The following is a 72,089-nucleotide window of genomic DNA, read 5'->3' on the forward strand; positions in this document are numbered from 1 at the left end:
TGACAGAAAAAAACAGAAATGTAGAAATTTTTGCAAATTTATTAAAAAAGAAAAACTGAAATATCACATGGTCATAAGTATTCAGACCCTTTGCAGTGACACTCATATTTAACTCACATGCTGTCCATGTCTTCTGATCCTCCTTGAGATGGTTCTGCTCCTTCATTGGAGTCCAGCTGTGTTTAATTAAACTGATTGGACCTGATTAGGAAAGGCACACACCTGTCTATATAAGACCTTACAGCTCACAGTGCATGTCAGAGCAAATGAGAATCATGAGGTCGAAGGAACTGCCCAAGGAGCTCAGAGACAGAATTGTGGCAAGGCACAGATCTGGCCAAGGTTACAAAAGAATTTCTGCAGCACTCAAGGTTCCTAAGAGCACAGTGGCCTCCATAATCCTCAAATGGAAAAAGTTTGGGACGACCAGAACTCTTTCTAGACCTGGCCGTCCAGCCAAACTGAGCAATCGTGGGAGAAGAGCCTTGGTGAGAGAGGTAAAGAAGAACCCAAAGATCACTGTGGCTGAGCTCCAGAGATGCAGTAGGGAGATGGGAGAAAGTTCCACAAAGTCAACTATCACTGCAGCCCTCCACCAGTCGGGGCTTTATGGCAGAGTGGCCCGACGGAAGCCTCTCCTCAGTGCAAGACACATGAAAGCCTGCATAGAGTTTGCCAAAAAACACATGAAGGACTCCCAGACTATGAGAAATAAGATTCTCTGGTCTGATGAGACCAAGATTGAACTTTTTGGCGGTAATTCTAAGCGGTATGTGTGGAGAAAACCAGGCACTGCTCATCCCCTGTCCAATACAATCCCTACAGTGAAACATGGTGGTGGGAGCATCATGTTGTGGGGGTGTTTTTCAGCTGCAGGGACAGGACAACTGGTTGCAATTGAAGGAAAGATGAATGCGGCCAAGTACAGAGATATCCTGGAAGAAAACCTCTTCCAGAGTGCTCAGGACCTCAGACTGGGCCGAAGGTTCACCTTTCAACAGGACAATGACCCTAAGCACACAGCTAAAATAACAAAGGAGTGGCTTTGTGACCGTTCTTGACTGGCCCAGCCAGAGCCCTGACCTAGACCCAATTGAGCATCACTGGAGAGACCTGAAAATGGCTGTCCACCAACGTTCACCATCCAACCTGTCAGAACAGGAGAGGATCTACAAGGAAGAATGGCAGAGGATCCCCAAATCCAGGTGTGAAAAACTTGTTGCATCATTCCCAAGAAGACTCATGGCTGTACTAGCTCAAAAGGGTGCTTCTACTCAATACTGAGCACAGGGTCTGAATACTTATGACCATGTGATATTTCAGTTTTTCTTTTTTAATAAATTTGCAAAAATTTCTACATTTCTGTTTTTTTCTGTCAAGATGGGGTGCTGAGTGTACATTAATGAGAAATAAAATGAACTTTTTTGATTATGGCAAATGGCTGCAATGACACAAAGAGTGAAAAATTTAAAGGGGTCTGAATACTTTCCGTACCCACTGTATGTCTAACAACTACACTACATCTTCTCCTTCCCCCTAAGCCTGAATAACCACCTTATTCAGTACTACTTAAACAGGCAGTAAAAACACATCACAATACCAGAACATCATTTGTCCCCAATACTTGCCTTCAAAACAAAACTTCAAGTCTCACTTAACACTTACAAACCACACAAAAAAAACAAAAGTAGATTACACCATCATAATTTCTCAACTGTAATAACTCCAATCTATCTCACATTGTCCTTTAAATGTAAGGGAGGATGTCTCGCTCAAGTTGAACGTCGCACCACTGGTTTGTCGGGTGGCTCTGGTGGAGGTGTGATCTCAGGAAAGATCTCTGAGCTAGAACAGTCTTGTGACGTGATCTCCTTGTTGTCCTTGTCACTGGGTTGTACAGATGCCAATGGTGGTATCCTGGGAGACCTCACCACCTCCTCCTGTCGACTGCAGTTTTCCTCTGGCTCCTTTACAGGAGCGGTAACCAACCCTCGAGCTTTTATTTGGTCCGCATGCCGTTTCCAGGTTTGGCCATTTCCCAGAATGACAGAATACGACAGTGGACCTGAAACACTCTTAACAACAGCTGGGACCCACTTTGGACCATAGGAATAATTCCTAATGAATACCAGATCTCCCGGACCAAAACTCCTCACTGTTATAGCCTCAGCATTGCATTTAATTCTATATTAGATTCAATTGGTTTCATTCAAAATGTTAATAAACCCACCCACTGTTTCAATCACACCCTTGATCTTGTTCTGACCTATGGTGTCGAAATTGAACATCTAATAGTTTTTCCCCCAAATCCTGTTTTGTCAGATCATTCTTTAATAACTTTTGAATTTAAAATGATGGATCATGCGGCGTTTGGAAGAAAATTCCACTACAGCAGATGTTTATCCAACAACGCTGTTAATAAATTTAAGAAAATGATTCCATCTTTATTTACATCTATGCCAAGTATAAACATAGTGGAGGGCAGCTGCTTCAATCCCACTCCCTACCAAATTGATCATATTGCTGACAGCGCTGTAACCTCACTGCGTGAAACGCTTGATTCTGTGGCCCCTCTGAAAAAGAAGTTAGTGAATCAGAGAAGACTAGCCCCATGGTATAATTTACATATTCGTACCTTAAAGCAGGCATCGCGAAGGCTGGAAAGGAAGTGGCATTCCTCAAACTTAGAGGAAATTTTTCTAGCCTGGAAAAACAGTCTACTAACATAGAAAAAAGCTCTCCGTAAAGCCAGAACTGCATACTATTCATCAGGTTTCTTTTCAGGACTGTAGCCACGCTGACAAAAAGTCACAGCTCTGTTGAGACCAGTGTTCCCTTAGCTCTCAGCAGTGATGAATTTATGAGTTTCTTTACAAATAAAATCACAACTATTAGAGATAAAATTCAGCAGATGCCTCCTATACCTGCAATAAATGAATCTTCTACTACTCGAAATCCTCAACGTGTCTCTTAGACCCCATCCCGACTAGACTGCTTAAAGACACCCTGCCATTAATGAACTCATCTTTATTAGACTTGGTAAATTTATCTCTAGTATCAGGCTACGTACCACAGGCCTTTAAGACTGCAGTAATCAAACCCTTACTCAAAAAGCCTAGTCTTGATCCAGGAGTCTTGGCTAATTATAGACCAATATCCAACCTGCCATTTATTTCTAAAATCCTAGAAAAAGCTGTTGCTAAGCAGCTATCAGACCACTTACACAGGAATGAACTATTTGAAGATTTTCAATCAGGATTTAGAGCACATCATAGTACAGAAACAGCACTGTTAAAAGTTACCAACGATCTTCTCTTAGCCTCAGACTGGAGCATGTGACTGGTATCAGAGGAACAGCGTTAAAACGCTTCCAATCCTATTTATCGGACAGATTCCAGTTTGTTCATGTCCATGATGAACCTTCCACACGAACAAAAGTTAGTTATGGAGTTCCACAAGGCTCCGTGCTAGGACCGATTCTGTTCACCCTGTACATGCTTCCTTTAGGATATGTCATTAGGAAGCACTCTATTAATTACCACTGCTATGCAGATGACACTCAGTTATATCTATCTATTAAACCTGTTAACACAAACCAGTTAACCAGACTTCAAGCCTGTCTAACTGACATAAAGGCCTGGATGACCAGTAACTTTTTACTTTTAAACTCAGAGAAAACAGAAGTCATTATATTTGGGCCAAAAAATCTCAGAAATAACTTTTCTAAAATTATAGTTACTCTAGATGGCATAGCCCTGGCCTCCAGCACCACTGTAAAAAACCTTGGAGTTATTTTTGACCAGGACATGTCCTTTAACTCACACATAAAACAAATCTCTAGAACTGCATTCTTTCACCTGCACAACATTTCCAAAATTAGGAACATCCTCTCTCAAAATGATGCAGAAAAACTAGTCCATGCATTTCTTACCTCAAGGCTAGATTACTGTAACTCATTACTATCTGGATGTCCTAATATCCCCATAAAACGCCTCCAATTAATCCAGAATGCCGCAGCCAGAGTCCTAACAGGAACTAGCAAGAGAGATCATATTTCTCCTATATTGGCTTCTCTTCATTGGCTCCCTGTAAAATATAGACTAGAATTTAAAATCCTTCTTCTCACATACAAATCCCTTCATAATCAAGCTCCTTCATACCTTAAAGACCTCATAGTACCATATTATCCCAATAGACGACTTCGCTCTCAGAGTGCAGGTCTACTTGTGGTTCCCAGAGTTTCCAAAAGCAGACTGGGAGGCAGAGCCTTTAGTTATCAAGCTCCTCTCCTGTGGAAACAGCTCCCAGCCTGGGTTCAGGAGGCAGACACTCTCTGTACTTTTAAGGCTAGACTTAAAACCTTCCTCTTTGACAAAGCATATAGTTAGGGCTGGCTTCAGGCAACCCTGAACCATCCCTTAGTTATGCTGCTATAGGCCTAGACTGCCCGAGGACCATCGGTGCACTGAGTTCCACCAACCCTAACCCCCCCACCCCCCCTTTCCCTTCCCCTCCCTTCTCTTCCTCTCCTCCCACCTCATGTATATTCCACCATTGAATGTCACTAACCTTGTGCTCTCTCTCTCCCCTAGTTTGTGCTCTCTCCCTCTCTCTCTGTTCTCTCTGTACCTTCTGCAGGTGTCCCTGGTCCTGGAGCTGTATATCGCTGATGTGCAGTTACTGGTCCCACCAACCTGCAGTGTCTATTTGTTGTTTATTGTTGCTGTTCTTTTCTCTCTGCTCTATCCACTCACCCCAACCGGTCGAGGCAGATGGCCGCCCAAACTGAGCCCGGTTCTGCTGGAGGTTTTTTCTTCCATTAAAGGGAGTTTTTTCCTCTCCACTGTCGCCAAGTGCTTGGTCATAAGGGAATTGTTGGGTTTTTAGTTTTAGTTTTTGTAAAGTGCCTTGAGATGATTTGTATTGTGATTTGGCGCTATACAAATAAAATTGAATTGAATTGAATTAAATTGAATTGAATTTAATTATAGAGGTATCATGACCCTCTTTCTGTTTCAGCTGTTTCTGCTGAACTTTAGCATTAATGTCTGGTAACACCAAGTCCAAAGTGGATCTCAGTCTCATTGACAACATCATTTCTGCTGGACTGATTCCGGTCGTGGCATGGGGGGTTATGCAATAACTGAACAGGAAACGTGACAGCCTCGTCTGAATACTGTCACCTTTCATTTTCTTCATCCCTTCTTTAAATGTTTGAACTGCCCTCTCTGCCAGTCCATTTGAAGAGGGGTGGAACGGCGCAGTTTTTATATGTTTAACGCCATTCCTTGCCATGAATGCCTCGAACTCCGAACTGGTGAAGCATGTTCCGTTATCAGAGACCAGGATTTTTGGAATTCCAAATACACTGAAACTCTGCCGTAATCTCTCTATGATTGCATGTGTAGTAGCAGACTTTGTAGGATAAATGTCCAGCCACTTCGAATGAGCATCCACTATGACCAAAAACATTTCACCTAAGAAAGGACCTGCATAGTCCACATGGATCCTAGACCAAGGAATTTCAGGCCATTCCCAGGGGTGCAGTGGAGCCACAGGTGGAGCTTTGCTGTATTTGTTACACTCCTCACATATCACATATCTCCACATCTTGATCCATACCAGGCCACCACACATAAGTCCTAGCCAGACCTTTCATCCTGGACATGCCTGAGTGGGCCTGATGCAGCAACCTTAATACGTGGTTCCTCCCTCTTTCAGGCACCATGACTCGTGATCCCCACACTACACATCCATCTTTCACACTCAGTTCCCACTTTCGCTGCCAATAAGGTGCAAACTGGGGTTCTGTTTTAGGGGGCCATCCTCTGAGAACGTATTCGTGAACTTGTGACAAAATGACATCTCTTGCTGTCCAGCGTCTTATCTGTTTGGTATCCACAGGCAAATCATCCAAGACCTCCATCATCAATACTAGTTCTTTGTCATTGTCCAAAACTGTCTCTGGCACCGGTAACCTGCTTAAAGCATCAGCATTTGCATGCTGCTTTCCCAACTTATAGATTATTTTGTATTCAAATGCACTCATATGCAGAGCCCATCTCTTTACTCGGGGGGATCCCATCTGGGGAATGGGCTTCTGAGGTTGGAATAGCGATATGAGAGGCTTATGATCCGTCAGTATGGTGAATGAACGCCCGTACAAATATTTATGAAATCGCTTGATTCCAAACATAACAGCCAAACCTTCTTTGTCTAGCTGAGAGTACCTCCGCTCTGCAGGTGACATTGTCCGTGAAATGAACCACAGTGGTCTCTCACTACCATCTTCCATTTTGTGCGCCAACACAGCACCCACTCCATATTGGGATGCATCACACTCTTTGTCAGCAGAGTAGTGGACCAATATCTCTGCTGACTGCAACAGAGCCTTCGATTTCTGAAATGCTTCCTCCTGACATTTCCCCCATTTCCTGGAACGATTATGTCTAAACAACTCATGAAGGGGTGTCAACAAGGTTGCCAGGTTTGGGAGGAATTTGTTGTAGTAGTTCAGCAGTCCTAAGTATGACTTAAGCTCAGTTAAATTCGTAGGAGAAGGGGCTTCCACAATAGCTTTCACTTTTCTTTCTACGGGTCGCAAGCCCTCTGCGTCCACTATGTGTCCCAAATACTCCACTTTGCTTTGCATGAAGGTGCACTTGGCTCTTTTTAGCCTTAATCCCGCTTCCTCTACTCTGGTTAACACTTCATTCAGATTTTGCAAATGAGATTGTTCGTCTGCACCACTCACTAGTATGTCGTCCAAATAGACTGCTACCATAGGGAGGCCTTGCAATAAGCCTTCCATCGTCCTCTGAAATATGGCCGGTGCAGAAGCCACTCCAAAAGGCAAACGGCTGTAAGTGAACAGGCCTCTGTGAGTGTTTATCGTCAAATACTTCTGGGATTCCTCGTCCACAAGAAGCTGCTGATATGCATGACTCATATCTAGCTTAGTAAACAACTTTCCTCCCGACAGTGTCGTGACGAGATCTTCCAGCCGTGGTATTGGATACTGCTCCAGCGAAGACACCTGGTTTACCGTCAGTTTGTAGTCTCCACACAACCTGACTGATCCTACCAGTTTAAGTATAGGTACTACAGGGGCTGCCCATTCAGAGTACTTTACTGGTGTAATAATACCCTCATTTAGCAGCCTATCAATCTCTTCATCTACCTTCGCCTTCATAGCATAGGGGACAGATCTCGGCCGAAAAAAACGGGGAGTTGCATTCTCCTTCATGTGAATATGAGCTTTGGTTCCTTTCAGTGTCCCTAACTCATCTTTAAAGACTGTCTCATGTCTACCCAGTACACTCTGCAGTGTCTCTTTTGTTGGGTGTAACTGTTGCCCCTTTTGCTGAACTAACTTTAACTTATGTCTATGCTTTATCTCCGCCCAGTCCAAGTGCATGGCTTCTATCCAAGCTCTTCCTAGCAGATTGGGGCCCTTTCCCTTTACTATCACTAGAGGCAACGCTTGTTTTGACCTGTGTACGAAACCTTTACTCGAGCTGCTCCCACTACCTTAACTGGGTGGCCAGTATATGTCTCTAGTTTGACCCCAACAGGTTCTAAAGGGGGCTGCTCTATTTCATCCCACACAGTCCTGTACGCATGTATACTCATAATGGAAAGACTACAGCCGGTATCTATCTCAAAGACTACCTCCTTCCCATTTATTTTTAATCTCACTGAGTAGGGATCTATACTCCTGAGATGCTCTTCTTTCATTTTCCCTAATCTGTATGTCAAACATCCTAATGTCACTGTGTCTTCGTCGGAACTAGTACTGGATTTTTCACATGTATTTCTTTCAACCTTATGAGACCGGTGGCGAATAGCCTGCTTTTTGTTGTGCCCTTGCCCTGCCCTTTTCTTGTCCCCTCTATGAGTTGCTTTACTCTTATTGCGGCAGGCTCTGGCTATGTGGCCTATTTTTCCACATGCATGACATTTTTCGTGCTTGAATTTACATTCAGCTGCCACATGCTTGTTCCCATTACAGCGATAGCAGGATGGAGCAGACTCTTCCTTCGCCCTAGGTGCCTCTGTGTTTTTGTTTACTCTGAAGCATTTCACAATGGTATTGGGGTTTTGCAAATCTTGGGCATTTTTGTTTGCTGCTTCCACTGAGATTGCAATGGAGAGCGCCTTTTCAAAAGTCAGATTCTCTTCCGCCAACAAGCGCCTTTGGATTCGTTCATCATTGATTCCAAACACAATACGGTCCCTCAGCATCTGCTGGAGTGTGCCACCATAATTGCAGTCTTGCGCAAGGTGCCGCAATTCAGCTACAAACTCTGTTACTGACTCATTAGGCTTGCGCATGAGGGAGTCAAACTTAAATCTCTGCACTATTTCGCTTGGCTTGGGATCAAAGTGATCTTTCAATAACAGCACCAGTTGCTGATAAGTCTTGTCTTTAGGTTTCTCTGGGCTGAGGAGGTTTCTCATTAAACTATATGTGGGTGCTCCGACTACGCTGATTAGAATGGCTCTTTGCCTGTCTGGATCATCAATCTCGTTAGCTGCAAAAAACTGTTCAAGAATTTCGCAGTACTCATCTCAAGACTGGAGGTTAGCATCATATGGAGTCACCGTGCCAATAGTTGCCATACTGGAGCTTCCCTCTCTTCGTCAGGTCACAGCTAGCGGTTTCCTACCGCGCCAAAGGGCCGCTAGGTGCGAGTGGAGGCGGGTGCAGCGTATGGTTTCATTCATCAGTCCAACGCTGACTTCTCCGTCGTTTTCTTCCTCGTCGCCAAAATACGTAGTATCTTAACCCCAAAAAGACTCTGACAGCCCAGTCCAGTTGTATAACTTTACTTGTCAATTCCAGTTAATACCATTCGTCTTAACAGTATCTAACACTGACAGAGTACAACCTCCATCTTGGATCGGAGTCTTTTCTTCTTCTTGTCAAGGATAACTCTAAGTCAAGACTATCAACCCCCTCTAGTGGTTGACCACTGTAACAACAGGCATTGCAGTTAAACATCACACAACCTATGTTTAACAACTATACTACACTGAGAGTACATGTACATGCAGACAAGTTTGTAAGATTTTATATTAAACATTTCGCATCTTAACCCTCTGGGGTCGACGCACGCGCCGGCGCGTTTTGACACATCTTTTTCTGATAAGGCCGAAACAAACTTAAATTACTCCGTCAATTCTGATCGTACAGATAAAAGAAGTATATCATTCAAATCTGTAAAGGGTCTAGTTTTAGTGGTATAAAATAAAAACAAAACGTTGTGCTTTTTTTAAATAAAGAAAGCCGACAGGGTGCGCTCTTGGACTTTTCTGTCTCTGCCATTTCTCTTCACAGACGCGTAAATAAAACAACCAGAATCTCAGCGAATACTTGGCTCATAAAAATAAGAATTATATGGCTAGAAAGCTTGAAATGTTTTCTTTTGAGTGAAATAATTCAAGTCAAAAACAAATCATCACTTTTTATTTAATCCGTATGAACGTAAGGAGAAGTCCGTTTTTTCCTGTCTCACCTCATTACAGGTAATGCGGTCCCGCCTTGTACATTGTCCACTGTTCACATGTAAATAATCTCAGGTGAACCAGGTAAATATGTGCACACCCCCGAGAAATGACACAAAATATCAAACTTCATCATAGAATTTACTCACTTTTTCGGCGCGTTTGGATGATGGCGCGTTACGCACGTGAAGCGGCGCTCCTTACATTCCACACAGAGACAAATAGTTTAGCTTGTCCTCAGAGTAAAAACACTGATTTTAACTCAAATGAGGATCGTTTGGCTCCTCATTGTGTTGTATTGTGCTGCACTAATTTGTCCCATCAACATTGACTGAAAGGCTCATTATGCGTGTCTTTGTCTGGTCGTTCAGTGCGTCTTTTGTGTTCTCAGGTAAATCACATGACTATTCATCCTCAGACACACCCTCTTGCATATGGCCTTTCTGGACAAAAAGTGTCTTAGAAAATTTAAATCAGTGTATTGTTTACTGTGAATGTGTGAACAAGATGACATTCACAGCACTCTGAAGTAAACACTTTAGCCTACCACATGCTGGTCTCCAAAGTCTTGTGAACCAATGTTCTGTTTGTGTTTTATGGTCTTATTTCAGTGAGTAAAAAATTGTAGTTTCTCACTAACCATGCATAAACACTTTTTTCTCAAAAACACAATAATTTATAAACTTGCTGCTCACATATTATTGTAGCCAATTTTGTGCTGATTACAGTGTTATCAGGCTTTAGACATTCACATATTTAAAAGACTGTGAAAAAAGCACAAATGTCAGGACATGTCAAAATTTGTCCAGGCCCCAAAAACCCCCTCAGACCCCAGAGGATTAAAGGACAGGAAAACGCAGAAACAATGAAAAGATCCTAACAACCAATGGCTGCTGTAGCTTTTCCCTCTGTACCATACACTGCCATTGTCCAAAAATACTCATCAGTGAGTCACACTGATGCACTGGATGACGTTTATTAGATAAGGGACACGTCACACATATGTGACAGAGGTCAAAGATACACAACAAAGGCTTTTTTCCACTGTGGTGCATATCACTAACAAAATATTTTTAAATATCTTCAACCGTATAATAAGTAATATATACATACATATATTCATGCGAAGGTGGCAAAAGTACTCAAATTCTATACTTAAGTAGAAGTACAGATATTTGTGTGAAAAAGACAGTACACGGTCTGAAATGTACTTAAATAAAAAAGTAAAAAGTTTAAATGACACAAAATACACCTTTTGATAACTCCACCAAAATAAAAACATTGAACAGTTCTTTTAAATACTGTCTTGCTTTTACTAATCTGATGCATCGTCGTCGGACTCAGCAATACTCCCTGGATTCCTTTCTTCTCCCATGTCACACTGGAAGTTTTCTCTCTATCATAACATGTACACTCACGATTTCCCTCTTTAGTTAGGTACGTCTTTTTATGTCGTGTCGTGATCCGCGGAGGTTGAAAAAGTAACGAGCCTGTTTTTATAATGTAAGGAGTAGAAAGTATAGATATTTGTGTTTAAATGTAGGGAGTAAAAGTAAAAAGTCGTCAGAAAAATAAATACTCAAGTTAAGTACAGATACCTGAAAAATCTACTTAAGTACAGTACAGTAAGTACAGAAATATTTGTAAGTCGTTAATTCCCACCTCTGTACACATATACTGTCATGAACTGCGGTGGTGTCAGAGTGGAGGTGTGGAGAGAAGGAGAGGCAGTAGGACTCAAGTGCAGACAACAAAGGTTTTTAATTCCTTCTGGCATTTCCAGCGGCAAACAATACATAAACCTCGGGAACCGGACGAGACGGTATCTAGGCAAGGACCGGGTAGAACGGTCGTTATAAAAAACTCACTTAACATCAACTCCAACTAAACACAACTATAACAATGCTTCGCCGGGGAACAAAGGAAAGAGGGAGGTATACATAGGGGAAAACACAACAGGTAATCAAACACAGGTGAAACTAATAAACAAACCACCGGAGAAACTAATGAACACAAATTATAAACGTGAAGCTGCCGGGGACCAGTGCGGAGGGAAAAGGAAGTCTCTAAACAATAAAGGTCCCCGGCAGGAAGTCCCAAACGGGGAGTCACAGCAGCGACACTGGACGCTGCTGTGACTCTGGATACTCCGGTTGTGGTAGAGCTGGAGGGTGCCGTAGCGAGGGAGACGACTCAGGAAGCTCCGGGGGCTCGGCCGGGCGCTGCTGGATCGACGGCAGCTGAGGCGGGTCTGGAAGCCCTGGTGACTGGAGAAATTCTGACAGTCCCAGAAATTGAGGTAGTTGGGGCTCTGGAAAACTCGGTATCTGGAAGGGCTCCGGTGGGTCGAGGGACACGGACAGTCCCAGGAACTCCGGTAGCTTTGGCAGGGCTGGGCATGGAGCGGGCTGTGGGTACAGTGGGGGTTGCAGACACTGTGGAGGCTCTGGTTGTGTGGTGGCTGGGGACTCGGGTGGCTGCCACAGCGGCAGCCTGTCGGGTGACTCTGGTTCGGGTTCTGGTCCTGCCGGGATGGACTTGGGGGCTGGAGGCGGTAACAGGGCCTCGGCGCGGGCCCCTTCATCGCGACGCAGAGGAGCCGGGACCGGCAGGACAGGAGCAGGCGGGACAGGAACAGGCTGGACGGGAACAGGCGCACACTCAGGTTCCAAGGGCAGCACTGGGGTTTCCGCGGGGACACCACCATCGGCGCCCGGCGGCTCGGGAAGCAAGACGGGGACCTCAGTGGGGACGTCCTCGTCGGCGCACTGAGAGTCTGGAAGTTGGGAGTAGCCTTCAGTGGGGACACTGTCGTCGGCACGCTGAGGCCCGGGAAACTGGGGTGGAACCTCAGCGGCGACGGAAGCGTCGGCGCACTGAGGCTCAGGGACCAGGGCCGGGACCTCAGCAGGGATGTCCTCGTCGGCACACTGAGGCTCGGGATCCTGGACGGAAACCTCAGCGGGGACATCTTCGTCGGCGCACTGAGGGTCCGGAGGTTGAGAAAGGCCCTCAGTGGGGACGTCGTCGTCGGCACGCTGAGGGCGCGAGACCTGGGAGACCTGGGAGACTTGGGAGACTTGGCTGGGGCCTCAGTGGGGACGTCACCGTCAACACACCGAGACCCGGGAACCTGGACGGGTGCCTCAGCGTGGGGCGTCATCGTCGGCGCACTGAGGGTCCGGAGGTTGAGAAAGGTCTCCCAGGTCTCGCGCCCTCAGCGTGCCGACGACGACGTCCCCACTGAGGGCGCGAGACCTGGGAGACCTGGGAGACTTGGGAGAGTTGGCTGGGGCCTCAGTGGGGACGTCATCGTCAACACACCGAGACCCGGGAACCTGGACGGGTGCCTCAGCGGGGGCGTCATCGTCGGCGCACTGAGGCTTTAGCATTCAGGGCGGTACCTCAGCGGGGACGACCACGTCGGCACACTGAGGAGCTCGGACATTCTGTCATGAACGGCAGTGGTGTCAGAGGGGAGGTGTGGAGGGAAGGAGAGGCAGTAGGACTCAAGTGCAGACAACAAAGGTTTTTAATTCCTTCTGGGATTTCCAGCAGTGAACAATACATAAACCTCAGGAACCGGACGAGACGGTATCTAGGCAAGGACCGGGGAAGAACGGTCGTCATAAAAAACTCACTTAACATCAACTCCAACTAAACACAACTATAACAATGCTTCGCCGGGGAACAAAGGAAAGAGGGAGGTATAAATAGGAGAAAACACAACAGGTAATCAAACACAGGTGAAACTAATAAACAAACCACCGGTGAAACTAATGAACACAAATAGTAAACGTGAAGCTGCCGGGGACCAGTGCACAGGGGAAAGGAAGTCTAAACAATAAAGGTCCCCGGCAGGAAGTCCCAAACGGGGACTCATGACATATACAAATTAAATTACTTATACTACTCACATTTTCAAGTTTTCCAAAAGCCATAATTTCACTTTCTTCCTTAAGCTTTGCTGATTACATATGTCTTTAAGATATATGGCAACTTAATCCAGTTCCTTGCACAACATGCTGTAGGTTACTGCAATCCAAAGGAACAAGTGGTCATGTTGGTGCAGAGACCTGGAAATCACAATCACACTAAACATGAGCAGTTAGTTTAATTTGAGGCATTCATGCTGTCTTGCTGCAATGCTCCCTAGTGCACCAAAGTATAGCATACAAGTAGCGGAGAACTAAAAGAAAAACAAAATATAAACAAGCCAATTACAATACATAATATACAATGTACAATATATTATTGATTAAATACACAATGTAAAATGTACAATATACAGTGCTACCCTGTACATTACTTGATGACAACAACATAAATTACTGTCATGTTTTCAAAGTCTCTGATTGTTATCTTCATGACTTGGATGAACATCTCCTTCAGGTGCACAGAACAACAATATTGTTTAAAGCTTAAAGCTTTGGAGCTTTGTCTCTAAGTTTTTCTCAGCTTCGTGATATTTACATGGTGGTGTATTCTGCCGGATTCCATCCATCAGACACACTGCATTTCCAATCTATCCATGTCCTTCTGCTATACCTGCTCCCTGTTCTCTGCACACTTAACTCGGCTAGGAGAGCCTGGATTTGAGAGGGAAGCTGAAACAGAGGCAACCCCTGAAGAAGCACTGGTAGCTTCTTGTCATTGCGTTGATTGGAGTCAAATTTCACAAGAATAAACCGTTCTCCAGTCCTACCTAGCTGCTTTTCTGTTTGTATGATGCACAGGGAAGCTGTGAACATATCAGAGTAAGGGGACAGTATCTTAGGGATACCTTTGTTCTCCCCCTTTGCCTTGATAACCTCCTTGTGTTGATGGGCCAATTCCTCCATTCTCTCCAAAGCTTTGTGGCTCAGAACAAGTACAACTCGGCTGTTCTGCTCCAGTAGCTGGGAGTGGAACCATGGTAGAGGTCCAAGTTTGCACTGATCCCGCCTGCTCCACTGGTCCACAGACACTCTGAAGCCTTGGGTGTGGAGTAGGGAGCCGAGCCCACTAACTAACTTTGAAACACCTTCATCCACATCTGGGGGACTCAGCAGCACCACGTGACCCTCTTGGCCAACTTCACAGAGAGCAAACAAGGGGATGAATGTCAGGGAGTTGTCTTGTTGCATCCTAATTTCAAGTATCTTTTAGGTAAAGTAGAAAAACTCACTCTTTACAAATCCTCCATGATGCCAGCTCCATACCCACTCTATAGCAGTCAGAAAAATTTGCAGAAATATATTGAAGTGCTTAGCAAAAATACATCAGAATGACATTCATCATTTTAGTGTCACAAATAATTGATTCCATAAGTCCTATGAGCTAAAAGCACGAGTGGATACTTCATAAACAGTATACTAAACAAGGTTTGATCACTGAGGGGATAAAAGAAGATTTTGTGTTAAGTGCCTGAGGAAATTGTTGGACAATGCATATCTTTCTGAAATGTTTATAACATTTAATGCAAAACAGAATAAAAAATAATAAAACTTACTTTTGACATAGCCATGAAGAAAATAAAATGTGAGTAAGGTCAAGCAAATCAGCAGCAGAACACCGACAACCAGGAGAGTCCAGCGGAACCTGTCAGCTGCAAGCAGTAGAAAGCACAGTCTTTCTTATACAAATCTTGAGTGACAGGTCCGGTACATCTGTAAAACACATGCTCCAGCCAGGCTCACTCTATGAAACAACAAACTGTGTTAGACTTACTGTTATTAAAACAGAATGGACCCAGCTCATGTGCCATTCCCTTTATTTTCACCTGCACAAATGAATAAAGAGACAAATGTATGAACTATTCAGTTTCACTGATGTATACTGTATAGGTGACACTTCAAAATACTTTACCATAACACATGGTGAGAATTGAAGGTTGATGTTTTCAAACACCCCTTTCTTCTCCTAAAGAGGGCACAGTGCAAATTTTATGCAGCCAGATAATGCTCAGGCCTACAGAAATTAATTTTAATGTGAAATATTTAAAAAACTGATATTTGAAATTTGCAGGAAATATGTATAAAATGTTTGCAAAAGGCATCTAAAATATTTCCATTTGATTCACAGTACAGCCATAAAAACATGGATATTTCATTCAGTGTAAAAGTCATGAAGCTTCAATTAAGAATACAGAATATATGTGATACAGCAGTGCAAAATGAAATGAGTTTGCAGAATATAAAGGATGAACAGGGAAATGTAAATGAGAAATTGTTAAGGGGTTAAAACAAAAACAGGAATTTAATGCTCACTATGTATTCATTACCCAGAATCCTTTGCTGTTTTGTTTCCATGTGCCATGTGTCAACTGTTGTTTGAAGCCCTTTATCTCCCAGCAGCTGCTCCTTATGTGACAAGGCCACACTTCACCCTCCAGCCTACATGGTGCAGAGAGATTCCACAACAGCATGGCTTCATTGTTGTTCATTTTACCTTGGTCTATAGACACTGACACATTCTGCCATATGTTTCTTTGGACCACATCTGCAATAAACACATAGGAAACATCAGAAAACCAGTAGTATAGTAAACTACCTTTCATCGCACAAACTAAAGCTCAAAAGAACTTAAGGTTTCTCACTCTTGTTTCTGAAGGGGCAGCTTTGAGTCCGAATAGGCCTGTCCTCATCCTCATACCATACCTAAAAACCCACAAAAATGTCAGTCATATACATTTGCATTGTCAATATGTCGTAAGTAATTTTATGTGTAAGTGATTGTACCTGGAGACACATGCAGTGGGTCACAGAATAAAGTGGAATGGTTGTCCTGTTCCATCGCTGTAAAGTAACAACAGACTTTATATATTTATGATGCAGATTACCTAAAAGATTGACATTTTGGTAAACAGTTTGATAATGAGTTAAAACAGACTACAGTGGTATCATAGTCTCATCATATTTTGTGCAAATACAGTAATTATATTTTCCAAAATGTTGAAGTAATTCTATAAACTATCAAATAATATATAAGGATATTCAAATTACTGCACCACTTACAGCTACAACAAAAACCTCTGTTTAGGACATGTAATATAATCATATTATAGGTATAATAATATAAGACTGATAATATTACATAATTTTGCTAATAGTTATGTACTTACAGAGAAGTAACATTCTAAATGGATATGTTTTATTTAAATAACTATATATGTTTACATGGTGTTTTTGCTCAGGCTGTGGATAGCTCTTCCACCTCTGCATCAAACACGAATGGCAAACTTTAAGCACCACCACATTTAGTCAGTGAAAACACTGACCTGACATGTTCCGTTCTGCTCATACTGGATGCACACACAGGGAAGATGCTCACTACTTCCAGGAAACTGCAGCTCCACAGAACTAATCTCTTCTCGAATTACAGTGGTTATACTGGGCGCTGAAAGGAGGAAAATAACTTTTAATATCCCCAAAGTCCAATACAGATACAAAATGGCACAGGGAAAACCATCACATTTATAATCTGGATATTTTTTCTTACGATTGCACTCTTTTACACGTTTCTGTTGCTCCAGACACACTAAAGACAGACATACAGTATTTGTTAAGGACAGTTGCATACCTTTAGTAGCTGGTTATGAGTTCAACAGGTTTTTGAAACTCTTAAGGAGCAAACTTTACCTTCTTTTAGAGATGGAAAAACGATTTTTTGTCTGAGATGTGATGATTTAGAATCATAAACAAAAACTTCACTGCTGAAGGAAATCCTATCTGGCTTTATAATCACCATGGACATCTATAGAAGTCACACACACATAGTTTATAAGTAAATGTGGCTTTAAATGAGCATAAAGTGTATCCTTATTGACTAACCACAGGTGATATTCCAGTATATGGTGGTGCAGTACTACCTTTGCCTGGCTTTCCTGAGTAAGAGCTCTGAGATTGATTGTAAACTCCACCTTCTTGCATGTGGGCAGCTTAAGTGCTGCGTAGTAACACAGTGTTACAGATGCTGTGGCAACAGAGACAACACAACAAAGGCAGGGTTTAGAAGTGAGTGAAAGATTAATAGCAGTTTTTCACACACCAGAGTCCAGCGGCCATCTACACAAATACAACCAAAAGACATTATTCTTTTCACAACTATGTCTGTTTACTCTTTCATTCTCTGAGTAATGTTTGCACAACAGCCAACAGCTCAGACTTCAGCAGCTTACTGGTAAATCTTGGATGAGTAATTAGTTCCTTGTGATTGGTTACAAGCAAATTTAAAGTCTTTGCATGTTGATTTTCAAGCACTACTGATATAAAAGAATTCCATTAGATCTTTGGACGATAGAAAATTGTCACAAGCTTTTGCCATGCTTTAGGATATGGTCTATAGTAATGTAAAAACATATGAATTGATTGATTAAAGGATTTAAAAAATATAAAACAACCACCAAGTATGGCCCTTTAACACCATGTTATAACATAACAGTAAGCTGCTCATAGAGTAGTATATACCTTTTGTCTCTTTTGTCTCTTCATTAAATCCAGAATGGTATTCATCTTCCATGTCTTTATCTGGATTAACACAGATCTCTGTGTCTATTACCAAACATAAGGTACAGAGTGCAGAGTTGTTGCAGCAGAGCTTGATATGTGGGGTCAGGTTGTGAACATCCACGGCATCAACTTCTTCTGCAGGGAGAGGCATCACATCCTTCATGATGCAATCAGAGAGACCCTTAAAGGACACAATATTTAACAAAGAGAGAAAATAAGTCTTTATCATTGTGGATGGGTCTGAAAAGCAAATATTTGCTGCTGTTTTTTGGATCCCATACGGGGTTACATAAAACAACCCTATATTATAATAAGTTGGCAGATGGCTGGCAGATGGACTGTTTTAATTAAATGTTTGAGAATAAAACACTCATTCAGTCACAAGGGAAATTAAAAGATCAGAGTATGGTGCTGTACTTCAGGAGAGAAAGAAAATTAAATGTGTATTCTAGCAACAGAAATGGTTTGTACTGTGCTGCAGCAGAGGAAATGATTGCTTCTGTGGATCCATGCAGTGTAGCCTACCTGTGAGCAAATAACTGCATTGCTGTCATATCCTGAAATCTCTAAACTACAAGTTGGCCTGGAGAGAGTCAGTAAAATCCAACAGGTGGCCCACACAAGAAGAAGCATTTTGCCTCAGGGAACTCAGTGAGATTTGAGTCCTACAGCATTTTTTCACACATATCTTTCTTCAGGAGTGACATGAAGACCTTGTCAAACCAGTCCATTGTCTTTCTTCCCACTTTGACAGACTTTAGGTTGGAAATTAACTTGATAATATTGCAACAGACACTGAACAACCTGTTAGCACAGGGCTGATGGTCTTTTCTGTTCTAAGACCTGTGGAAGAAGAGAAAAAAATTAATCCTAAAAGTAGGTTTTCTCTGACAGTTTTTTTCGTTGATACAAATATGCTATACAAACAAGCTCCAACAGTGTACTGGGGTAAGACTAACTTCATTTGTCAGGTTCTCTTAATAGACATAACATCTCTAAGCTGGATAGCCCATTCTTAGAGCATTAAGCCAAAAATGCTACGACATAAGTACAGTAAAAGCATATTCATGTATCATTAGAAATTGTATCAAATAACACAACAGATAATGTCAGAAAATCATCTTGGGTACTCACTGCATTTAGTGATATACTTTAAGTAATTCAGTCTGACAAATGTACTTCCTCCACAGGACATTCAGCTCTACACCTTGTCGAAGTAGCCTAGAAGAAAAAAATTGCACCATACTACATGTCACTGTGGTGACTCAGGAGACGTCCCTCCCTTTCTTTTTACCCTCGCTCTCTCTCTCTCTCTCTCTCTCTCTTTGTTTCTGTCTCAGCCCATTACAGTCTATAGTCCATTCCCATACAATTGCATATAATCCTGAAACTTGTGCCTCTGAATTCCTCATTAAAGTTTAACCAGCATGACTTAAGTGGTTCAAAGTCCACAACTATTCCTACTCACAACAAGACCAAAACAAACACTGAATTAAAGTACTTTTTCTAGAGAGCTGCATTTTAAACAGCTCACATATATAATTGCTTTGTTGGCAACATATATTATATATTTCCTATATTGTATATTATGTTCTGTATATAATTTTATTTATATTCTTTGTATTGTTATGTGGAGTTGGCAAGACACCTCCTTTGGCAGTTCCCAGCAAACTGTGCCATGACAAACAAGTTTATCAGATAGTCTTAAAAGAATCCACAGTGTACTTTTGACCTGCACTAACAATTCAGTTCACTGAATTTGAGAACCAATGCAATGGCACATGGTTTATACAGCAGCTCGACTGGTTTGACCACATAATACTCACCTGAAAGCAAATCCCTTCTATGCCTGTCACTAATGAGGAATGTGTTCAGTAACAGTAATAAACAACCAACAGTTGTGTACTTTGTAAATTGGTGTGTCAGAGGTGGACAGTATATGTATTTTACTTATGTGCTGAATTGTATTGGAGTTATGTGTTTTTGTTTGTTTGTTTGTTGCTATGTTTTTATATAGCAGTATTATCAGCACAGAATTTAATCAGCCTGCTTTTAATTGTGCATTAGGATGATGTTCATGATGTTTGGCATTATGCTTCACAACATTGGCTTCATCCAAACAAGACTGTAAGACTGTTTTTCTAGTATAAATATTATGTTACATAAGCAGAAACATTCAATTGCTTTCCCTTTTGTCTTGTCTTGTGGATAAAAACATATTTTTTTCTAATTCAATTATTTTAAATCTAAAGGAGTAAAATTGATGCCTGTTATTAGGGACTATGTGCATTCACACAAGTTTGGAATAGAAATTTTTGTCACTTTGCAAACAGAATAGATTGTTTGAATGAAACTCTGAGATGCAATATGTGAAATGTAAAATATTTGGTGGCATCTAGTGGTGAGATTGCAGAATACAACTTTCTGAGCATGGTGACAATACAAGTTGTCATGTCAAAATATGATTCCCTGTCTAGAGCCAGTGTTTGGTTTGTCCATTCTTGGCATAATATTTTAAAGTTGTGCAACTCTGAAATCATCCAAGCGTCACTGCAGGGCAGATTCAGTAGATATGAGCCAACAGTCCAGTGTCACAAAAGTACATTACTGTAGTCAACAGAGGTGGATCTACAAAAGAAAGGCATAAATGGTCATTATTGTTACTATTAATTAATTACTACAACAATTACAAACAGCTCTCTTTTTAAAAAAACACTGCATTAACTAATAACACAAAACAAAATGTACCTGGTAACATCAATTTCCTGGTTTTTGATCATAAGTTTTGTTGAGGGAGTTTGCTGCACCTCCTCATAAACTGCTGGCTTTAGAGCTGGACACACAAAGGACAACAATAAACCAATGACACTGAAAGGCTGCCACTTAAAGAGACAGAGCATAAAATAGCACTCTTTTTAATAAACTGTTATCAATCATCCTTACCTACTCCTCTGTACATACAAACATACCTAGTCATTTCACCTACCTAAAATTCAATTCAATTCAATTTTATTTGTATAGCGCCAAATCACAATACAAATCATCTCAAGGCACTTTACAAAAACTAAAACTAAAAACCCAACAGTTCCCTTATGAGCAAGCACTTGGCGACAGTGGAGAGGAAAAAACTCCCTTTAACGGAAGAAAAAACCTCCAGCAGAACCGGGCTCAGTTTGGGTGGCCATCTGCCTCGACCGGTTGGGGTGAGTGGATAGAGCAGAGAGAAAAGAACAGCAACAATAAACAACAAATAGACACTGCAGGTTGGTGGGACCAGTAACTGCACATCAGCGATATACAGCTCCAGGACCAGGGACACCTGCAGAAGGTACAGAGAGAATAGAGAGAGAGGGAGAGAGCACAAACTAGGGGAGAGAGAGAGCACAAGGTTAGTAAGATTCAATGGTGGAATATACATGAGGTGGGAGGAGAGAAGAGAGGGGAGGGGAAGGGAAAGGGGGGGGTTAGGGTAGGGGAGCTCAGTGCACCGATGGTCCTCGGGCAGTCTAGGCCTATAGCAGCATAACTAAGGGATGGTTCAGGGTTGCCTGAAGCCAGCCCTAACTATACGCTTTGTCAAGAGGAAGGTTTTAAGTCTAGCCTTAAAAGTATAGAGTGTCTGCCTCCTGAACCCAGGCTGGGAGTTGGTTCCATAGGAGAGGAGGTTGATAACTAAAGGCTCTGCCTCCCATTCTGCTTTTGGAAACTCTGGGAACCACAAGTAGACCTGCACTCTGAGAGCGAAGTCGTCGATTGGGATAATATGGTACTATGAGGTCTTTAAGGTATGGAGCTTGATTATGAAGGGATTTGTATGTGAGAAGAAGGATTTTAAATTCTATTCTGTATTTTACAGGGAGCCAATGAAGAGAAGCCAATATAGGAGAAATATGATCTCTCCTGCTAGTTCCTGTCAGGACTCTGGCTGCGGCATTCTGGATGAATTGGAGGCTTTTTATGGAGATATTGGGACATCCAGATAGTAATGAGTTACAGTAATCTAGCCTTGAGGTAACAAATGCATGGACTAGTTTTTCTGCATCATTTTGAGACAGGATGTTCCTAATTTTGGAAATGTTGCGCAGGTGAAAGAATGCAGTTCTGTTTTATGTGTGAGTTAAAGGACATGTCCTGGTCAAAAATAACTCCAAGGTTTTTTACAGTAGTGCTAGAGGCCAGGGTTATGCCATCTAGAGTAGCTATTATTTGAGAAAAGTTATTTCTGAGATTTTTTGGCCCAAATATAATGACTTCTGTTTTCTCTGAGTTTAAAAGTAAAAAGTTACTGGTCATCCAGGCCTTTATGTCAGTTAGACAGGCTTGAAGTCTGGTTAACTGGTTTGTGTTAACAGGTTTAATAGATAGATATAACTGAGTGTCATCTGCATAGCAGTGGTAATTAATAGAGTGCTTCCTAATGATATATCCTAAAGGAAGCATGTACAGGGTGAACAGAATCGGTCCTAGCACAGAACCTTGTGGAACTCCATAACTAACTTTTGTTCGTGTGGAAGGTTCATCATGGACATGAACAAACTGGAATCTGTCCGATAAATAGGATTGGAACCACTTTAACGCTGTTCCTCTGATACCAATCACATGCTCCAGTCTCTGTAATAAGATGTTGTGGTCAATGGTGTCGAATGCTGCACTAAGGTCTAGGAGGACAAGTATTGAAACAAGTCCATTATCTGAGGCTAAGAGAAGATCGTTGATAACTTTCAGCAGTGCTGTTTCTGTACTATGATGTGCTCTAAATCCTGATTGAAAATCTTCAAATAGTTCATTCCTGTGTAAGTGGTCTGATAGCTGCTTAGCAACAGCTTTTTCTAGGATTTTAGAAATAAATGGCAGGTTGGATATTGGTCTATAATTAGCCAAGACTCCTGGATCAAGACTAGGCTTTTTGAGTAAAGGTTTGATTACTGCAGTCTTAAAGGCCTGTGGTACGTAGCCTGATACTAGAGATAAATTTACCAAGTCCAATAAAGATGAGTTGATTAATGGCAGGGTGTCTTTAAGCAGTCTAGTCGGGATGGGGTCCAAGAGACACGTTGATGATTTCGATGAAGCAACTACTGATGTAAATTCAGAGAGATCTATGGGAGAGAAGCAGTCTAAACATAACTGAGGTCCTACAGATGATTCAAGAGCTACTGTAGTAGAAGATTCATTTATTGCAGGTATAGGAAGCATCTGCTGAATTTTATCTCTGTCAGTGTTGGTGCAGGGGGGTTGGAAGTTCGGACCAAGGATTGCCCACTCTGGTACTCAAGGTTCAAATGAAACTTTATTTTAAACAAAACTCCAGAAGGTCAAAACGTGAACATAGAGAATTAATGGGACATAAGTATATAAGCCAGGGGCCAAGACAACACAAACCAAGGATACGAGACAAGAGGGTCAAGGTTACACACCTAGGGGGGAAACAAACACGATCAAAGGCCTGGGGTCACACACACCTCGGGGACACACCAGGCTTACACAGAACAACACAGGGTCGAAGGCCTGGGATCACACACACCTCGGGGACACACCAGGCTTACACAACAAACAAGGGTCGAAGGCCTGGGATCACACACACCTCGGGGACACACCAGGCTTACACAGAACAACACAGGGTCGAAGGTCTGGGGTCACACACACCTCGGGGGCACACCAGACTCACACAACAACAAGGGTCGAAGGCCTGGGATCACACACACCTCGGGGACACACCAGGCTTACACAACAAACAAGGGTCAAAGGTCTGGGGTCACACACACCTTGGGGACACACCAGACTTACACATACAAACACGCAGGCTAAAGGGAACAAGCAAGAGACAAGACAAGACTGAGACCTGAACAAGGAAACCTAAACACTAGGGAAACAAATCAGGAACAAGAGGGACTAAACATATGGCGAGCTAAACAAGAAGACGAGACATCGTGAAAAACACATACGAACAGAAGCAGATAAAACTTAACTTAAACCCAGGAGAACAAAAGGCAGTGACGGCAGATCTGGCAGTAACGGCAGACAAACGCATGTGAGGGCAGACAACCACATATCAGGGCAGATGACCTAGCAAAGAAACAAAGACTGAACCAAGGTATAAGAAGGAAAGGAACACAAACGAGGCAAGGGTGCAAACAATCAACTAATTGGGTCAAAGTAAAGTGGAACAAGGGAAAACAAAACCATATCCTAAAGGAACTACAAAATAAAAGCACAAAACAGGAACTCAGAAACACAGATCCTGACAATCTCTAATAGTTGTGATTTTATTTGTAAAGAAACTCATAAATTCATCACTGCTGAGAGCTAAGGGAACACTGGGCTCAACAGAGCTGTGACTTTTTGTCAGCCTGGCTACAGTGCTGAAAAGAAACCTGGGATTGTTCTTATTTTCCTCTATTAGTGATGAATAGTATGCAGTTCTGGCTTTACGGAGAGCTTTTTTATATGTTAGTATAAACATATAAAAAAGGCTAGAAAAATTTCCTCTAAGTTTGTGGAACGCCACTTCCTTTCCAGCCTTCGTGATGCCTGCTTTAAGGTACGAATATGTAAATTATACCATGGGGCTAGTCTTCTCTGATTCACTAACTTCTTTTTCAGAGGGGCTACAGAATCAAGCATTTCACGCAGTGAGGTTACAGCGCTGTCAACAACATGATCAATTTGGTAGGGAGTGGGATTGAGGCAGCTGCCCTCCACTGTGTTGGCACATGGCATAAATGTAAATAAAGATGGAATCATTGAATGGAATCAATTGAAGTCTTATTCAAACTTTCCTGAAGCAGGAAATTAACTCTTGCTGTACCTTGATGTCTCCCAGTAAGGTGCTGCTGTTGGCATCATAAACAATGACCAGATCTCCATTTATACCCTGTTGTCCACAGCTGTCACATGTTTTCTGTTGGTCTTCTGTTGGGGAGAAATGCACCCATGCCTGTAGAGACCAAGATAAATCAATAAATGAGCATGGCTATTTAATAATATGAGTCCTCGGCCTCATGTCAAATTTGAATTCATCAAACTATATTGTGATTGAACAGAACTGAGGTACAAAACAGTTAAGTTTTCCAAAATGTGCATGTAGACATGCACCATATAAAATTTTGATTTGATACTAAGAGAATTACAACAAGATGAGCAATAAGCCAGAATCAATGTGGAGTACTAAACACTCAAATGGATATAAGTTTGATATGCACGGTCAGAATGTAGTATGTATATATAATGTTTTAATAGAGCTAAAATGGTTAATGGTTAACCAGTTAAGTGTGATGGAAAATAAAACTTAAAACCTCTTTTTCTGCATGTCTTTTGTTGATAGCATTAGCCAGGTCTTTGGTGTTTAGTCCACCTTTAACCTTGATAAAATTGATGCCACCATTCTCATGAATGTACACATCAGCCTGATTTTGAAAATAAAATAAAGTAGTTATGAACAATATCATTACCCATTACCCAGCACTGTTTTCCCAGATGCTCATTGCATTGAAAGAAACACCTTGAAGTCTTTCACAGGTTGCATGGGGCGAGCATGGATTTGTAGCTCATACTTGCTGAGCATCCGTTTCAGCAGCTCCTCATATGTGAGTTCAAAAGCCACCTTTTTGTGAGCAGCCACATTCACAGAGGTCTTAAATTCTCCCTACAGAACTGTGACAGAGATGATGAACACAGCATTAAAGCTTTGTTCTTACGTCCTGATTTGTCACCCTTTAAAATGAGGGGGTCTTTTTTGTGACCCCCTCCCCATCGCATGTGATATTTTCGATATGGTATATGTTAGTAGTTCATCTAGAGTGACTTCTCTTCTTCTCAGATTGTTTCATTTGAGTTTGTAAGACCTACCAGCATTTTAAAAAGAAAGGAGAAAAATGTGAACAGAATTTTATGCAAATGAAAATTTCAAAAATTGATCCACAGATACATGTACCTGACAAGCCCAGCACTTTGTCCATGGGACACAGCCACACCATACTGCTGCTGAGCTTCCTCCTTAGCTTTCACAACACCATCAAACACCTGACCATCTATAAACCTGAAGCAGATCAAAGAAATGTCCCTCTTTACATACAGACTCCTCAATAGCATATCATTTATTTTCATGATTCTTCAAAATAAAACTCTTTAGCATAGTTGACCTGGTCTAGTGGTGCTGACCAGCTGACCAAAGATCATATAACATTGAAACATGTAGTGCCCATACTTTGTGAGCGCGTGTGTCATATTTACTTACAGTACTTATTGATTGATATCATGAAAACCTTGCTCTTTGTTCCCAAAAGGGGACTGTGTAAACAGATATTTCTGCAACTAGACTAAAACAAGATCAGGTACTAAAATTTGTATTTGTTTTTGCTGTTTCAAATTTTGTTGTACTGTTTTACAGGTCTTATTTCTAAACTGAATGTGATTTTGTCCCCAAAACAAGAATAATCCAAATGCCTACACATATAGTATAAAGCGACACTGCAGGTCCTTCAACAAGAACTTTCTGTTTGTTATCATAGAGCGTTTAATGCCTTTCAATTAACAGAAAGATGCTGAGGTACAAAAACAAAAAAAACACAAGGTATCTCATGACTGTGAAAATCAATCAGTTATAAGACATAGATATAATCAATTTACAGTAGTTTCCTTGCAGTGTGGTGCTCTTGTAGTTCTGTTTGTGATTATACCTTGTATAACAAACTTCCTGAACACCTGAGGTCTGCTCAAACTGTCAACTCATTCAAATCAGGCCTGAAAACACTGTTTACTGCTGCCTTCAAATAATTGTTCATCCTTGTTTTCTTAATATGCTTTTAATTCTTATTTTAATTTACTTTATTTAAATTTATTTTATTTTAAATGTCTGTTTTTAAATGCTCTTTTCCATGCTTTTAATGTAATTATATGCCTTGTAAAGCACTTTGAATTGCGTAGTGTATGAATGGTGCTATACAAATAAATTTGCCTTTGCCTTTGTTTGGCAGTGTCGTAACCAAAGCCAGCAGCAGCCCAAAGAGGTCAATTTGTAGCAGACCTCTTCATGGTGGCTTTCACCAGTGTGGTCCAGACAGCTAGGACTCTTTATTAAAGCCAGACAGGGACAGCTCTCATGTGTACACATTAAAGGGCAAACTCTTCTTTTTCTCTGTTCCTCTCTCTCTCTCTCTCTCACACACACACACAGACGCACACACACACACGCACAGACACACGCACGCAAACAGCTTTCACAAAACCTCACATGTTCACACTATAAACATGTAAAATGTTACATAGGCTATGCTACTGCTGTATTATTTAGGATAGGCAATGTAAAAATGCTATTACTATTACTAAATATTTAGTAAAAATATACCCAGAAGTCATTAAATGAAACAGAAAATTTCCAATTTATTAACAGTTGTTTACTTTCATTTACTGTGACTGGTTCAGGATAGTTCTTCTGGTGAGGATGAGTTGCCTTTTTCTGTCTTAATTGTGCGCCGCCCTCTGGGATATCGATATGAGTCATATCCCTTCTTCGCTTTTGCACGCTGAAGAGAAATTCATTTATGCCAACCTCGGGTGGGCCTCCTCCATTCATACCAAGTGACCATGTGGTGTGTGTGGCATTTTAGACAGGATCTTCCCATTTTTTTTCAGCCTCGAGCAAGAGTAAGTGAATCTTCAAGACAACTTCGCCAAAGTGCAGCGTCCCCGGAATCTGCGGCGAATGTGGTACTGGCTACATGTATGACCCATTGGGTGGGCTGCTTGGGAGCAGAACATGCCAGCAGGGCCATTACTCCAAGGGCTAAGTGTAGGTTCTGCACGCGGCTGACCCTCGAGGGGCTCTATTAAAGGGCGGAATTTGTCATTTTCACCACTGAAGAGTGCTGGCAGACTGAGGACAAATCTCCACACTCTGCACACTCTGGGCAGAGGGCTCCAGCCCATTCTGGAACTAGCCTTGGACCTGGAGTCGGATGACTCTCCCACCTTGCCACACCACTTGCCGGATGGCTCCCCGCTTCATCCTCTCCCTGCCAGGCAGCCGGTGCATCTGCCTGCTGCTATCATGTTAGCTGAACTGCCTACGCCGGCCTCATCTATGCCTCTGCCGGTGATGACTCAGCTCTTACAAGAGCTCCCGAGCATCATTTTGATGGCAGCTAACACATGTAAGCTCCCGTCCCTCCTGAACTAGCCCAACTGCCAGTACAACCCACTGCAGGCGCCATACCGCATACTGGTCTAGCCCCGGTCTCGCACAAATCTTAGATTATCACTCCAAGGTGGCTTCAGAGCCAATCAAACTGATAACCAACCTTCTTTCCCATTATGCAGGTGTCCGACCTGATGATAGCAGGCTTTCCCATGGTCTCGGGACTGTAACAGTGCCTGGCCTTGCCGTTCGGGTCAAGGTGTGTGCTACACCGAGTAATTTAGTGCTTTACAGAAATAAAAGACAAGTTAAAAGTACATACGCAAACATTTTAATAAACAGCAAATAGTATAGAAAATTTATTTGAAATAAAATTAAAGGAAAATGAGTGCAGATAAAACATGTCATATGTAGAAACGCTACTTCTCCCTGTTTAGTCCTGATTCTGGGCACAAGCAGAAGGTCTGTCCTTGATATTCCGAGATGGTTCATATGGCACCAACATGTCAGAGATGTACTGTGGTGCTAAGCCAAGAGACCTATGCACAAGCAGTGCTGTTTAAAAGTCTATTCTCTGAATAACCTAGTTGTCTAGTCAGGACCCGAGCAGCAGCATTCTGAATGTACTGCAGCTGCTTTACAGCTTGTTTTGAGAGCCCTGTAAGCAGGCTGTTACAGTAATCCAGAGAGGTAATGCATGGATAAGTCTCGCCAAGTGTGGTTTAGACCAGATCCCTTTTGTTCTGGCAATGTTTTTGGTGTGGTAAAATGCTGATGATGTAATTGATTTAACGTGGCTGTCAAAATTCAAGTCTGACTCCAGATTTCTAACTTGATTTTCAGATTTTAGTGTGCACAGTGATCTGTTCAGTGAGTGATATGTAAATCTGAGTGTCATCTGAGTAGTTATGGTAGGACACATTATTGCTGCGTATTAACTGTCCTAAAGGAAACATGTAAAGATTGAACAAAAGGGATCCCAAGATGGACCCCAGGGGATCTGACATGTCAAGACCATTTGGTCTGCGACACAGTTACCAATTTCAATAGACTAATTCCTGTTTTCTTCTAGGACTTAAACCATTTAAGGGCAGTACCAGAGATGCTTATCCAATTCTCTAACCTTTGTAACAGGATTATATGGTCCACTGCGTCAAAAACAGCACTCAGATCCAACAGTACTAAAACAGAGGCTCTGCCAGCATCGGTGTTCAGACGAATCTCAGTTGTCACCTCGATGAGTGCAGTCTCAGTGCTGTGATGGGACTTAAAACTGACTGCAAATCGTCAAAGCAGTTGTTAATCAGGAGAAAGTGAGTAAGATGTTAAACGTGTTCTGAGGAATGTGTATATCATGTTTATGGGTCAGAGCTAAAAAGACATGTTTACATGTTACATAAGGCAGCTGTGGCTTTTTCACATGCATTCCCTACACAGTGCATCCCTCTCTCTGCTGAGCAGACGCTGGCTAGTGTGAGTGAGCATGTTAATCAGCACACTTCCTTCTCACAGCTGTCTTGATTGGGTCCTCTGTCGGCCAATTTTTGTCTTGGCTGCAAGAGGGCGCTTACAGATAGCGATTCATCAGATCACCTCTCACTCCATTTCCCATTGGCCTTTTTGGGCAGGGCTTCCCATGGGTTACCCTCGATCCGCTTCCTGGTGCAGTGACACAGGAAGAGAGAGAGCCGAACAATGTCTGTCAGTGAGAATGGCAGAGCTCGTCCCTATTTGGAGTTTTATCCATAATGGTGTTGCAAGATGGACCAATGCAAGATGGATCAATTCAATTTTATTTGTATAGCACCAAATCACAATACAAATCATCTCAAGGCACTTTACAAAAACAAAAATTTAGAATTATATCAAGCAGATGCTAAATTAAGTTGAGATTATTAATTTGAATATTGCACATAAAATAGATATAAATTTAGCTATGATGCAAATTAGTGACATTAGGCATAAATGCCATAATAAATGATAATGGCAGTCAACAATCCAAACAAAACAAAAATTATGAATGAACATAATTTTGAGAAACCATCTTAGACTTCACTCATTCACACATGGTGATATTGTTTCAACTATTTTCACCATTTGTTTCTTATGTATTTTTGTTTCCAGGAACTCCAGTTTTATCAAATATCTGCTTCATACTTTCAAATATTTCCTTCCAATTCTTGTAGAATATATGGCAGATTTTGGAGGTGTAAGCTCAGTAACCATATGGAGACGTGTACAATGTCTTCTTCATGAGCTCCCAACTCCACAAACAAGCTACGTCTATCCAAATGTAGTCATTTAAAATGAACCTCCTGGGGAAATTTATAAAGAGACGTGATGAAGACATGACTTGGAACACCACCTCCATACCTGAAGACAACAATGGCTTTGAAAAATGACCATAGCTATGATCAACAATGTCATCAACAATGACATAGACCAGATTGACAATGAAAGATTTAGTAACTGTCTCAGCAGTTTTAGTGAGGACGATCAATGGGTAGTTCAGTCTGGTGTGACCCAAAATGCAGGTGATAGCCTACTTAAAATTTGAAATAAATACATACCAAGACATACTGCGAAAATGTTCTAGAACCTTAATGAAAATCTCGCATTCACCTGAGGTGAAAACAACTGATGGTAGGGAGTATGCCCATTTTGGAATATTGGCACATTTGCTCAAAAACAAAGAAGGGCTGCTGTCACAAGCTGACATAATCCATCCATCCATCCATCTTCTATACCCGCTTTGTCCTGAACCAGGGTCACGGGGATCTGCTGGAACCTATCTCAGCTCGCTGCTGACACAATCACACTGCCATTAAATACAGTATAGCATCCCATCTATATTTACATTATTCAAAAGCTCAGCGAAACAAATAGAAGTCATTCAGAAAGGGATCCATTTATCATTGGTGTTTTTTGTGGAAATAGCAAACCATGTGATCCCAATCAGTACCTGCAAGACTTTGATGAGTTTTCCACTCTGGAAAAAGGATTCACTGTAGCTGAGAGTGTTTCATTTGGCTCTGAATTGCTTCATTTGTGATGCTCCAGCACAGGCTTTCGTGAAAATAACAAAAGGCCATGGACGATACAGTGGATGGGACCATTGCATTCAGGAGGGATCCTATATAAGGAAAAAAATTACTTTTCCTGATACATGTGCTACCCGAAGTACAGGTGAATTATTCACTGAGCTTCAAGGTGACAACTACAGAGGTCACACTATACTCTGCACATTAAGTCTGAGTATGGTCACACAATTCGTGCTAGACAATATGCAAATTGTTTGCCTTGGTGTCACACAAAATATGCAGGATCCCTTTGATCCAAAAAGGATCAAAGAGATCCACAATCGAAAACTTTTAGAAATGTCATGGTATATACCTTGTGAGTTTGCACGAAAGCCAAGATCTCTCTCAGAATTAGATCGCTGGAAAGCTACTGAATTTAGGTCCTTCTGTACATAGGTCCAGTGGTATTGAAAGGAGTTCTCCCAACTCCACTTTATATGAACTTTCTTACACTCTCCATTAGCATCTATTTCATGCTTTGCAGATAATCTGGTAAGGTACTTTCTTGAATAGTTCAGGACCTTGTATGGGGCTGCGGAGATGGTGTACAACATTCACTGTCTGTGTCACCTGGCAGATAATGTGAGGAGGTTTGCCCTGCAGTTTGCTTCAATCTGTTATCATTTGAAGTGAGGGTTGGAAACAGTTCATACGGATTAAATAAAAAGTGATGATTTGTTTTCGACTTGAATTGTTTCATTTAAAAGAAAACATTTCAAGCTTTCTAGTCATGTGTTTCTTATTTTTATGAGCCAAGTATTCGCTGAGATTCTGGTTGTGAAGAGAAATGAAAGAGACAGAAGAGACAGAGAGCACACCTGTTGGTTTTCTTTATTTAACAAAAGCACAGCGTTTTGTTTCTATTACGATTATGGTATACAACTAAAAGTAGACCCTTTACAGATTTGAATGATATATTTCTTTTATCTGTACGATCAAAATTGACGGAGTAATTTAAGTTTGTTTCAGCGTTATCAGAAGATGCATCAAAACGCGCCGACCCCAGAGAGTAAATAGATAGATACAACTGAGTGTCATCTGCATAGCATTGGTAATTAATAGAGTGCTTCCTAATGACATAGCCTAATGGAAGCATGTACAGGGTGAACAGAATCGGTCCTAGCACAGAGCCTTGTGGAACTCCATAACTAATTTTTGTTGTTTTGTGTGGAAGGTTCATCATGGACATGAACGAACTGGAATCTGTTGTGGGAATGCAGCAACTACCTCAGAAAAGGGTTTCATAGAACATAGGATTTAAGGCATAAAGTTGTATAGGTCCTGCTAGTATGAATTAAGTATGGTATGTAGAGACAACAGCCGCGCCCTGTAACCTCCTCTTTGTGTAAGACACTGTGACCCCCAGATATAGGGTGCGCCTGCAGCATTGCTGTTGCTAAGGGAATTGGGCAGTTTTACCTTATAAGGAAGTGACCTTAACCAGTGCGGGAACGGAGAGGTCAACCAGGGAGCGGCTCTTGTCTGTGAAAACCACTGTTTTTCCTGTTTTATGTAGATCTCACTAGGCACAGGCTGAGGAACAGACTGATCTCCAGAGATATCTCTGTTTATAATAAACCAGTTAATTTAGTCTCTGATTCAGCTCGTCCTTTCTCAATTAAGGAACTCGGGTCGGATTCAACAATTTTGGGGGCTTCATCCGAGATTTAAGCCAATTTGGACAAAAACAGGGGACCGGATACATTGATCAACCAGGGCGTTGGCCACACAACCAGTAGGTAAGCAAAAACCATTTTAATAAAATTCTGCATATTGGGAACGACTAAATTACTGTCCTGGACTGGTTAAATGTACCTGTCTCAGCACAATATTGCCTGAATCAGAGATAAAAGAGGTTAAAACAGACTTTAAGTCTTAAGTATATAAATTAAGCACTGTAAGGGTAAATATAAGGAACTGTCCTAGGTGTTGGCAAACCCCACCGATCTCCAACAGGAGACGGAGCCAGGGTGGCAGCTGGGTTCACAGTCCCGGTGAATTTAGGAAAAGAGTGAAGGGAACCGCAGAGTGTAAAACAGAGACCGGGTAGAGGTCACTGGTGAATATAGGATATCAGCACGATATCCTACAGTAATAACAGAAACTAGAGTAAACTAATATCTGCCTATTATAGCATATTCTGAGGGACAGTATTTTAATATACTTTGGTTATAGAACAGAGTGGTAAACTTAATTATAAATGATAACTAGGTCCCTGTGGGAATAATATGTGATAAGGTCGGGGTGGAATAAATTTAATAACAGGTTATTATTGATAATTGGTATACGGTTCCTGGAGGAGTGTCCCCAATTATAGACCAATATCCAACCTGCCATTTATTTCTAAAATCCTAGAAAAAGCTATTGCTAAGCAGCTATCAGACCACTTACACAGGAATGAACTATTTGAAGATTTCCAATCAGGATTTAGAGCACATCATAGTACAGAAACAGCACTGTTGAAAGTTACCAACGATCTTCTCTTAGCCTCAGATAATGGACTTGTTTCGATACTTGTCCTCCTAGACCTTAGTGCAGCATTCGACACCATTGACCACAACATCTTATTACAGAGACTGGAGCATGTGATTGGTATCAGAGGAACAGCGTTAAAGTGGTTCGAATCCTATTTATCGGACAGATTCCAGTTTGTTCATGTCCATGATGAACCTTCCACACGAACAAAAGTTAGTTATGGAGTTCCACAAGGTTCTGTGCTAGGACCGATTCCAAAGCAAGATTTCTCAGTACCTACTGTCCAGCTTATCATTTGGTATGGATAATCTCTAGAACTGCTTCTTTCACCTGTGCAACATTGCCAAAATTAGGAACATCCTGTCTCAAAATGATGCAGAAAAACTAGTCCATGCGTTTGTTTCCTCAAGGCTAGATTACTGTAACTCATTACTATCTGGATGTCCTAATATCTTAATAAAAAGCCTCCAATTAATCCAGAATGCCGCAGCCAGAGTCCTGACAGGAACTAGCAAGAGAGATCATATTTCTCCTATATTGGCTTCTCTTCATTGGCTCCCTGTAAAATATAGAATAGAATTTAAAATCCTTCTTCTCACATACAAATCCCTTCATAATCAAGCTCCTTCATACCTTAAAGACCTCATAGTACCATATTATCCCAATAGACCACTTCGCTCTCAGAGTGCAGGCCTACTTGTGGTTCCCAGAGTTCTCAAAAGCAGAATGGGAGGCAGAGCCTTTAGCTATCAAGCTCCTCTCCTGTGGAACCAGCTCTCAGCCTGGGTTCAGGAGGCAGACACTCTCTGTACTTTTAAGGCTAGACTTAAAACCTTCCTCTTTGACAAAGCATATAGTTAGGGCTGGCTTCAGGCAACCCTGAACCATTGTGGGATTTTACGACAGAGCAAATGGTCACTGACTTAAACCAATGTGGGGGTTGAATGTTTGCTTGACCCTTTCATGGTATGTGGTTCTGTCTGTTTTATTGTTTTAGTGTTTTAGAGTAGAAGGTTGTAAATAACTGCCAACAATTTGTTTCTTTGATGGTAAGAAGACTGAAGATAGTACCTGAACAAACATGTGGAGTCTGTTCAAGATTAGTCCACCCCTTTCTTGTCAAAATGTATATAAACTGGTCTTTTAACCCAAACGGGAGAGGACTTCTGCAAGGACGTCCTCTCCGGGCCCGTGATTAAACCTGAGATGATTCATCACACTTGTGGTTGTTTTCTGAGAATTAGCAACTCTCAAACTTAAAGAAATTTCTACCACAATTTGGCGACGAGGATGGGATGGACATGCCACTGACTGTTGCCTGTTCTAGACCGAAGGAAACCACCAGTGGTAAAAGTTAAACACAGGGAAAATTCCGCTCCGACAAACGGAGGACCTGGATCTCGCCTGAGGTCAGAACGGGTGGCGGACAGTGGATGCTCCATTCATTTACTGAGTGAGTACAGTGTTATGAATCATTTCTTCTGTATGTTTTTTGGTATGTTTTTGGTCTGCGTTAAAGAAAAACCCTAGGTGTGTGTTTGGTAATCACGTGATCGTTGTAATCCCTCCTGGTAATGAGACCAGTGTGTCTGCGGGACAGACGCCAGATGATGAAAAAATAATCCTAAAAAACAAAAACCAAAAAAGAATAAAAAAACAAGAAACAACGAGAAAACCCTACTGGCTGAGGATTACAAACGTAAGTCTTCCTTCGGGAAGCCATATGGTTTATTAAGGAAACGACCCGTACGTGGCAAACATGAAAAAATTAAGACAGTACTGACGAAGTAAGCTATGATTGTTAATGGAAAACGATATTGTTGTTTATGAAAAGTAAGCTGTTATTGTTAATGTTGTTACTGAGAAGTAAGTAATGAGGAGTAAGCTATTATTGTTTCTGAGGAGTGAGGGTATTATTGTCTATTATTCTTAGAAATCATCCCATAAAATAAATTGGGCGTGTGAATGTGGTGATAATTTTATAAGCTTTGTGGTGACTCCTTCAGTGTCTTGTATGCACAATGTGTGTACAGTAAGGGTACGTTGCTCGGAACGAAAGTGTCATACAAACTACCTGGCTGAAGACAGTTACCCAAAGTTAGTGTTTGTCTGATAAGATCCGACCATACGATGAGATGGGAAGATCAGAGTGAATGAGAATTTATTGTGTGTGTGTTATAAGCCCAATGAAAGTGTAAGCACCAGTCCCAGTGAGTCTAGGAACATGGGGAATAATCCGGGGAAATTAGAAATCCTACCTGACCCTCTGACAGGCCCTGCTAAAATAATGACAGAGAAATGGGATAAATGTGCAGTTGAGGAGATTCCACTATGGCACGCCATTACTGAAGGGGTGTTTCCATTGCAAGGCACACTTAGCACAGACTGTTTGAAGCGGTGTAGAATATTGTTGGAAGAAAGAGAAGCGGAAGTGACAAAGAAAAGAAAAGGGAAGAAAATAAATTGGCACTCTTTCCAGAAATGGGAAAGGGAGGCAGAGGTGAAAGAAAAGAAATCCACTGCAGGGTTGATGGTAAACTTAGCAAAGTCTGATGGTGAGGAAGTTAAAAAGGGAAAACAGAAACGTAGAGTAAGAAAGGGTAACCTGCCTCCTCCATATGCTGTCGCTATGCCCGTGGGGGGTCCAGCAGCAGCACAGCCTATCAGAGCCCAGGTGGCTGCAGCAGCAAGTGCCCAGTCACAGGGAAGCTCAGACGAAGAACAAGAAAGTGAATCTGAGCAACTCTATCCTGACCTGTCTTCTCTTTACATAACCCCTCAACCAGCGAAAACCCAGACTGAGAAAAAAACTCAAATTTCACCTGATCCTTTGAGCAGAACAAAGTCTCCCCTAGCAGCTACGTTTGACTACTGGCTGAGGAGCCAGACCAACAAAGGGGAAATACACCAGATGCCCATGATGACGTTCCCTAACCCTCCGCCTATGCCACAAGACGCACAGGCACAGGCCAACTGGAATCCAGAAGTGCTCGTCTACAGACCATGGCAGCCAGATGAACTGAAGGAGGTTGCGGATGAACTACCGGACCCCCAAAAAACTGGCGGTGAGAAATGGGTAACAGCAATGCAGCAATTACTCACTATGTATAACCCTACGTTACAGGAAGTAGAAGCTGTGTGTCGCAGGTTTTTCAAACTCCGGTGGGCAAACATCAGACCCACAACATGGTCAACCACGGCAACAGTGGGGTCCCAACAGTTCACCACCATGATGGACACCCTGTATGACGCTGTGCGAGCTGCGTTTCCTTTGAGAGTCTGCTGGCCTGAGATTCACAATACCAGACAAAAAGAGGGGGAGTCAGCAGCTGATTATCGCACCCGCATGGAAACGGTATTCGCTGCTCATTCAGGAATAGACCCAGGTAATGCGGCATACACCCACCTGTTGAAAACTGCATTAGTAAATGGTCTTTATCCTGGCTTAAAGAGCTGCGTGATGACATCATGTGTAGGCTGGGAAACAGAGACTTTGCCAAATGTATGGACACATGTCTTACACGCAGAAAGGAACCGAGTGGAGGCTCACATGAACCAGGTAAAGACTCTCCAAACTGCTCAGTTGATGTATTACCAACAGGGAATGCAAACCCTCAGAAGGGGCCTGAGGCCACGACACTACACTCCAAAAGGCCGAAAATTCCTGCAGGATCAGCGTCAAAGAGGACAGCCTAACACAGAAGTACGGTGTTACACTTGTGACGGATATGGACACATATCCCGTAACTGTCCTACAAACAGGAGGAGGACTTCACAGGACACACAAGTGCAAGAGAAACCCTGGCCACATGCTCCGCCCCAGGGACTTGCTGTGCATTCACCAGGGTTCCAGGCTCCTCAAGCATAGGAGACAGGGTCAGGTCAGGACATCGCACTACACGGAGACACACATACAGTTCTACAACCACACACTAATAGACCAGTTGTTACATACCATCAATACATACAACTAACATCAGACTCAAAAACACCACCTAGATTAACTCTTAAGATACAAGGAGTGAATGTAACATTCTTAGTAGATTCAGGAGCAGAGATTTCTGTCATTCAATCTAAATTGCTCCCAAATGCACAGAAAACAACACAATACCTTAAGACAATAGGAGCATCAGGCATTCCTGGTCTTGAACCACTATCAGAGCCACTTACAATATGTTTTGGTGATTACAGAGGTGACCATGTGTTCCTTTTGTCAGATGTATGTCCTGTAAATTTAATGGGCAGAGATCTCATGTGTGCACTAAGGGTTGATGTTAAATGTGAGCCCACAGGCATTAACATAACTTGTGCAACAGCCGGTCTCTATCCCTTCTCTTTGTCACAACCTGCCTGTTATTACTCATGGGATCTCATACAGTTCCCTGACATAGATGAATTATATTCAATGGTGCCACAGATAACACAGGCACCTGCAATCCTACAATGTATTTCTCATGTTTCGGCAGAAAACAGAGATATCACATATGAAGAAGCTTGGACTACAACTGACAAAGACACACTGGAAATAACCTCAGTATTAATTGGACACAACTGTGCAGCAGCTGTAGTAAGCCTCTCTAAGTCACAATTAGCTGTGTTTACAGAAAGGGGTTTTGTCCCACACATTGCATTGACAAAGCAACCATATCAGTCCTGGGAAGATATAGGTTCGTGGGTTAAAACAGCACTAGAGGCTACAGACTGGCAGCCAGAGTGTGATGGTAGATTACATTGCAAATCATTGAACATTACATCCTGCTCCTTACATATCCTAGTACCAGTTATACGATCTATTCATAGGTTGTATTCACAGCATAAAGAACCGTTACTCCTTATGCCTCTGACGGCTGATGAGGAAGCATTACTTCCAACAGTACCTAGCAAATTGTGGGCTACAAGTAAGTTTGATTTTGGGGAAATAAAAGGTGCAACTCCTGTTGTTGTACAGCCAAAGTCTAATTTTAGGCCTTGTAAAAAACAGTATACACTGAGTCCTGAAGCTGTTGAAGGCATTGCTCCTGTCATTCAGTCACTGATAGATAAAGGTGCTATTGTGGAATGTCCTCAGTCACCCTGCAACACCCCAATCTTGCCTGTAAAGAAACCAAATGGTAGTTGGAGGCCGGTTCAGGACCTCAGAGCCGTGAATGCAGCTGTTCACCAAGTGGCTCCTACAGTTCCAAACGTAATAACACTAGTGTCTCAAATTCCGGGGGATACTCGTTGGTATTCTGTTATTGATTTAGCAAATGCATATTTTAGCATTCCTGTTCATCCTGACTCACAGTTCTGGTTTGCATTCACTTTCAATGGTAAACGTTACACATGGACTCGCATGCCCCAAGGGTTTTCTTCAAGTCCTACTCTGTTCACAGTGGCAGTGGCTGAAAACCTCTCACATTGGGAGAGTCCATGTGGTAGCACACTAGTTCAGTATGTTGATGATTTGTTAATATGTTCCCCAACAAAGCTAGCATGCCAAACAGACACAGTGTCTCTACTAAGTTTTCTGGCAGAAAACGGCCACAAGGTTTCAAAAGACAAATTACAACTTGTCTCACAATCTGTGCGCTATCTTGGCCATATTTTAACTCCGGAGCGTCGCAAATTGGGTCCTGAACGCATCCAAGCAATTCTGGATGTACCAAAACCGCGAAATAAAAAACAAATGATGTCATTTTTAGGATTAGCAGGCTATTGCCGTCCATGGATTCGTAACTATGCGGAGATCTCCCAACCCCTTAATGACATCACACATGGGGGAAAACATTTGGCCATGACTGACGATTTGACTTGGACTTTGACTGCAGAGACTGCTTTCACAGAACTAAAACAGGCCTTGTCAAGCACACCCTGTCTAGGACTTCCAGACCACACTAAACCATTTAATTTATTTGTATCTGAACGAAATGGCTTCATGTCTGCTGTCCTCACCCAGCAACATGGTGACAAGCAACGACCCATAGGTTATTATTCAAAATATCTTTCTATAACAGAGAGAGGTATGGTACCATGTTTGAGAGCAGTAGCAGCTACTACTGAAGCTGTCTTAGCTACAACTGATATTGTTGCCATGAGTCCTCTTACAGTACATGTCCCCCATGCAGTCCACTCTCTCATTCTGCAAGCAAAAACAGCTCATCTTACACCAGCTAGACAGATGCACTGGCAGAATATTTTATTAACAATGTCACATGTTACTCTCAAACGCTGCACTGTTCTTAACCCTTCAACCTTGCTCCCTACAGCTGAAGACGGAGAGCCTCATTCATGCTTAGAGCTTGTAGAAGCTACAGCTAATCCACGTGATGATTTATTTGACACACCTTTGCTTAATGCTGAAGCTGTATTCTTTGTTGATGGGTCTTCAATGAGGAACCCATCAAATGGGGCACCATGTGTGGCTTATGCAGTCTGTACTGAATATGATATAATTGAAAGTGCTAGATTGCCCTCTCACTTATCAGCTCAGGCTGCAGAGTTGTTTGCCCTAACCAGAGCTTTCATTTTGGGTACCGGAAAACGCATCACAGTCTACACTGACTCTCAATATGCATTTAATGTTTGTCACAACTTCCATGCTTTGTGGAAGAACAGAGGTTTCCTCACCTCAACGGGTAAACCGATTGCTCACAGAATTCTCATTATTAATCTTCTGAATGCCTTATTGCTCCCTACTTCAGTAGCAGTGTGTAAATGCCAGGCCCACACTGGTGCTACTGATCACATCTCGCAGGGGAATGCAACTGCGGATGGAGCAGCTAAGGCAGCAGCAAATTCACCTGTCTCCCCAATTCTACAGATGCCCCTGTCTATTCAGGAAAATGTTTTTTCCCTTGATGATGTCTCCTTATTACAGACAGGAGCTGATGTGGGTGAGCAAACTGTCTGGAAAAGAAAAGGGTGCACACAACTTCCCTCGGGTATCTGGGTTAGCCCTACTGGGCTCCCGGTGCTCCCTAGATCCATATTTCCCTTCTTGGCAAAATTGACTCATGGGCCTGACCATGCGTCAAAAGGGGGGATGGTGGATATTGTAAATAGATTTTGGTATGCACCAGGATTTTCAGTGTTTGCTGAAAATTTTTGTAAAAAATGTGTGATTTGTGCTACTAACAATATAGGTAAAAGTTTAGAAGTAACTATGTCTGCGCATCCAAAACCAGAAGGCCCATTTGAACACTTAATGATGGATTTTATTGAACTCACTCCATGCAATGGCTACAAATATTGCTTAGTAATATTGGATATGTTTTCAAAATGGATTGAGTGTTTTCCATGCAGAAATGCTACTGCTGTTTCAGTGGCAAAGGCATTACTGAAAGAAATCATTCCACGATGGGGACTCCCTTCCAAACTAAGTAGTGATAATGGGTCACATTTTGTAAATAATGTGATACAGAGTCTGTCAGTAAGTCTTCAGATTAATTTGAAGACACACTGTGCATACCATCCATCTAGTGGTGGTGCAGTTGAGAGAGCTAATCAGACACTGAAAACCAAACTTACAAAATTAATGGCTGAAACACAATTGTCATGGGTAAAAGTCTTACCTTTAGCGCTAATGTTTATGAGAGGCCACCCACATAAAACAACTGGGCTCTCTCCTTATGAGATACTCACTGGACGACCCATGCGAATGACAAATACGCCTTTTCCCCAGAATAAGTTAACTTTAACAGGAATGGATGATGAGATGTTACAATACTGTTGTGCACTTAACCAGACTCTCAAGCTCATTTTCCCTAAGGTAAAAGCTGCCCTTCCTGAGCCTGTGGTAGGACAACTCCATGCCATCCAGCCAGGAGACTGGATAGTGGTTAAAGACCTTAGGAGGAAGCATTGGAACCAGCCCCGTTGGACAGGACCATACCAGGTGCTACTGACAACCCCAACGGCTGTCCGGATTGCAGAGAAGGATACGTGGGTTCATGCATCCCACTGTAAACCCTTCCCACAGGGTGCCACCGATGAGACGACGACGAGGAGCTGAGAAGATGCGCGGACTGTGGGTGCTGTTAGCAGTTGTCATCACTGGAGTGATCACCACTGCAGCCATAATTCAGACTGCATTCAGAACAGACAAAACCACGAAAAGAAGAACCAAAGACATGTCATCCAGACTCCCAGAAGATGACATGTTACAGGAAAACAAAGAACTCTTAATGAGACGCAAAAGACAGTTGCTCGAACAGTCCGAGTGGAAACCTTGGGGGTTTGATGCAGAGGAAGTGCTATCTCAACCTGCTGTTCATGTTAATAGTTGGTATTCCTACATTCAGTGGCATAAAAACAACCTCTACGGACCGTATTCTAACATTCTAGCTATTCAGGGTCCTCCTGAAAGTTGGCATTCTCTTTTTAAATTAGAAACACAGCATTGCCCTTGTTTGGACCCTGTTATTAGTTTAGTACAGTCTTTTACAAAATATACATCTGTAAGCGAACACAGCAGGCAATACTGTAAATATTCCCATCGAATGTGGTATGGTGCAACCGCAGATGCATATGGACATACACAGGAACAGAAATCTATTTATTTATCATGTGTAGATTGGTTTTGTGATCACATGTTGCCTGCACCATTTCCATTGAATTCTACTATAGCTGACCCTGTGGAAGTACCTTTGCAACCCACAAATATTTCACATTCGGTGTGTTTGTGTTCAAATGGCACAGGGCAGTTTATGGGAATATCACAATGTACAAACCCTGTTGCAGGTCTTACAAGTCGAACAATCATGACTGCACATGGGACTGAGCACCAGCCAGCTTCTGGTTCAGTTAATATCACTTTCAAAGATGGACAGACAATATTAGTAAATGATTACCTTCATGCTCCTGCATATATGGGTATACCACCTATTGGAAATTTTTATTGGCTTTGTGGGAACAGAGCATTTCTTTTCCTACCGTCAGGATGGTCAGGGTGTTGCTATTTTGTTAATCTTACAATTGTTAACTTAGCCTTAGTTCCTGTTAATTTAATGCATAGTGTAAACCACATTGAGAAGCGAGAGATAGCAAAATTCTCAACCCTTGAAGCTTTCCATTGGCGTATTTCTTTAGGTGAAAAATGGGGAATTGGGTTGTTACCTTGGTACGGTGTAACATTCTTAGCCGATCACATTGACAATATTACCTATTCAATGTCTGCATTTGCCAATGAGACTATAAAAGGGTTTTATTTACTTCAAGCAAATGACAAATCTCATAGACTAACATTATTAAAACATGAAATGGCTCTAGACTATCTTTTAGCCAAAACTGGAGGCCTGTGTTTAACTTTAAATTTGACAGGAGATGCTACTCTCATTCCTGACAATTCTGATAATATGACAAATGTTATAGCAACATTACAACGGATTCGGGATGCTTTTGGGCCATCCGAGTCTTCGGGTTTCAGTTTTAGAAATTGGTTATCAGATAAGTTTGGTCCTTGGGGTGCTGGAATTGTGCAAATTTTAATCCCTGTAGTTATTATGTTTAGTATGCTCCTGTGTTTTTGTACATGTGCACTCACTTGCATGCGGGCCCTGATGTATAAATGGTTAGGAGGAGTACTTGGAGGAGAATACACTTCACTTTATGTTAGCTTACCAACTGAATCGACAAATACTGCTGAAATACAGTTAAATGATTGGGCCCCGGGAAACCCATACACTGACAGTGATCTAGATATAGAAAAACCCTGACTAATGATGTAACATTTTGTTAATGTCTTGTCTTGAATGTGTTGACACTTTGTGTCAAAAGGGGGGAATGTGGGATTTTACGACAGAGCAAATGGTCACTGACTTAAACCAATGTGGGGGTTGAATGTTTGCTTGACCCTTTCATGGTATGTGGTTCTGTCTGTTTTATTGTTTTAGTGTTTTAGGGTAGAAGGTTGTAAATAACTGCCAACAATTTGTTTCTTTGATGGTAAGAAGACTGAAGATAGTACCTGAACAAACATGTGGAGTCTGTTCAAGATTAGTCCACCCCTTTCTTGTCAAAATGTATATAAACTGGTCTTTTAACCCAAACGGGAGAGGACTTCTGCAAGGACGTCCTCTCCGGGCCCGTGATTAAACCTGAGATGATTCATCACACTTGTGGTTGTTTTCTGAGAATTAGCAACTCTCAAACTTAAAGAAATTTCTACCACACCATCCCTTAGTTAGTTATGCTGCTATAGGCCTAGACTGCCCGAGGACCATCGGTGCACTGAGCTCCCCTACCCTACCCCCCCCCCCCCCTCTCCCACCTCATGTATATTCCACCATTGAATGTTACTAACCTTGTGCTCTCTCTCTCCCCTAGTTTGTGCTCTCTCCCTCCCTCTCTCTCTCTCTCTCTCTGTACCTTCTGCAGGTGTCCCTGGTCCTGGAGCTGTTTATCGCTGATGTGCAGTTACTGGCCCCACCAACTTGCAGTGTCTATTTGTTGTTTATTGTTGCTGTTCTTTTCTCTCTGCTCTATCCACTCACCCCAACCGGTCGAGGCAGATGGCCGCCCAAACTGAGCCCGGTTCTGCTGGAGGTTTTTTTCTTCCGTTAAAGGGAGTTTTTTCCTCTCCACTGTCGCCAAGTGCTTGCTCATAAGGGAATTGTTGGGTTTTTAGTTTTAGTTTTTGTAAAGTGCCTTGAGATGATTTGTATTGTGATTTGGCGCTATACAAATAAAATTGAATTGAATTGAATTGAATTGAATTGAATTAAGGAACTCGACAGTGTCTTGGCGGGTCGCGGAAATCTAACGGTGATAACACAAGCGACCGTTAACGTCAAAGGGGTCAGTTACTCGGGTGAATTCCATACCAGCTGACTGGCTGTCGAGACCTTACATTGCACAGGCCGATTGCTTGGGTGTATTCCATACAAATCGGCTGGTTTTGAAAGGCACCATGGACGGTGAGTATGACAGAGAAGAGAGATTAAAGATGAATGGTGGGGACCGGAAAACAAATGGCAACCATTGGCTATGCAAATTGATAATATGTTGAAGGCTGGGAAATTGTTTGTGAAAGAAAAGAATGTTGAAGGTGAACTGAATAAATACAAAACTATGTTGTTGGACCTGATAAAGGAGAAAGGTAAGAAATCCACTGATCAGGTATCAATGGTGACCTGGCTGTGGGACAAAGTGGCCGCGTGTCGCCAATTGGCAGGAGAGGCGCATGAAGCAGCCGAAAAGGCCTCCATTGTACACAAAAGTAAACATAGGAAAGCAGCCAAGGGTTTGGAGGCGAAGGCCGATCAGTGGGCCAATATGGCCATCTGGTGGCAGAGTACAAACCACTTACACAGAAAGAAGGATAAAGCCAAGTTGGAGGAGGTAGAAAACAAGGCAAGGCCATCCTCATTTAGTCCACCACCCTACATGTGTCCTTCCCCATCGGCACCCCCTGCCAGGTATCTATCTCACCCTGGTCATAAAACAGGGACAGCTGCATGTGTCCTCTAGGCCTGGGCAGAAGTCGACACCAGGACAAACAGGTGAGAGCAGACAGATGGTAAGGAGAGATAGTTTGGGATCTGAGAGAAGTAGTAACCGAAGTACAGTGGCGGACTCTGTGGTATGGGAGAGACATCTGGTGCATCACCTCACCCGCGCTCAAGAACAACACCAAAGGGAACATGATCAGACCAAAGACTTGCAAATGCAACTGCTGAGACTGCAACTGGCTGATGCCAGGCAGAAAGTTAATGAAAAGACAGAAAGTCAATATCTACACAGATTCGGCCTACGCAGCAGGAGCAGTACATGTGGAACTTGGGCAGTGGCAGGATTCCTCACCGTGACCAACAAACCCATCAAGCATGAGAAGGAAATGAGAGACCTCGTGGCGGCACTGCTAGAGCCAGAGGAAGTTGCCATCATCAAATGCAGGGGACATGACAGCACTCACAGCCTGACAGCCAAAGGTAATCAGGCAGAGGACCAAGCAGCGAAGGAAAACGCAGGTTATCACGAGAAACTGATGGTGTTGAGTGCAGAGAAAGAGCTAGGAGAGCCTATAGACATGTCAGAGATTCGCAGACTCCAAAAGGGGGCCTCTCCACAGGAGAGAACTCTCTGGAAGGCCAGGGGCGCAACAGAGGTAAGTGGACTGTGGAAAGGGCCAGATGGGAGGCCCATAATTCCACCAGGGGTCAGGAGAACAGCGCTGGATGGAGGCACATGGGGTTGGACATGTGGGGGTGGCACAGATGATGAAAAATTTGGAAAATTGGTGGCATCCCTTCCTGCAAGACATGGCTCGTGATTGGGTAAGGAGCTGTGAGATCTGTACTAAGTACAACCCCAGACCTATTCTGCGACCAGAACTAGGCCGGTATCCACTGATTACCAAACCAGGTAAGGAAATCATTATTGACTTCACAGACATGGGAACCTCTGTCAGAGGATACAGGTACATATTAATGTGTGTGGACGCATTCTCTGGGTGGCCAGAGGCGTGGCCTACTAAGAAAGAAGACAGTAAATCTGTGATCAAGTGTTTGATTAATCATTACATTCCTAACCATGGTTTTCCAGAAAAAATAAGGTCTGACAATGGTACTCATTTTAAAAATCAGGACCTCCAGAAGGTGGAGGCACTAATGGGGCTGAAACATTCATTTGGCAGTGTACCAGCCACAGTCACAGGGCAAAGTGGAAAGAATGAACCAAACGGTGAAATCCAAATTGGCTAAAATCTGTGCACAGACTAAATTGAACTGGGTTGATGCCTTACCTCTTGCACTTATGTCAATTAGATGCTCTGTTAACCAATCCACAGGTTTCACTCCTCATGAACTCCAGACAGGGAGACCCTTCCCGGTCCATTTACTCGTCTACCTGGGGAGCCAGGGGACAATCAGAGTCTAACCGCTAAGAACTAATTTAACTTTCTACAAGCTCTCGTTTCAGCTTTTGCCAGACAGGTTGGATAGGGCATGGAGATCAATCAACCTGCGCCACCACCGACAGACTGGGTCCTACTGAAGGTCATCAAACGGAAGTGGTCGGAGCCGAGGTGTACAGGACCATTCAGGGTCACTGAAAGGACGTCACATGCGTGAGACTACAAGGGAAAGGTGATACATGGTTCCATTAGTCGCAGTGTGCGGCCATAGAGGAGCCGACAAGATCACTGGAACAGGTCCAGACGGATCTGTTGATCTGTCTTGGACGACGCAGAGAAGGACCTTCCTCACAAAGGGTCAGGTGCTGAGGTAGTCTACCCTCAGCCCGAAGAAAAGGAGAGGAACGACAAGCTACCACAGATCGACAAGGGAGGAGGTGAAATAGCGCTCCTCTCCACCAAGGGGCGTGCCAAGCCTCCAACCAATGAGCGGAAGTGTATTTATATGCCATTGTGGTGTTTAAGTTGTTTTATGAGGGAATTTTCAGTGGTTTGATTTTAACTCATTTCTTACTTCTTCTATATTCCTTAGAGTTAGGATTGCTTGAGTACAATGTATGGTAGTTGGCGTGGGGTCGGGGCTCTTGTGACCTTGACCACCATCATTGTGGTTGTTTGTTTTTGGGTGTTTAACATTTCCACTGACTTGACAGGTCACCCGTCCTTCCGCCTTGGAGAGACCCTCAGTAGACGCAAGCGAAGCTACTGGGGCTCGCCTTGCGCTCCTCAACTCACGCTCAATTACACCAAGGGCTTGCCCACCACATTCTCGTTTGACTTATGTACAGTGATTGACTGCGGGACACACCCATCTGCGTGGAGGGGATATGACATTTACCTCTGCGCGCCACCGGCCACGATTAGAGACTGTCAGCAGCACGGTAAACACAACACATGGGGCCCCTGCGAGTGGGGACAGGTGATAAAATATACGGGTTTATGGGATCCCACGACTTATTGGGACTCGTATTTCGACCAAACCCGTCTTCAGTGGTGGAGTAAGGTTGGCTTCCAAAGGGATTTCAGCCCCTCCTCAAACCCTTTGTCACTGTCCCTCGCCCAGCTACAGGCGTCCTCTTATCAACGCCCACAGGCCTACTTCTTCCTGGGAGTTGATGTTCCTGGTGAAGACCCCCTAGGCCTGATCGTAGTTAATTTTGTCGATCTACCAGCGAAAAATACAACCCCTCCGCCTGTTCCGACAATTCCACCCCCACAGGCTGATCCGGCAAAGGTTGTTCAGGTAGATTACTCCACTCTTAAACCCCTAGACATAATTCAATTGGCTACTGGGTATCAAGATGAAAACCTCTGGCTTAATTGGGTTGCACAAACTGCCAGAGAACTGCAATTGGGAAACTGTGGCATGCGCTTCTGCACGCTCGCACCTGCATACTGAACCAGCTCCTCTGTTTCTTAACGATGAATGGGGATACAATTGCATGCTTGGCCTCACCAAGCAGGCCACCCCCACAAACTGTACTACATTGGCTAGCCTGTTCCCACCTATTGACAATGGCACCAAAACAGGTCCTTTTATACCTGACAAGGGGAACGGTACCTATACTTGTTTTACTATCACCTCCTCTACGTCCCCAGACTATAGCTTGGGCCAGATATCAGCCAATTGGTGTGCAGTCACAAACCAGTCTCATGACACTTCGCTCATTGGAAACTGGGCCAGGGCAGGTCTCTATTATTACTGCGGTGGAAGATGCCTATTAGTCAGAATAGGCATCAGGGAGTACTGAACTCACTCAGCGACGTCGACACATTCTGGCGAAAAGAAGCACAACCCCTTTGTTTGATCTTAGCACCAATTCGCCTACTTATGTGGATGCAATTGGAGTACCCCGTGGTGTCCCCAACGAGTATAAACTGGTTGACCAAATATCGGCTGGCTTTGAAAACATCCCCATCATTTCGGCCCTGTTCCCAGTCACACCTAATAAAAACGTGGACAGAATTAATTATGTCCATTACAATGTCCTTAGATTGGCAAATCTCACTAGGGACGCGCTGGAGGGCCTAGCTGAGCAGTTGGGCCCGACCTCCTTCATGTCCATCCAAAACCGCATGGCTCTGGACATGTTGTTGGCCGAGAAGGGAGGGTATGTGCCATGTTCGGTGACATGTGCTCCACCTTCATTCCCAACAACATGGCTCCAGACGGGTCTGTCACTAAGGCGTTAGAAGGGCTTAGGATGCTGTCAGAAACCATGCATGAGCACTCAGGGATTAACCACCCGCTGGAGGACTGGATGACAGGTATGTTTGGTCAGTGGAAAAACCTTATTATGTCTATTTTGGTGTCAATTGCTGTGTTTGTAGGTATATTGGTAACTTGTGGGTATTGCTGCATCAGGTCCCTCTCTGTGAGACTTATTTCGTCTACCATTGAGAAACAGGACCCCAAGGCCATGATGCCATTGCTTGCTCCTCTAGCAGAGGATGACACTGGAATAATTAACACCTCAGGATTGTGATCTCTTAGGAGAGATCAAAAGAGGGATAGCAAATTTCCTCTACCAGGCACCTCTTAGGAAGTTGGTCTCTAGTAGAGACCAAAAGGGGGATTTGTGGGAATGCAGCAACTACCTGAGAAAAGGGTTTCGTAGAACTTAGGATTTAAGGCATAAAGTTGTATAGGTCCTGCTAGTATGAATTAAGTATGGTATGTAGAGACAACAGCCACGCCCTGTAACCTCCTCTTTGTGTAAGACACTGTGACCCCCAGATATAGGGTGCGCCTGCAGCATAGCTGTTGCTAAGGGAATTGGGCAGTTTTACCTTATAAGGAAGTGACCTTATCCAGTGTGGGAATGGAGAGGTCAACCAGGGAGCGGCTGTTGTCTGTGAAAACCACTGTTTTTCCTGTTTTATGTAGCTCTCACTAGGCACAGGCTGAGGAACAGACTCACTGTAGAGTGCTGATCTCCAGAGATATCGCTGTTTATAATAAATCGGTTAATTTAGTCTCTGATTCAGCTCGTCCTTTCTCAATTAAGGAACTCGGGTCGGATTCAATACTGTCCGATAAATAGGATTGGCACCATTTTAATGCTGTTAGCAGTCACATGCTCCAGTCTCTGTAATAAGATGCTGTGGTCAATAGTGTTGAATGCAGCACTAAGGTCTAGGAGGACAAGTATAGAAACAAGTCCATTATCTGAGGCTAAGAGAAGATCGTTGGTGACATTTAACAGTGCTGTTTCTGTACTATGATGTGCTCTAAATCCTGACTGAAAATCTTCATAGTCTAATGAAGATGAGTTAATTAATGGCAGGGTGTCTTTAAGCAGTCTAGTCGTAATGGGGTCTAAGAGACACATTGATGATTTTGATGAAGCAACTACTGATGTAAATTCAGAGAGATCTATGGGAGAGAAGCAATATAAACATAACTGAGGTCTTGCAGATGATTCAAAAGCTATTGTAGTAGAAGATTCACTTATTGCAGATACAGGAAGCATCTGATGAAATTTATCTCTAATAGTTGTGATTTTATTTGTAAAGAAACTCATAAAGTCCTCACTGCTGAGAGCTAAGGGAACACTGGGCTCAACAGGAGCTGTGACTTTTTGTCAGTCTGGCTACAGTGCTGAAAAGAAACCTGGGATTGTTCTTATTTTCCTCTATTAGTGATGAATAGTATGCAGTTCTGGCTTTACGGAGAGCTTTTTTATATGTTAATAGACATTTTTTCAGGCTAGAAAATATTCCTCTAAATTTGTGGAACGCATTTCCTTTCCAGCCTTCGTGATGCCTGCTTTAAGGTTTGAATATGTAAATTATACCATTGGGTTAACCCTCTGGGGTCGACGCACGCGCCGGCGCGTTTTGACGCATCTTTTCCTGATAACGCCGAAACAAACTTAAATTTCTCCGTCAATTCTGATTGTACAGATAAAAGAAATATATCATTCAAATCTGTAAAGGGTCTAGTTTTAGTTGTATACCATCATAATAACAGCAAAATGCTGTGCTTTTTTTAAATAAAGAAAGCCGACAGGGTGCGCTGTCTGTCTGTTCTGTCTCTGTCATTTCTTTTCACAGACACGTAAATAAAACAACCAGAATCTCAGCGAATACTTGGCTCATAAAAATAAGAATTATATGGCTAGAAAGCTTGAAATGTTTTCTTGTAAATGGGTGGGAATGCAGACACACTTTGTGTGACTAGTATGCAGCATAGTGTGTAAAGTGTACTCCTGTATGTTTTAGACACGTGACAGGGTCACCTCTCTTCACTATGTCTTCACTATGAGGGGAGACAAAAGGGAATAACAACACCATATAAGGTAATGGTCCGAATTCCTTTTGTGGAAAAGTACTGGTATATCTATTCTATAGTTTTCCCCTATAGTTCAGATCTCTCCGTGTGTCCCATGAGGGTTGATCTCCAGAGCGCTCTGTATAGTTTTAACTAAAACCTATAATCAGCTGAACCAGTCCAGACATCTTTGTGTACTTCCTCATCAAACGGACCTGGGTAAGTTATATGCGAACTCAACAATTTGGTGGCCCGTACGGGGATGAGGAAAATTGGACTGACTGCCTGAGGAACGCATTGACAATATACTTGGCGCCACAGACAGGTGAGCAGAAACCTTTTCATGAATTCTGCATAATTGGCATATTCTAAAATTTCAATTGTCAATGTGTGAATCGGGATAGTTATAAATTTGGACGGTTTGGGGTGGTAGGTTGTCATTTCGTGTTGGATCGTTTGACGAAAAAATAAAATAAAACAGTGTTGGATCGGTAATAATAGAAAAACCGTGTAGGATCGGTTAACTCTAGTTTTTTATTTCCCGGCCGTGGCGGACCCACTAGTTCCCGACAGGGGACTGGCAGAGCTGGGTTGCAAGACCCGGGGAACTGGGGAACCCCCGAAATAATACGTCATGTTAGGTTGACGAAAAACGAAATAATATGTCATGTTGGATTGACACATAAACAAAGGACGCCGTGTTAGAATTTTAGGTTTTAAATATTGTGCATTTGTGTGGATGTCGAGGAAGTTTGAGTGAATCTATGTCAGTGTGAATCAAAGAGTGGGGGGTGTGGACAGTAAGTGTGTGTGTGTGGAAAGCGCCAGAGATAGAGAGAGACAGGAAGTGTAGGGGCGCGAGGTTTGTGAAGACTGAGAGAGAAAGGCAGAAGTGAGAGAAGGTAAAGTAAGTAAGGCTCCACCATTTGGTTCCCTCTACTGGAGGAAGAGGGAATTGTATTACAATTTATTTGGCTCCCTCTGCTGAAACAACTAGGGATTGCAATAACAACTATACATAGAATACATAGGAATAACTATAGATAAAATAAAATAAAATAAATAAAATAAGATAGAATAAAATAAATAAATAAATAATAATAACAACAATAAGAATAAACAAATAAATAAAAATAAAATAAATATATAATATAAGAATAAATGATAATAAATAGATATAAGAAGAAGAATAAATAATAATAATAGTAAAAATATATAAAGTAAAGATAGACCACGCATTAATTTGGAAGGCAGACTCGAATACAACAATGGAAAGACACCTTGACCAACAGGTAAGTGATGAGGAATGGGGCCCGCCTGAAAAATGGGTGAAACTGGAAATTCAGGTGGCATCAACCCTGGCGGCAGGTCGGCTGAAGCAGGGGCGGAAGAATACAAAAGAAGAAATGGAAGAACAATAAAGGAAGAAGTTAATGGATTTGATTAAGGAAAAAGGAAGAAACCCACAGGATCAAGCTGCCCTGATCCCATGGATATGGGAGAAGGCACATGGACACGAAAAGCGGGCCAAGGAAGCAGGATTGGAAGGAGAAAAAGCTTCCATGTTTCGTAAAGGTAAGTTCAGACAGAAAAAACAGAAAGAGGAGGCAGAGGCCAGTACCTGGATTAATATAGCCCTGCTGTGGCAGAGTACCCAGCATCTACACAAGGATAAGACATGGAAGGCCAAAGAGGGAACTTTCCAACCTTTTTGAAATTTCCGCCACCTTATTTCGTAAGTAGTCCATCGGCACCCTCGGTTCCTACTCTATATCCAGTAATATAGATCAAAAAAAGGAGAACTGCAAATGCCTGATCTGCCTCAGCCTAGTCCACAGGCCCACCCACAGAAATCAGGCTATAAAGAGTATATCGATTGGGAAACTTTGAAGTTAACTCCCTCTGGAAGTGGACGAAGTTCCCCGGATCACGCGGTAGAACCTGTTCCTTTTGCAGACAGAGCACATAGAGAGGGAGGCCCCAGGAATGTTCATATTCAAACACCTCCTGAGACAAAGGTAAGTACTGATAGGTGGATGGATCCACAGATATTAGATCGGGAAGTTTTGCTGAAGTTCACTCCACAAAGACAACCAAAGACAGGACAGATAGTCCTCTGGGCGGAAGGAACATGGCATCCAGAGATAAAGGAGGCTGATGAAGAAGAAATGAACAGCTCACCTGGAAAGGTGAGGGGTAAATTAGAGGATCCAGGTTCTAGTGAGAACTACTGCCAAAAGCTCAGATCAAGGGGACCCCCTTAGACCCCCACCTCACCCCAATCAGTCCACCCAATCCATTGAGGGCAGTGAGGACGAAAAGGACCGACTGGAGGATGGGGAGGTAAACCAGCATTGTTCTTTTCAAGCACCCTTGTTGGCTTCGGGAGGAAAAGTGAAGTATCGGCCGTACGGGCTCGGGGATGTGCAGGCGTTGGTGGATCAACTTCCCCCAGTGACAGAGGGAGGAGGTTTGTGGCTTGGCAAATTGCTGACCTCAGGGCAGAGATTGGCTTTGGGAGACTTTAGGGCAGTTATTCAGAGGTGCCTGACCCGTATAGATGCACGAGACCTGGAGAGGGCAGCAGGGACTTTGTGCCGGCAGGATGAGGAGCCGTTTGCGCAATGGGCTGGTGACCTGAGTAGGGTGATTAGAGAAAAATATCCATTACCCACTTCATCCGCCGTGCCCAAATTGGCATGGAACTCGAAAGAAAATCCAAGGACCTTCTTGGATCAGACTAAGGAACTGTGGGTGCGTCATACTGGGTGTCATCCTGGCAAACCAGGGCCCCAGAGGGAGTGGTATAGACAGGCGGTATTGGAGGGAGTACCGGAGAAGGTAAAAACTGCTATGTGTGACAATCCTGATTTACAGGGGGCCGACTCTGTAGTGTGGGAGAGACATCTGGTGCACCATCTGACTCGTGTTCAGCAACAATTGCACAAGGAAGACGAGCAGAATAAGGGCCTCCAAACTCAGCTTTTAAAAATACAGCTGTCAGAGGCCCGGCAAAGGGTTAATTCAGAAAAAAAGAAGGAGAAAAACGAGGAACCAAAGAAATTGATGTGGCAATGGGGAATGGATGCTCCGAATCCCCGGACCTGTTTCCCATACCGCCCTGGGAGCCGAATCGCCGTTTACCGGTGAACAGAAGGGGGTACAGGGGAGCTCCAAGGGGGGGAAATGGATGGAGAGGACGCGGGGGGCGTGGGGGCCCACCTCGAGGCACTTCAAATGTATGCTTCCTATGTGGGGAGACAGAACATTGGGTAAAAGACTGCCCTCACAGGGGTTACTTCGCCCGAGGAAGAGCCCGGGGGGGGGGGCAGGGTGCCGGTTCGTATCGTGGACGAGGTGACCCTCCATCCTACAACATGCCAGTGATGGACTGGGGATCTCCCGTGACCTGGGATAATCCCTACCAAGAATGATACACCCCATCGAGAGGCCCGGACAGCAGTAAAACCACAGCAGATCCGCTGCTGCCCGTGATGGTCAATTACATGAAGTTGTCGTTTTTGGTCGACACTGGGGCAACATGCTCCACTTTGAACACCACTTCAGAATCTACGCTGTCGAGGCAGACTACCACAGTTATGGGCTTCTCGGGGAAGAAACAGACTCTGCCGGTGACACTGCCACTACTCACACAAGTGGGCCACCAGTGCGTCCGCCACACCTACATCTACTCTCCGGGCACTCCTGTCAACCTCCTGGGCAGGGACTTACTGATCAAACTGGGGGTGACTATTCTCTGCTCCCTTGAAGGACTGAGTGTGACTCTACCAGATGGCACATGCTTGCCTTGTACCCGGTATTCTACCGGGGAATGTGCGCAGTTCCTACTTAGACCCTCTGAGGAAGAGGGAGCAGATATTTACTGGGCTAAACTTTGCCCTGAACCACCAGACCAGGGAGGCATCTGGTCAGCATATCAAAGGTGGCTCCCCTGGATCTCGCTCCTTGACCCCTACGTCCCTCCCCCGGACCCTCTCCATGTTACCCTCTTCTATGACAGGCTCCAAACCGATTGGTACAGGGAAGAGTTCGATCAGGTCGTAGGAGATTCTTGGAGCATCAATACGGAAAATATTTATGTGGCACCAGAAGGTGTGGCTGTACAGGAAAATAGCTCTTCAGCAAGCCTGTAAACCCATCACTAAGCAACAAATGATGCAATTTTTGGGGCTGTGTAATTATTGTCGACAGTGGATTCCAGACTATGCTCAGGTGACCCAACCCCTGTTAGATTTGATTTATGAGACCCCAATGGCCATGAAGCAGGAAATAAAGTGGACTCCAGAAGGTGAGAAGGCTTTCAGTGAGTTAAAAGGAAAATTAGTGACCACACCAGTTTTGGGTCTGCCAGATTATAGTAAACCTTTTGTTCAAACAGTAGACTGCAAAGGGAAGTTCATGACCTCAGTGCTGACTCAGCTGTCAGGAGGAAAACAGAAGCCAGTAGCCTATTACTCTAAAAGGTTGGATCCTGTGGCTTGTGCCTTACCTGCATGTGTCAGAGCTGTGTGTGCAGCAGCAATGGCAGTGCAGGCCTCAGTAGAAGTAGTACTTTTCCACCCACTTACACTGCTAGTCCCACACTCAGTTGACTTACTTCTGACAGAAACTAAGATGTCATTTTTGTCACCAGCCAGACATTTGTCAGTCATGGCGCTCCTAATGTCCCAGCCACATTTGACCATAAAGAGATGCTCCACACTTAACCCATCGACCCTACTACCCACAGCTGAGGAAGGCACACCACATTGTTGCATTACTAATACTGAGGAAACATGTAAGCCTCGAAGTGACTTAAAGGATGTGGCCTTAGATGAAGGGGAAGTGTGGTTCGTGGATGGGTCATGTTTTAAGAATGACAAAGGGGAAAATATGTGTGGTTTCGCTGTGGTTTCACTACAGGATGTTTGTGTTGCAGGCCAACTTCCTTCACATTTCTCAGCACAAGCTGCAGAGATAATTGCTCTAACACAGGCCTGCAAACTAGCAGAGGGGAAAAGCATTACAGTGTACACAGATAGCCAGTATGCTTTTTCAACACTCCATTTCTTTGCTGCACAATGGGCTCGCAGGGGAATGAAGACAGTGGGAGGACAGTCAGTTAAACATGCCTCCCTTCTAAAAGAGTTAGTGCAAGCTGTTATGTTGCCAAAGCAGGTGGACATTTGTAAATGTGCTGCACATACCAAAGGGAGTGACCCTGTGTCCATAGGGAACGCGAAGGCAGATGCAACAGCAAAGGCAGCTGCACAGGGACATTTTGGCAAATGTAATCTATATGCTGTAGAAGAAGTAAGACAGCCCATAGATCATGAGGTCCTTTCAGACATGCAGAAAAGAGCCCCACCAGCTGAACAACAGCTCTAGCTCAAAGAAGGAGCTACGATAGAGCAAAGCCTTTTTAAAATCAAAGACAAACTTTGCCTGCCTAGAAGTCTCTATCATACAGCAGCTATTTTGACACATGGGCCTTGCCATGTGTCAACAGGAGGGATGGTATATGGAGTGGAAAAGTATTTCCACGCACCAGGTTTCAATAATTACTCAAAAAATTTTTGTAAATCCTGTTTGACTTGCTGTAAGCATAACCCACAGGGAAATCTCAGACCAAAGAGAGGGAGATTCCCCAACCCAGACTATCCATTCCAAGTTATCCATATGGACTTTATAGAGTTGTCGCAATGTCAGACATACAAGTACTGTCTTGTCTTGATAGATGCATACTCTAAATGGGTTGAAATTGTGCCTAGCAAAAGCGCTGATGCACTGACAGTGGCTAAAGCGCTGTGCAAGAACATTATTCCAGATCATGGGATTCCACAGTGAGTCTACAGTGACAATGGTCCACATTTTGTAAATGAAGTAGTGACACAAATGTCCAAACACCTGGGGTTCGAGTTGAAGAACCATTGTTCATACCATCCTCAGAGTGCAGGATTGGTTGAAAGGACTAATGGCACCATAAAAATGAGACTGAGAAAGACTATGGAGCAGACTGGGAGGACATGGGTAGAGTGTCTTCCTCTTGTAAAAATGTATATGAGGGTCACGCCAATGGATAAAGGCCTGACCCCGTTTGAGATCCTGTATGGAAGACCCTTTACTCTCCCCATTTGTGAAGATGTGTGTGAAAAACCCCAAGGAGAAACCACTCTTGCTGAGTGGATGAGCAAAATGTTACAAACCAAAGAAGTCATGAGTGCAAATAATCTGCCAAAAGATGTTTTGTCTCCACAGGTGCAGAGAGTCAAGCCTGGTGACCAAGTCCTAATAAAGGTCATAAAGAGGAAAACCTGGTCAACTCCCAAGTGGGAGGGACCTTATACAGTGATCCTGACCACGCCCACGGCAGTTAAGATCCAGGAGAGACCTACTTGGATCCACCAGAGTCACTGTAAGATAATGCAACCACTAGAAGCCGAGTAAGGAGGAAGTCGGCCGGTATCAAAACCCTTGGCTGCCGAAGAAACCAACTGATCCTTACTCCCAGCTATGGCTTACCTTTGGCTGCTCCTCATTGTAGGACTACTTAGTAGCCTTGGCTGTGGAAAAACAGTGACAAACTCTATAGCCACCACATGCTCTGACCACAGGGCTGACCAAACAGGCATACAAGTATGTCTCCCCCGGAACAGCACAGCTGTAGTTACAATTCCATTTGTCTCCCTGAACAGAGGTGGGTATAAAGAATAAAGCCTGCTCACCATTACACATGATCATATGTGTACAGGTAAGTTGTATTAGGTTCCATAAGAGGACCAGAGGTGGTTGCCCAGAGGCCTGGGGGCCGGTTGGGAATTTTTCCTTTCTGAAGGTTTTCGCCCAACCCCTCGTGGAACTGCGCTTATCCCTCACCTGTTTAGTCACTATGACGGGTCTCCAGAAAATCCCCGAAGGAAGATGGAAGGCCCTGAACCTACTTTGAAAATGACAAACAGGAGGGAAATGTTAGAGTGATAAAATACTCATGTATATTTTGTGTTGAGGATTGTCATTTTGCAGCCTACAAGTATGTGGCACTACAGGTTTTAAGAGGACACACATTGTCTTAAGCTTCAATGTTGTAAGTGACGGTTAAGCACAATGTTACAATAGCAGGATGTGTGTAACTAAGAAATGCCCCAGGTCAGCACAATGAACTCTCTGAGGAAATGTCCTCGTTTGGTAATGTCCGTGCATTCAACTTGTGTGAATAAAAGGCAGTAATGGGGAAGTATCCGACGGAGTGCTGTAGGAGACTGACGCTGTAAAAGTGCAGGCTCTGTCGGTACTCTCCTTGCTGCAAGAAATAAGCAAACGTTTGCTGTCTTTCTTGAGAGTGGTGAGTCCCTAGGTAAAGAACCCAACAACCAAATTGGCAAAAATCTGTGCACAGACCAAATTGAACTGGATTGATGTATGTCCATCCGCTGTTCTGTTAATCAATCCACTGGGTTTACACCTTTCGAACTCCAAACAGGGAGACCTTTTCCAGGGCCCCATACCATTAGCCCAGTAACCACAGTAGAGAATGAGGGTCTGTCAGCCAAAACATATTTTAACTTTCTGCAAGCTCTCGTTTCAGCTTTCTCCCATCAGGTGGCGGACCAGCAGGGCGACGGAACACAAACTTCACCCGACGCCGACTGGGTGCTGCTGAAGGTGATAAAAAGGAAGTGGTCAGAGCCACGGTGGACAGGACCCTATCAGGTGACAGAGAGAGCATCCCACGCAGTGAGATTAGAGGGGAAAGGAGATACCTGGTACCACTGGTCGCAGTGTGCACCAGGAGAACCGCCATCCAGATCACTGACCAAGGTCCAGGAGGACCTGCAACAACATACCTCTGTCTCGGCTGAGGCAGAGAAGGACCCTCCTCAGAAAGGGGCAGAATAATCCCCGGGGAGCGAGTCAGGTACTGAGGTAGTCTACCCTCAGTCCGAAGAAAGAAGAAACTGCACGAAAATGGAGGGGGTGAGAAAGAGCGCCCCTCTCCGATAAGGGGCGTGCCAAGCCTCCAACCGACGAATAAGAGCGCCAAGGGAGGCAGTGTCGAAGGATTGTTGGTTGTGTTTTTGTGTGGTAGTTTTAGTTGTTGATTTATTTAGTTTATTGTGTATGTTTAGCCATCATTAGATAGTTTAGTTAACAATTGGGGACTTAAAATGGAGATGATTGGATTTGGGAAGGTATTGGGGGTCCTTACGACCCTGACTGTAATGATTGTTGTTTTGTGTTTGGTCTGTATTTGTAGGCATACAGGTCACATGGGGGTGTTGCTGCATTCCCTGTATGTGATCCCTGGCACGCCGGGTAATTTCATCCACCATGGAGAGGCAGGAACCGAAGGTCCTCATGCCTTTATTGGCTACTGATCCTGATGATGTAAATAGTGGTGTTGCCATACTGAGGCCTATTGATGTGTGATCTCCTAGGGGAGATCAAAAGGGTGATATCAAATTTTGACATTTACATAGTGGGGGTGGGCTCTTAGGAGAGCCCAAAAGGGGGAATTGTGGGAATGCAGACACACTTTGTGTGACTAGTATGCAGCATAGTGTGTAAAGTGTACTCCTGTATGTTTTAGACACGTGACAGGGTCACCTCTCTTCACTATGTCTTCACTATGAGGGGAGACAAAAGGGAATAACAACACCATATAAGGTAATGGTCTGAATTCCTTTTGTGGAAAAGTACTGGTATGTGGGGGGTGGCCATCAGCTATATCTATTCTATAGTTTTCCCCTATAGTTCAGATCTCTCCGTGTGTCCCATGAGGGTTGATCTCCAGAGCGCTCTGTATAGTTTTAACTAAAACCTATAATCAGCTGAACCACTCCAGACGTCTTTGTGTACTTCCTCATCAAACGGACCTGGGTAAGTTATATGCGAACTCAACAATTGAAACAATTCAAGTCGAAAACAAATCATCACTTTTTATTTAATCTGTATGAACGTAAGGAGAAGTCCGTTTTCTCCTGTCTCACACCTCATTACGGGTAATGCGACTCCGCCTTGTACTCTGTTCACTGTTCACATGTAAATAATCTCAGGTGAACCAGGTAAATATGTGCACGCCCCCGAGAAATGACACAAAATATCAAACTTCATCATAGAATTTGCTCATTTTTTCGGTGCGTTTGGATGATGGCGCGTTACGCACATGACAAAGCGCTCCTTATATTCCACACAGAGACAAACAGTTTACCTTGTCCTCAGAGTAAAAAAACTGATTTTAACTCAAATTACGAACATTTGGCTCCGCATTGTTTTGTATTGTGCTGCACTAATCCCCTCTCAGCTACATTGACTGAAAGGCTCATTATCTTTGTCTGGTCGTTGAGTGCGTAAATCACATGACTATTCATCCTGAGACACAGCATCTTGCATATGGCCTTTCTGGACAAAAAATTTAAATCAGTGTATTGTTTGCTGTGAATGTGTGAACAAGATGACTTTCACAACACTGTGAAGTAAACACTTTAGCCTACAACATGCAGGTCTCCAAAGTCTTATGAACCAATGTTCTGTTTGTGTTTTATGGTCTTATTTCAGTGACTAAAAAATTGTTTTTATTTATAACATATATATATTTATATATGATATTAATATATTTAATTTAATATAGATATTTAATATAGATATATTTCTATATCTATTTATAACATTTTTCTCTAAAACACAATCATGTATAAACTTGCTGCTCACATATTATTGTAGCCAATTTTGTGCTGATTACAGTGTTATCAGATTTTAGACATTAATATGTTTAAAAGACACTGAAAAAGGCACAAATGTCAGGACATGTCAAAACTTGTCCAGGGCCCCAAAACCCCCTCAGACCTCAGAGGGTTAAATTCAAAAGTTATTAAAGAAGGATCTGACTAGGATTATGGGGAAAAATTATTAAATGTTCAATTTCGATGCCATAGGTCAGAACAAGATCAAGGGTGTGATTGAAACAGTGGGTGGGTTTATTAACATTTTGAGTGAAACCAACTGAATCTAATATTGAATTAAATGCAGTGCTGAGACTATTATTTTTATCTACATGAATGTTAAAATCTCCCACTATAATGACTTTATCTGAACTAAGCACTAAATCAGATAGGAAGTCTAGAAATTCAGTTAAAAACTCTGAGTAAGGGTCAGGTGGACGGTACACAATGACTTTTTGTGTTTTCCAGTTTGTATGTGAGAGACTAAGAGAGGTTCTCAAATGAGTTCTAACTGTTCTGAGGATGAAAGTTTAATAATAAGTTTGAGTGGAAGATTGCAGCTAATCCTCCACCTCGGCCTGTGCTACGAGGAACATAATTTTTATGACTGAGGGGGGTTGATTCATTCAGACTGACATATTCATCCTGCTGTAGCCAGGTTTCAGTAAGACAGAGAAAGTGCATTTGGTGATCAGTTATCAAATCATTTACTAACAGAGATTTAGATGAAAGAGACCTAATATTTAATAATCCCCATCTGACTGTTCTGTTCTGTTCGATAAGAAGAGTGGTCTTCATTTTTATTAGGTTTTTATGAATAACTTCTCTTGTGTTAACCCTCTGGGGTCTGAGGGGGTTTTTGGGCCCTGGACAAATTTTGACATGTCCTGACATTTGTGCTTTTTTCAGTGTCTTTTAAACATATTAATGTCTAACACTGTAATCAGCACAAAATGGGCTACAATAATATGTGAGCAGCAAGTTTATACATGATTGTGTTTTTGAGAAAAAAGTGTTTATGCGTGGCTAGTGAAAAACTAAACATTTTAAGTCACTGACATAAGACCATAAAACACAAACAGATCATTGGTTCATAAAACTTTGGAGACCAGCATGTTGTAGGCTTAAGTGTTTACTTCAGAGTGTTGTGAATGTCATCTTGTTCACACATTCACAGAAAACAATAGACCAATTTAAATTTTCTAAGACCCTTTCTTCAGTAGAAAAGCCATATGCGAGAGGGTGTGTCTGAGCATGAATAATCATGTGATTCACCTGAGAAGACAAAGAGCCGCCTAATGGGCGGTTTAATGAGCCTTTCAGCCACATTACTTAGTGAGAGAGAACAATAGTATGAGGACAAAAGACATTTCCATTTATTTAGAGCAAAACTGCAAAACAGACAATCAGGGTAAAAAGCTCTGCAAAACAGACCATCAGGGTAAAAAGCTATGCAAAACAGACAATCAGGGTAAAAAGCTCTGCAAAACAGACCATCAGGGTAAAAAGCCATGCAAAACAGACAATCAGGGTAAAAAGCTGTGCAAAACAGACAATCAGGGTAAAAAGCTCTGCAAAACAGACCATCAGGGTAAAACAGTGCAAGATACAAAAAAAGGCCTGATGGTGTCTCTCACACAGAAATAAACTACACATCTTTGTGCCACTCCAGGAAACAGTTCCTTTTCAGCTGAACACACAGGTGAACAGCACATGCCTGGCATTTCCAAGGAGTGTCCTGCCTCTTACCATGCTTTGCTTTACAAAGCATACAGATCCGGCGACCAGCAGTGGCATCTGAGGCCTGCTCAGCTCCTGGAATTGGCACATGGCCAACACTAGTCCGGTTTGGTGTCATTTTCTGTGACACATCACAGAGCTCTGTAATTAGTTCCTCCATAAACTCCTTGTGGCTCATGGTGCCATAAAGCTCTCTGTGTACAATATAGGTATTGGTGGCAGCAATGTCCAAGAAGTGTAGAAACAGCTTTCTGTACCACTTCATTGTCTTGTGTTGTGTCGTGTAGTACTGCAGCAGCTGATCAGACAGGTCAACGCCACCCATGTGCTGGTTGTAGGCAGTCACAGGTGCAGGACATGGAAAACTCTTTGTCCTCCATCCATTTTGTGTTTTCACCCTCCTCTGCACAGTGTCCCCTGTATGAGCAGCATGGATGGTGGAACAGACAGACACCTCTCGTGTGTCCATCCATTTTACGAACACAAGATGTCCATCTCGAATCCACCTGATGGAGCCCCTCACAGATTTTTTGGTGAGCTGCATTCCGAGGGCAATCCTTCCTGTTGTCTCTGTAGGTCCCACATGCACCAAACTTCAAAGTAAACAAGTCTGTCAGGAGCTTGGGACTAGTGTAAAAATTATCCATGTACACATGGTACCCAGAGCCCAAAACTGTACGGTCCAACAGAGACATCACAGCATCATAAGACAACCCATGGCCCGTGGGAAAGTTGTTCTTCCCTGTGTACACAGCAAAATCTGCAGTATATCCATTTGATAAGTCCACAAGAACAAACAACTTGAAACCCCATCTGGTTGGCTTGGCTTTCATGTACTGAGTCATCCCTGTGTTAGCTTTGCATGCCACCATTCTTTCATCCACTGCCAAATTTTGTCTTGGATGATAAATGGTCTTACATGCATGCCGGATTGTATCCATGAGTGGTCTGACTCTGAAAAGACGGTCGTGTTCAGCTGTGCCCCTCTTTCGATCATTGTCCTTGTCTGCATCTGGGTGACTCGTGCAGATTCCATGAAATGGTGCGGTATCTGTCCCTTGACATGACTGTGGCAGGAAAAGCAACAGAGAAAAGAGTGTCCTGACGCCAGTAGTCTCTGATGGACCTCAACTTCACCATGGCCATGTAGAAGAGTAGCCCAATGTAGTGGTACAGCTCACTGATGCTGACGTCTGTCCATTTGTATTTGCAACTCTTTGTACGTGCCTTAGCAGCCTGAGCGTTGGTGTTTCGACACAGAGTTGACACAGCAGCTTCAGGAAAAAACATTTTGAAGAGACTCATGGGAGTGTATGCATCACAGGGACTTAGCTGTGGTCCAGGTTCATGTGTGGGCAGGAATCTCAGAGCCTGTGGAGCCATGTCAACATCAGTCTCTGTTTTCCATGACAGAGTGGGCTGCTTATTTGCTTTGGCTCTCCTTGCCCCGTTTTTCCGACATCTGAAATAATAAAAAAAGTAAATAAGTAAACCTCATTATTAACGTTATTGTGATATTTACTGAAATTAGTACCAAATTACAGCACAAAGGGACACATTTACCAGATAGCACACATTTTACCATACAGCAAATAAATAAAATTAACATCTGTAGCATCTGCAAAGTGAAAAATTGAACAATACCTGCGTCCACTTCTGGTGCGAGATGCAGGCGAAGGCGACAATGGTGCACCCACGGTCTTAAAAGAATGTTGTAAATCGTTAGTATTTATTTTTCACGGTACCTTGGTATATGCACACAAAACGGAATGCCAGTAACAAAGAAATTATGTTGCGACACTATCAACCACAAATAATATTGGGTAATATATAAATATATAGGTGATACTATATAATGTTTGAATCTGAAGCTGATAGAAACATTGATCTATACATATATAGCCGTGCGACATTATACATCATGAAGGTAATAGTGAAAGGCTTACTCGTCAGGAATTATATCCACCGCTGGGTCCAGCCGGTCCTCAAAATGTAAACGTTCATCATCTGAGTCACGTTCTTCCTCTGAGGACAAATTAAATTCTTCGTCGCTGTCCAGAACCATACGGAGTGCTTCCTCACCCGTGTAATGCGCCATCATCCAAATGCGTAGAAAAAGAGAGTAAATTCTACGTTGAAGCTTGACGTTTTATGTCATTTCTCGGGGGCGTGTACATAATTACCTAGTTCACCTCAGATTATTTACATGTGAACAGTGGACAGTGTACAAGGCGACTTCTCCTTACGTTCATACGGATTAAATCAAAAGTGATGATTTGTTTTCGACCTGGATGGTTTCATTTAACAGAAAACATTTCAAGCTTTCTAGCCATATAATTCTTATTTTTGTGAGGCAAGTATTCACTTATATTCTGGTTGTTTTATTTACGTGTCTGTGAAGAGAAATGGCAGAGACAGAAAAGACAGAGAGTGCACCCTGTCGTCTTTCTTTATTTTACAAAAGCCCAGTGTTTTGTTGTTATTATGAGGGTATACAACTAAAAATAGACCCTTTTCAGATATGAATGATGTGTTTCTTTTATCTTTACGATCAAAATTGATGGAGTAATTTAAGTTTGTTTCGGCGTTATCAGGAGAAGATGCATCAAAACGCACCGGAGCGTTCGTCGACCCCAGAGGGTTAAAAAATATGAAAGATATCAAAAAGCTGAATGAAAGCAGGAATGTCCTAAAAAAGCTGAACATTTTGATATTTGAATGGTTTTTTTATCTGAAAGTATGCTGAAGAAGATAGCGACCGAAAAACATACGGAATAATAATAATAATAACTAGAAAATGCATTTCCTGCGGAAGATGCGTGTGAATGCTGAAAGCTGAATGAAGCTGCCCAACGATGCTGAAAATGGCTGAAGTGCATTGCTGAATAAGCTGAAGGCTGAAATGCAATGCTGACGAATCCTGGAAGCTGAAATGTAAAACCGGAGTTGGAAGCTTAACTTAACTAAAAAACTATTCAACATTGCTGAAAAGGCTGGAAAGAGAATCATATGATGTAGAAATTGCTAAAGAAAGAAGTGTTAAACTAACATGAAAGAAGACTGTAGTGAACGAAGGAAGAACTAAAGGATTTAAATATATGAGTTAAAGAAAAACGCGAAGAATGAGTGAAAAAAGTGAAGTTGTAGAAAGACTGTATAGACAGAAACAATGTATAGTTTAAAAACTAATGAATATTGTTGAAAAATAAAGAAGGTAAAGGCTGTGTAAGCAAATTACGAATATTTGAAGGAGTGTTTTCTTGGAGAAAGAAGAGAAGATGGAAGGAAAGACTGAAAAAGGGAAGATATGAAGCAATATGAAGTAGTATGAATAAACAGATGTGCAGTGATAAAAAGGCTGAAAGGAAAAAAATGTGCTGGAAAAGAGCAAATATTAGCATTTCTTAGCTTCTATTTTGAAACCATGAAATAAAAATGCTTTTATTTTAAAAGGCAGCCTGCTGCAGAAGACTCATGTAACCATGACTTAAGATCTGAACTTTAATTTTGATTATTTGTTATTCTTTGGAACACTGCGTTAACTTCCTGTAAATAACTGTAAACCTTTATTGTGAAAGTCTCACCATGTCCTGGTAGCAGACACCATGGCTGATAATGAAAATGGTCTCACTTGGTGCCTGAAGCTGTATGGCAACGACCGTTTTAATATTGATTTGCTGTTTCAGGGCTTTTCTGTTGAGAAAATGCTATTTTAGGGCTTTTATCTTGAAAGGACAAAGTCCTGCAGGAGACTCTTGGGACCTTATATTGGAATCAGAACCTTATTTTGAATGTACCTTATACTTTAAAGAAATGTAATATCTCCCTATTAATGACTATAGACTTTTATTGTGAAAGTCCAAGCATGGCCTGCTGGGAGACGACATCATGGCTGACATTTAAAACAGCCACAGAGTCACTTGCTCTAAATAACTGAGAATGGTTCGCATGTGTCCGCAAGGACAAAGTGCTGAAGAAGACTCATGGGACCTCATACAAGAATCTGGACTTTATTTTGAACATTTCGTATACTTTAAAAAAATGTAATATCTTCCAATAAATAACTGTAGACTTTTATTGTGAAAGTAGGGACCTTTACTAGCCTGACAATCCAGGGTGGGGACCGGGATGCAGAGACTCAGTCTAAAACGCTTCTCTGCAGTTTCCTTAGAGCCGCCGCCCCCTTCAAACCATATAGAGACTGTGTCTGCCCCTCGAACATATAAATCAAATAAATCAGAAATTAACAGAAGAGGAGTTCTTCATAAAAACTTAATAAAAATTAAGACCACTCCTCTTATTGAACAGAAAAACAGAACTGTCAAATGTGGATTATTAAATATTAGGTCCCTTTCTTCTAAATCTCTGTTAGTAAATGATTTGATAACTGATCACCAAATTGACCTACTTTATCTTACTGAAACCTGGTTACAGCAGGATGAATATGTCAGTCTGAATGAATCACCCCCCCGCAGTCATAAAAATTATCATGTTCCTCGAAGCACAGGTCGAGGTGGAGGAGTAGCTGCAATCTTCCAGTCAAACTTATTATTAAACTTTCATCCTCAGAACAGTTATAACTCATTTGAGAGCCTCACTCTTAGTCTCTCACATACAAACTGGAAAACACAAAAACCAGTTCTACTTGTCATTTTGTACCGTCCACCTGTTCCTTACTCAGAATTTTTAACTGAATTCCCTGACTTCCTGTCTGATTTAGTGCTTAGATCAGATAAAGTCATTATAGTGGGAGATTTTAACATTCATGTAGATGTTGAAAATAACAGCCTCAGCATTGCATTTAATTCTATATTAGATTCAATTGGTTTCATTCAAAACGTTAATAAACCCACCCACTGTTTTAATCACACCCTTGATCTTGTTCTGACCTATGGCATCGAAATTGAACATCTAATAATTTTTCCCCCAAATCCTGTTTTGTCAGATCATTCTTTAATAACTTTCGAATTTAAAATGATGGATCATGCAGCGTCTGGAAGAAAATTCCACTACAGCAGATGTTTATCCGACAACGCTGTTAATAAATTATAGGATGTTTAATTAATTATGGCCCGGATAGTCTTGCCACACAGTTTGGTACTGCGCTATTTGCTATGGACACGCCTGGCCACATGAACGCCGTGGCCCTGGATGGGAACAATATAGGGGTGAACACTAGGGGCGCATATACAGAAAACAGCAGGATTGTGGAATTAATTGCTCCCATACACGCTGATCTGTTCTTTCAGGAGAAATTGTTGCTTAACGGTATCGACATCTCTATGAAATTTATACGTTCAAAAGATGAATTCTGTCTAATGGCAGCGCCTAATACCCAATATGCCGTGAAAATCCTGACAGCCAGCCTTTTTGCGAAGAAAGTCTCAATCTCCCCAACTCTAAGGCTTGCACATGGGCGTGTACTTCAACATAGTAATGTAAAACATGCCGTAGACAGAGTGACCTTGAAAACATTCTCACTCCCTGCAGGAACAAGAGTCTGCAACCAGGAGAATCTCTACATAGGGCAGGTGCCGAAATTTATCGTAGTAACATTCGTCAACAACGAATCGTACACCGGAAGCTATGCCAGAAATCCATTTAATTTTGAACATTTGGATGCAGAGTTTGTCAGTCTCTATGTTGACGGACACACGTACCCTGCAAAGCCGCTGCAGCCACACTTTCCCAGAAGACAGTATGTCAGGGAATATTATCAAATGATACAAGCCACAGGCAGACATCTTAAAGACAGGCCCTTAGCCATTTCAAGAGAAGCATTTGGAAATGGTTACACCCTGTATTGTTTCAACCTTGAACCAGACGGCGGTGGTGGTAGTAATGTGTCCCTGATCAAGACCGGGAATGTGAGGATGGAAGTAAGGTTCCGAACGCCTCTCCAGCGCACCGTTAACATGATCTGTTATGCAGTGTTTGATTCAGTCATCGAGATATCAAACAGCAGACAGGTGTTGGTGGACTACTATTGAGTCACAGCAGGATATGAACACAATTGAGTTGACTTGTGTCGTCAGGTAATGTTCATTTGCTACCGTGCGATCAGCTGGTCAAACTCAAAATTTCACGACGACCTGCTGCTTTGATTGTCAACACAGATCCGTCTTACCTGCCAGGCGAGCACTGGTTGGCCATATATTTCACAGTCGATCATCAGGCCTGGTTTTTTGACAGTTATGGCAATTCTCCAGATAAATTTCAAACACATATATCCAACTTTCTCATTAAAAATGCTCGCAGAGTGTTATACTCACACACCCAGGTACAGTCGCCCCTCTCCATAACGTGCGGGCAACACTGTGTATTTTTTCTCTGGCATGTGCAAAAGAGGATTTCTTACAAAAAATTTTAGCGACAAATATAGCTCTGATCTTACCCGCAATGACGCCATGGTTTTACGCTTTGTCAATAGAATCAGTCCTGTACCTGTGCAGCAACATTTTACATGTGTACAATGTGCTATTATGACACGTATAAAATATTAATAATAAAAAAGACATTTCAATATACATGTTGCCATAGTGTGTTTTATTATTATTCATAATGCAAGAAAATAATCATCATCAGATCAATAAATATTCAATAATGTCATACATATAAAGTTATTTAAAAAGAAAAAAGAGTAAAATACTTTGTGTGTTTTGTTATTCATAATGCATGAATATAATCATTGTACAAATAAATTCATCAGATCAATAAACATTCAATAATGTCATACATATAAAGTTATTTAAAAAACAGTCACAGCAAAAGTTATTCCAATAAAAAAAAAATTAGTATTGTACCCAGAATGCACGGTTAGTTTTGCGTTGAGCACCCCTCCTAGATCTATGTACAAGTATATCTGGGCTGCTTTTTTTTGCTTTACTGGAAATGATATGATGATGATGATGGTGGCTGTGTTTGTGGTGTGGAGGAGGAGTATAGTTCTTACCAGATTTAATCTCTTCAATATCTCTACGGGCCTGAGTGTTTGATACAGCAGTTAATGGTACATTTAGGCTTGCCAGTGTTTTTAAAAATTGAGTCCAACCCAGTGGCACCATGCTTGCAGACACCCGGTACGGGGCTGTAACTCTTTTAATCAAATCATATAGATGCGTACCCCTAATTGTCTGCTTATTGATAGTGAGCTCACCCTGGTCCGTCCATGAAACTGCATCTCCAGCCCTGGACAGGGTTGACAAAATGTGTTCTGCATTTTTCCTCTCTCTGTGGGGGATATGATTCAGTACATCCTGCACAACCAAATCTTTCACACTACCCTCACCACCTGCATCACCAGCAGCAGCAATCCCTGGTGGTTGTGGTGGTGATGGTTGTAGAGACAGTGTCAGCACATTCTTTTCACGCTCCCCCTGTTTCACCAGCGACAAATATCTCTGTAGAATAGCCGTATACTTTTTAGCTTTCTCATGAACATCAGTGTCTGGTAATTGTAACACATGATATTTCCCGGTCGAGCTCATTCTGTGTCGTCTGTCTTATGGTCTTGTTGCTCTGCTGCTGCTGCTTTAGCATTTCCAGTTGATTGTGTGGCACCAGATACATTTTGTGTGTATGCTCCATATCTATCATCTGTTATTAATAAGGCTGATTATAAAGGGAATTGCAGCGCCTAGTAAGGGGAGTAGAAAACCACCAGACTGATTGATGAGCTTTCTTTTTCTAAAACTAGCCAGTTTTCTATCTGCTATGCATCTGATGACAGATTTCCGCTTTTTCAGCTGCTTATACTGCTGGTGGAATATGACCCCTCAACACGTTGAGAGCTATTTCACACAATGCTTTTATAAAGTCGTCGTTAGTTATGATGAGTGTGGGAATGCAGACACACTTTGTGTGACTAGTATGCAGCATAGTGTGTAAAGTGTACTCCTGTATGTTTTAGACACGTGACAGGGTCACCGCTCTTCACTATGTCTTTACTATGAGGGAAGGTAAAGGGAATGACAACTCCATATATGGTAATAGTCCGAATTCCTTTTCTGGAAAAGTACTGGTATGTGGGGGGTGGCCATCAGCTATATCTATCCTATAGTTTTCCCCTATAGCTCAGATCTCTCCGTGTGTCCCATGAGGGTTGATCTCCAGAGCGCTCTGTGTAGTTTTAAATAAAACCTATAATCAGCTGAACCACTCCAGACGTCTTTGTGTACTTCCTCATCAAACGGACCTGGGTAAGTTAAATGCGAACTCAACAATTTGGTGGCCCGTACGGGGATGAGGAAAATTGGACTGACTGCCTGAGGAACGCATTGACAATATACTTGGCGCCACAGACAGGTCAGCAGAAACCTTTTCATGAATTCTGCATAATTGGCATATTCTAAAATTACAATTGTCAACGTGTGAATCGGGATAGTTATAAATTTGGACGGTTTGGGGTGGTAGGTCGTCATTTCGTGTTGGATCGATTGACGAAAAAAAGAAATAAAACCGTGTTGGATCGGTTATAATAGAAAAACCGTGTTGGATCGGTGGGCTTTAAGCTTTTATTCCCGGTTGTGGCGGACCCACCAGTTCCCGACGGGGGACTGGCAGAGCTGGGTTGCAAGACCCGGGGAACTGGGGAACCCCGAAATAATAAGTCATGTCGGATTGACTCATAAACAAAGGACGCTGTGTTAGATATGTTGTGTAGAATTTTAGATTTTAAATATTGTGCATTTGTGTGGATGTCGAGGAAGTTTGAGTGAATCTATGTCAGTGTGAATCAAAGAGCGGGGGGTGAGGACAGTAAGTGTGTGGAAAGCGCCAGAGATAGAGAGAGACAGGAAGTGTAGGGGCGCGGGGTTTGTGAAGACAGAGAGAAACGCGGAAGTGAGAGAAGGTAAGGTAAGTAAGGCTCCGCCTATATTTGGTTCCCTCTACTGGAGGAAGAGGGAATTGTATTATAATTTATTTGGCTCCCTCTGCTGAAACAACTAGGGATTGCAATAACAACTATAGATAGAGCTCCCTCTGGTGAGGAGGGGATAAATTAATAAATAAAATAAATAAATAAATAAATAAAATAAGATAGAATAAAATAAATAAATAATAATAATAATAACAATAATAATAAACAAATAAAAATAAAATAAATATATAATACAAGAATAAATGATAATAAATAAATATAAGAAGAATAATAAAGAATAATAATAGCAAAAATATACAAAATAAAGATAGACCATGCATTAATTTGGAAGGCAGACTTGAATATAACAATGGAAAGACACCTGGACTAACAGGTAAGTGATGAGGAATGGGGCCCGCCTGAAAAATGGGTGAAACTGGAAACTCAGGTGGCATCAACCCTGGCGGCAGGTTGGTTGAAGCAGGGGCAGAAGAATACAAAAGAAGAAATGGAAGAACAATATAGGAAGAAGTTAATGGTTTGATTAAGGAAAAAGGAAGAAACCCACAGGATCGAGCTGCCCTGATCCCATGGATATGGGAGAAGGCACATGGACACGAGAAATGGGTCAAGGAAGCAGGAATGGAAGGAGAAAAAGCTTCCATCCTTAGTAAAGGTAAGTTCAGACAGAGAAAACAGGAAGAGGAGGCAGAGGCCAGTACCTGGATTAATATAGCCCTGCTGTGGCAGAGTACCCAGCATCTACACAAGGATAAGACATGGAAGGCCAAAGAGGGAACTGATGAGAAATTGCCGCCACCTTATTTGGTAAGTAGTCCATCTGCACCCTTGGTTCCTACTCTATATCCAGTAATAGAGATCAAAAAAGGAGAATTGCAAGTGCCTGATCTGCCTCAGC

The 72,089-nt window shown here is 42.6% G+C and overlaps 1 protein-coding gene and 1 pseudogene across 1 annotated transcript; both read right to left on the reverse strand.

Moving 5' to 3' along the window:
- Positions 1-4,965: 4,965 nt before the first annotated feature.
- LOC113130027 (uncharacterized protein K02A2.6-like) lies at positions 4,966-8,460 on the reverse strand (annotated as a pseudogene).
- A 4,503-nt stretch (positions 8,461-12,963) lies between these two features.
- Positions 12,964-19,248, reverse strand: il17rc (interleukin 17 receptor C). Its single transcript, XM_026308139.1, has 15 exons — positions 19,131-19,248; positions 18,522-18,839; positions 17,955-18,177; positions 17,357-17,460; positions 17,127-17,241; positions 16,987-17,025; positions 16,766-16,884; positions 16,227-16,283; positions 16,085-16,145; positions 15,770-15,987; positions 15,355-15,408; positions 15,217-15,268; positions 14,999-15,094; positions 14,675-14,713; positions 12,964-14,581 (listed from the first exon to the last, which is right to left on the reverse strand). The coding sequence occupies exons 2-15, from the start codon at positions 18,627-18,629 to the stop codon at positions 13,977-13,979; spliced, it is 1,890 nt and encodes a 629-aa protein (XP_026163924.1). The 5' UTR covers positions 18,630-18,839; positions 19,131-19,248; the 3' UTR covers positions 12,964-13,976.
- Positions 19,249-72,089: the final 52,841 nt, after the last annotated feature.

The sequence above is a fragment of the Mastacembelus armatus genome, chromosome 5, assembly GCF_900324485.2.
Source record: "Mastacembelus armatus chromosome 5, fMasArm1.2, whole genome shotgun sequence".
Taxonomy (NCBI): Eukaryota; Metazoa; Chordata; class Actinopteri; order Synbranchiformes; family Mastacembelidae; genus Mastacembelus; species Mastacembelus armatus.

Excerpts from the sequence above, each read along its gene's own strand:
- il17rc (XM_026308139.1), bottom strand. The coding sequence starts at position 18,629 with ATGCTTCTTCTTGTGTGGGCCACCTGTTGGATTTTACTGACTCTCTCC. Across the intron at positions 16,146-16,226 it reads CCCACTGCATGTGTCTCCAG|GTATGGTATGAGGATGAGGA; the intron begins GTACAATCACTT and ends GTGGGTTTTTAG. Across the intron at positions 15,988-16,084 it reads CTGCCCCTTCAGAAACAAGA|ATGTGGTCCAAAGAAACATA; the intron begins GTGAGAAACCTT and ends TGTTTATTGCAG.